The sequence below is a fragment of the Aethalodelphis obliquidens genome, unplaced genomic scaffold (genome assembly GCF_003676395.1).
Source record: "Aethalodelphis obliquidens isolate GAN/ISIS:26980383/991018 unplaced genomic scaffold, ASM367639v1 scaffold15, whole genome shotgun sequence".
Taxonomy (NCBI): domain Eukaryota; kingdom Metazoa; phylum Chordata; class Mammalia; order Artiodactyla; family Delphinidae; genus Aethalodelphis; species Aethalodelphis obliquidens.
Genome location: NW_020837959.1, coordinates 29609761 through 29681849, shown reverse-complemented (window position 1 = coordinate 29681849; position 72089 = coordinate 29609761). Strand labels below are relative to the sequence as shown.

Sequence of the window (72089 nt, the reverse complement as noted above, 5' to 3'; positions counted from 1 at the left end):
CATCTTCATATTTGATTGAGGCATACATGGGACCATACCAGTTTCTTTCCTCACCACAGTCCTTGACATGAAACCTTACACTATTGGGGAAGGTGGTTTTAGATTTCATCACTGTTGATGATGGATACCTGCCACGTGATGTGCTATGCAGTTTACATGTATTTAATGCCTCACTGAATCATCATAACATTATAGGCTATTATTTCCATTTTGCAGGTGACAAAACTGAATTTCAGAGAGCTTACGTAATATGCACAAAGTCATGCATTTCTGGACTCATAACTGAAACCAAACTCTGTTTGACTCCAATGATTACATGCTTATTGACTCCTGGTTGCCTCAATACCTTCTAGCTAATTCTTTTCAATGATTGTTCAGTGTTGCCATGGCATAAAACAGGACTGGATAAATGCAACCCTTAATACTGAGTTTAAAAACATAAGACAATAAATGGAGGAATTTTGTGTCTTGTTCCCAAAGCTTCGAAAGATATGTAGTACCTAGCAGGCACTCACAAAAAATACCTGTCTATTGACTGATACCTTTTGCTACCAAATGAATGCTTACTGGGCAAATAGCTTTACATATTAATAAAAAAATTTTTATAAAAGGTGGGATTAGTGTAAGGACCAAAATTTCCTCCTGTCTTCATACTGGCATTAGACGAACCAGCTACAGCATGAAGGGCAGGCTGGTCCCGACAAAAGGTTAACATCTTTGATAAGTAAAAAGACTGTACAGGTACTTCTTAAAGTTTCCCATACAAAAATAGAGAAAGGATAGTAGGTTAATAAGAAAAGAACTACAAACAGCTAATAAGCATATGGAAAGGAAACAGGGAAATGCAAATTTAAAACACAAAGAGATACCACTACACACCTACCAAAATGGCAAAATTTTAAGTCTGATGATTCTAAAACTGGCAAGAAAGGATGTATCACAGTGCTGCTGATGGAAGTCTAAATTGGGTCAATCTTTCGGAAAATTGGCTTTACTTAAACTGCAGTTACGCATATCCAGTGATCCGGTGATTCAATTATTAGGGATATAACCTAGAAAAACAGTATACTTGGGGCTTCCCTGGTGGCACAGTAGTTAAGAATCTACCTGCCAATACAGGGGACAGGGATTCGAGCCCTGGTCCGGGAGGATCCCACATGCCACAGAGCAACTAAGCCCGTGCGCCATTAACTACTGAGCCTGTGCTCTAGAGCCTGCGTGCCACAACTACTGAAGCCCGTGCACCTAGAGCCCGTGCTCTGAAACAAGAGAAGCCACTGCATTGAGAAGCCCGCGCACCACAATGAAGAGTAGCCCCTGTTGCAGCAACTAGAGAAAGCCTATGTGCACCAACGAAGACCGAACACAGTCAAAATAAATAAATTTATTTTAAAAAGTTAAAAAAAAAAAAAGAATCCACCTGCCAGTGCAGGGGACACGGGTTCGAGCCTTGATCGGGGAAGATCCCACATGTCGCGGAGCAACTAAGCCTGTGCGCCACAACTACTGAGCCCATGTGCCACAACTACTAAAGCCCACCGGCCTAGAGCCTGTGCTCCGCAACAACAAAAGCCACTGCAATGAGAAGCCCACCCACCACAACGAAGAGTAGCCCCTGCTCGCCGCAACTAAAGGAAGCCCTTGCGCAGCAATGAACACCCAAAGCTGCCAAAAATAAAATAAATATTTTAAAAAAGGAAAAACAGGATGTTTATGTGAGAATGTTCCTAGCAGCTATATTCAAAATAGCCCTAACCTATAAACAACCCAGATGTTCATCAGTAATAAAACGGACAAATGAAATGCTGTACAGCAATGAAAATGAACTTCAGCTACACTTAACACCAAAAATCCTGAAAGAAACAAGTCAAAAAGTTATGTGATTCCATGCACTTAAACTTGAGAAACAGGAAATATTATACTGTTTAGTGATGCATACACAGATGGCAAAACTATAAAAAGAAGCAAGAATATGACTATCACAAAAGGATAATTATTACCTCTAGGGAGGAGGGCGGGAGATATATGATTGGGAAGGGGCATGTGGTGGGCTTCTGGGGTACTGGTAATGTTCGATTTCTTGAGTTTTGATTGTAGTGACACAGATGTTCACCTTTAAAGTACCCATTTTTTTGGTAACTATTTGAGGGGATGGAGGTTAACTAGATGTACTGTGGTAATCATTTTGCAGTATATGTATGTCAAGTCATTATGCAGAGCTGTATTTCAATTATATCTCAATAAAACTGGAAAAAGTAAAATTATTCATTAAACAGTCCAAATGTTCTGCACGTTTTGGTATAGATGTTATCTTGCACATATAGCAGGGGGAGGGGAGGATATGTTAGTGAGCTCCACATTTCTGGTTGAAAGGAAAAATTTATTTAGGGTAGGTGATCAAAGGAAAGCTTCAGAGGAGACAGAGCTCAGTTTTGAAGAATAACAGAACTGAAATTGAGAGGAAAAAATTTGTTTTATTTATATATTCCATAAATACACACCTAGCAAAGAATAAGTGCTTAATAAATATTAAGCTGAACCAACTAGAGATAAAAGTAGTTCATATCGGGCTTCCTGGTGGCGCAGTGGTTGGGAGTCCGCCTGCCGATGCAGGGGATGCGGGTTCGTGCCCCGGTCCGGGAAGATCCCACATGCCGCGGAACGGCTGGGCCTGGGAGCCTTGGCCGCTGAGCCTGCGCGTCCGGAGCCTGTGCTCCGCAACGGGAGAGGCCACAACAGTGAGAGGCCCACGTACCAAAACACAAAACAAAACAAAAAACAAAAAGTAGTTCATATCTGGCTGAGGGATAGAGCACACTGTCTCAAAGTGAAAGGCTCTTATAAGGAAGTATGGAAAATAAGGCTGACAAGAGATCAAGAATCAAGAGGCCAGTAATTTTTTGCAAATTGTACAAGTTTTCAGAATACTCTCATTTACAGTTGACCCTTAAACGATGTGGGTTTGAACTGCAGGGATCCACTTATACACAGATACTTTTCAATAGTTAATACTACAGTACTACACGGTCTGCAGTTGGTTGAATCCACATGTATGCAGAGGAACCTAGGATATGTGACAAGTAGGATGAAGCTGATCCTGTGAAGAATGGATCACTAGGTCTTGATGATCATCTACAGTTAAGGGAGGTATCAAAGACAACTATAAAATTTTGAGCCCAGATGACTGGGAGAATATATCATATATGAATCAGGACTTTTTACATTTTAAGCCCAAAAGTATTATCAAGAAGTGATAATTAACCTATATGAGAAAAGAATCTAAAAAAGAATGAATATATGTATAACTGAATCACTTTGCCGTACACCTGAAACTAACACAACATTGTAACTTAACTATACTCCAATAAAATTTTTTAAAAAGTGATAAGGAATATCTAAATAGGAATGTTCAATAAGTGGATAAAAATTCAAGAACAGAATTCATGGGAGTTCATGATTAGAGATAGTTTTATATCAGTTCAATGGTGATATTCAAGAAAGTAACTTAACACTTTTTAAACATATTTGCCCCATATAACTCCTTGATGCAAGAAGTTCCATTTTTACTGTCCATAGTAAAATGGGAGATAAAACATTGCTTATTTGACTCTAAAAGTATGAAATAAAACTCTGGATTATCCAGAACATTTTAAGCAGAAAAGCAATTAAGGAACACAATGTTGGAATTCACTGACCATTACAATGGTGAAACTGGCAGGTGGGGAAATTGGGAGAGCTGCCATTTACTGTGCAAAGCTGGTATTCATGAGTACAAGAGCTGGGATTAGGGTTATGGGATGAGAATTTCCCAAATTCTGAACTGAACATTTAAATGCAAATTATCAATAAAAGCAAACCTTCTAATAAGTGTGACTGAGCCTTAAACAGGAATTAACTACAGAGGAGATTTTAAAAAGAATAAAAAAAGAAAAAACAAAAAAATCAGAACAGGGCGAACATCACTATGGAGAATATTAAGAATGAAGTAAGAATGAAGTAGCCTCAAAATTCTTGTAGAATTAAGCAAATGATTTAAAAAGAAAAATGTACAGAGAAAAAAAGCTAGTAGTAAAAAAAATACAGGAATAACCAGAAGTAAAATGAATACAAAGAAGAAAAATAATCAGAAAGCAAATATAGATTAAGAGGTAAACAAAGAAATTAGCTGTAGTCTGTCACACTAAAAAATAGTTGATATGGTGGCTGAAGTTACTGTTAACATAAAAACATCACTATAAAAACCGTGTACAGGGGCTTCCCTGGTGGCGCAGTGGTTGAGAGTCCGTCTGCCGATGCAGGGGACACGCGTTCGTGCCCCGGTCCGGGAAGATCCCACATGCCACGGAGCAGCTGGGCCCGTGAGCCATGGCGGCCGCTGAGCCTGCGCGTCCGGAGCCTGTGCTCCACAGCAGGAGAGGCCACAGCAGTGAGAGGCCCGCGTACCGCAGAAAAAAAAAAAAAACTGTCTACAAAGAAAAAAATTTTTAAGACCATTTCGGTTTAAATTTAATTTTTATTTTTCAAAACATAACAGGAGAAAATTTAAAAAATAATCGTGTAAAACTGCATCATCTTAAAAACTATGTTCATATTCCTGTGTCCCCGTTTCTAGTCTTTGTATGCAATTTTTATAGCTACAGTCACAAAATACACACTTTTATGTTCTCTCCTTTTTTAAATGAAAGTTTTCAAATGGAAAGAATGTTAAGCATTCTGCACATATTAATCTCTCCCAAAGTACTACAAGGAAAAGACTGATTAAACTCATCCAAGGATACAACACTAATAGAGCTGGTATTCAAACCCAAATTTGTCTGATTCCATATTCCATGCCTTTTTCATTATACCTAGCTGCAACATGACTACCATTCAGAATTAAACCAAGTCCTAATAGGTCAAGAAAGTAGACAGGTCTGGGACAGGGCAAGCGTGTTTGGCATCTCCTAAATGCTAGGCCTGAACTGTCCAGTATAGTAGCCACTAGCCAACTGTGACTATTTAAATTAATTTAAAATGAATAAAAGATTCAGTTCCTCAGTTGGACTAGCCACGTACAAAGTGCTCAAGAGCCATGTGTGGCTAGTGCTACCATACTGGATAGCGCCAACAGAGAACATTTCCATCATTGTAGAAAGTTCTATTGGACAGTGCTGTGCTAAACTCTGTGCTTCGTACTTTGTATCTGCAGATATTGATTATGGCATGAGTTATTAGCAAATTTTACTTGAAAATTCATATTAGCTCTAGCCTAAGTGGACAACTTTTGCTAAGTCATTAGCCTTTCTCATCTTGCTTAACGGCACCTTCATCCATGCTTTGATTTTCTTCATAGCACTTAACGGTTTCTAAAATTATGTTAACTTATTCATCCCCTGTGTCCCCAAGGAAATGGCATTATGAATCCAGTTACTACTGAATCTATTACAACATTATCTGATAGAAAGTGAATATTCAAATAAGTATCTGTTGAACGGTTTAGAAGTTCTGGGGTATGTGGTAACTGGTCTCCAAAGATAGCCTCCAGCAATTAATTCCACCCGGCTCTGTAAGTACACGTCACTCTTCACATCAAGAAGTGGAGCTTATTTTCTCTCTGCACGAATCTGAGCTGTGCCTGTGATTGTTTTGACAAGTAGAATATGGCAGAAGAGGTGTTCTGGAATCTTTGAGCCTAGGCCTTAGGAGAACTGGAAGTGTGTCCTTCCTTCTTCATGGAATGCTGGCTCTTGGGACTCTCCTTGGAACCCAGCCACCATGATGTGAGCACCCACATGAAGGAGAACCGAGTCACGCCAATGATCAGCTCTAGCTCAGCTCATAGCCCAAGTCATGACTAGCACGTGAGTGAGCCCTCTTCACTTCCACCCAGCTAAGGCTCCTAGATGACTGAAGCCCCAGCTGACATGATAAGGAGTAGAAACCACCACCCAGCTAAGCCCAGTTAACCCAAAGACTCATGAGAGACAATTAAACAACTGTTTTAAGTCACTAAGTTTAGGGTGGTTTGTTATGTAGTGACAGATAACTAAAACAGAGCAAACACAACTAGCTGAAAATAGCTTTGTTAATAAACTTATTACGATATACGATTTATCAAAAATGAATTCTCAAAACTATACAATCTGAACTATATTGGTTTATAGAAACTGTAGCAAATATAAATAATCAAAACAATGTTTCATATTTGGTTAGTGTTAATACACCAGTAAAAATAATCCAGAGAACAAAAGCGTTTCCCATTAAACACAATCGCTACTAGTAAGTTCACAGTACTACTGCCATGCAACACAAAACAAGTATCAGCTTTCCTCAAAATGGTTTTTAATCCTCATTTCTTTTCTGATGACCCCCATTTTCTAAGTGACTCAGGTTTGAAACTTCAGTCAACTTTGATTTTTCTCTCTCCCTTACACAAAACACTTATGAATCGCTAGGTACTGAAGATTTTATTTCAGCCAATGCCACTTATTCCCTTCTTCCCAATCTCACTGTTACAGAGCCTTTTAAAAGGCTTGCCTTCAATTTTACTGCAGCCTCCTAATCAGTTTCTTGCCTAGAGTCTTCCTCAGTTCCAATCCACAGGATGGACTCTAAACACTACTTATAAACTTACCAAATCTAAACTTGTAATGTCTACTGCCTCAGGAACTAGTTAACCCTTCCCCTAGCACTTAAGTCATCTCACAGCATAGTCCCAAACAGCTTTCCCACTCGTGCTCAAGCTGGACCGCATCCTCTCTTTATTTTTATTTTTTTTGCGGTACGCGGGCCTCTCACTGTTGCGGCCTCTCCCGTTGCAGAGCACAGGCTCCGGACGCGCAGGCTCAGCGGCCATGGCTCACGGGCCCAGCCGCTCCGCGGCATGTGGGATCTTCCCTGACCAGGGCACGAATCCGTGTCCCCTGCATCGGCAGGCGGACTCTCAACCACTGCGCCACCAGGGAAGCCCCGCATCCTCTCTTTAAATTATCTTTCAGTCTTCAAACCTTTGCTCATGCTGCTCACCCCTCTTGGAATACAACTCTCAAACACCTATTTAAAATTCAAAACTCCTCTCAAATTCTACTTGCTCTGTAAAGTCTTTCCTGGTTTACTCAACTTTTCTATGAATGGTCACGTCACTTCTTACACCCCAGCACTTAGAACATTCTGACTTGAACAGTAGTCATCTGTGGATCTGTCTCCCTCCCCCACCATCTACTAGACCGTAAACTCCCTGAGGGGAGTTCATACATCCTTACATGACTTGTAGCACCCAACAGGACACACAGAAGAACAAAAACAGACATACGTTTATGAACTATTACACAAACTGTACAAAAACTTAAGTCACTGTCTCATATACGGAAGAGGGAAAAGGGCACTAGATATTGTGCGTCAATATACATATTTCTGTTGATTTATACCATAAAACTGGCAAGCAGGAAAACAATAAAATGTGGCAACAACAGGAACAATCATTCATCTATGATAAGGAGTTCTAACTAGACATCTATAAAAAAGAACCATGAATTACTTCAAAACAGTGATTATCAGCATCAGAATGTGAAGTAATGAGTAACCTTAGACCTTCTGGTGCTGGACAAGGTAGCACGACAGTTTGTTAAATTTAACAAGTTCAGACTCTGAAGTTAGACAGACCTGAGTTTGAATCTCAGCTCTGCTACCTTCAACCCATGTGACTTTGGGCAAGTTACTATGTCTCTATGCCCCAATATTCAGTTAAATATTTACGAAACAATACTATGTTCTAGGCACTGGGACTATAAAAAATAAAACAAAGGGTTCCTGACCTCAGGAACTTACGTTCTAGTAGGGAAGACAGACAATAAGCAAATATATATACAGTGTCGTTGTACTAAGTGTTATAAAAAGAATTTTTTAAAATGCAGGTAAGGGGACAGAGTGACCAGGAAGGCTATTTAGATAGAGCCTGGGGGAGACCTCTGTGAGGAGGTAGGTTTTGAATAGAAAGACACCTGAGTAAAGTGAAGGAAAAAGCCACAAGAATAACTGGAGAAACGAGCATTCTGGACAGAGGGAGAAGCATGCCTGGCCTGCGCAGGGAACAGCAATGAGGCTCGCATGGCTGGAGTGGCGTGAGCTAGGAAGAGAGGTAAGAGACAAAGAAACACTTTCTGAAGGGCCTTTAGGTCAAGTAAAATACTTAAGACATTTTTCTAGTGAGACAGTACTCTCTTAAATGGCTTTGAGCAGGGAAAAGACCTGGTCTAACTTAGACCACAAAAGTCTCCTCCAGATTGATGAACAGGGCATTAAGTTTAAGAAGGAAAACAAAAAGACTCAATTGGGAGACCATTACGGTATCTACACAAGAGGGTGGTGCTTGGGACTCAGGTGGCAGCAAGGCGAGGTAAATTTAGAGAATATTCTTAAAGGTAGAGAAAACAGTATTCTGATGGATTGTATGCGGGGTCTGCACTCTCACGGGAGGTGTGGTCCCAGTTAGCCTCGCTGATTCTTATATTGGTGAGAAATATTTAAAGAAAGAAAGAAGGTATTATAGCTCAAGGAATTTAAACTAGTGTTAGCCCTAAAAATTAGCTATATCTGGTACATTTAAAAAGCATATACTACAAACAGAAATGACTTACTGCTAGGTCAAGGCTTTTCTCCCCTACAAGACTGCTGAATACACATAATCATTTTATCTAGCAATATAATATTTAAAAAACACATCATGAACTATGAATAAAAAGGTTCAATTTAAGAGTTCCTGGAGGTAAAACTCACAAAAGTGTGAGGTCCCCCTAATGACTGGGGTGTAGGTGGGTGCCTGAGATTTTAACTCAGCCTTGTCCACGCTGAGCCTCCAGTAATTCATCAATTATGGTTTAGGTTTTCCTACCCCTAGCACTGGTTTTCACAGAGGTTTCTGTTCTGGTTAAGTTGTGCTTCTCTGTATTCACCTGTCTCTCCAATTTGGGAGACAGGAGCTTGCCCTGTGACCTCATTTTTCTGACTTATCCAAGAAGAACTGTTCATTTTTCAGTCTATTCAGCTTTTCATTTATTTTAAGGCACAGGTTGGGCTTTATAAGAAGGCGGCAGGAGGGTCAGAATCAGAGAAGGCAATAGGATGATGCTGGCAGAAAGAGAAGTGATGACAGAAGCAGAGGCTGGAAGGATGTGCTTTGAAGATGGAAGTAGATGCCATTGCTAAGGAACACAGGCAGCCTCTAGAAGCTGAAACAGACAAGGAAGCAGATTCTCCCTTAAAACCTCCAAAAGGAACACAGCCCTGCTGGCAACCTTGGCTTTAGTCCCACAAGACTAATTTTGGACTTCTGATCTCCAGCACTATAAGGATAAATTTGTGTTGTTTTAAACACACCTCCCCCTACACACACCCCCAAAAAGTTCAACTTTTAAAACCCTATAATCTAGTATAATTCAGTTTCAGGATACCTTACGCAAACATATGACTTAATGTAAGTATAATAAATGGATAAGATGATTTCTGAGACATTGAATCAAAGTTATTGAGCAGTAACTCAGATCAAAGCCAGATAGGGGGTTGACTACTATCTGAGTTTCCCCCTATCTCCCAGGAATCCTCAAAAACAACAGAAAAATCAGCTGGAGACAGATGTCACAGAGCAGTCAAAGGACATCTCTCAGCCCCCGTGTTCTCATTATTTATCTCAGCCCTTTCTTATACTTTGTGGTCCTGGGTAACTCCTATATTTCAAATACTCTAGTTTTAGTACTCTTCTTCTGGGAAGTGTTATAAGCTATTTGCCTAAAAACAGTTTATTAGCTGAAACAGGACGGGAACACTCAGAACAAAGAGACAGTCCTAAGACATATTTAAAAAATCAAATTGTTATTCCAAGCATAAAAAAAACAGACACTGAAAGGTTAAAGAGGTAAACTCTCCCTCTTCCACAAACTGCTTTTTAAAGACTTAAGAAAAGGTTTGCGCAGCTATCTTTGGAAATTTTGATAATTTCTTCTCTCTATATATTACATCCCCAAATACTATGTACCTAGTATCAAATCAACGGCGCTTAATCAAGGAAGAACAATATTTGGTCTGTACTCTTCGGGCTGGAGTGGGTGGGGAAGATTAAATTACAATGGCAGTGGCTACTACCTCAGAAGCCAAGTGGAAGGAGCAATGCAGGGTGGCGGGAGGAAAGGCACGGGCTCACGGACATGGGCCTTGGTTTGGGGTTGAGCTGGGGAAGGCTCACGGTGGCATCGTCCCGCGGCTGCCAGAGGCGGGCGGAGGACCAGGTGCAGCCGCCCGCCACTTGTCCAGCCGAGGCCGGCGGAGGCCGCGAGGGATGGCCACTCACTCACCTGGTTGGTGACCTGAAATGGAAGCAGAAAACACAATTTAGGGAACGATCTTTCTTGCTCCGGAGCCCACTGCCCCGGCTCCTTCCAGGCCAGGTCTTACCTTGGCCTTAGCATCCAGCTGTGGCTCGCTACACCCCTCCATAGCAGCGCCCCAGAACCCCACCACCCACTCAGGTGGAAGCTCCCGGGGCCACCACCCCTTCCGCTTCCTCTTCCCGCCCCTCGCGGCCCGTCGCACGCAGCGGACGTGGGGGGAGGAGGGCAGAAACATCTTTGTATACCTCATCCTTAATCTCAATTAGACATCAGTTTTATGGAGCCGATCAGTAACAACGGAAACACTGTAGGGGAAAAGGTCCGAAAACTGGCAGATACCTTGTGAAGGGAAGGATAGATTATCTTTTAGGTGCCGTCGCCCCCTACTTATGCCATGGACGTGGACTCTTCCTGCCTGCAGCGCCAGGCGCCCTTTGAGCGAGCGCAGACTTGTAGCTGCGCAGACTTGTTAGAAATTGATGCTAACCGAGTTTGAAAGCTGTGGGACAATCGCTCCCCCTTCCCCACAGATGTTTGTCCTGCGAGGGAGATGCCAATGGGACCTTTAGTTTTATGATTAGCTTCTGTCACTCGGATTCATTTCACTGGCCTAGCTTGGAGGTAGGGTGGGCATGCTTTTTGTTACGCTCCTTCGTGGAGGATAACACGAAGTGCTGGGAGCTTTATAGTCACATAAGCCTGAATCTAAAACCCTCTACCACTCAGCTGTACGCCTTGAGTAAAGGTAGACTTTCCGGAGATCGGCTTTCTAATTCGTAAAACTCAGGCTGTAGATATTTGTCTCACAAGGCTTTATGAAAGGTTCTGTGACATCCCATATGTAAAGCACATAGCAAAGTTCCTGAACATAGCGAGTACTCAATAAATACCAGCTCCTATCATCATCGTCATGATAGTCAATCCTCAGAAGAAGCCTATAAGTTATCTAGATCACAAATTATCTCCATTTTAAAGTTGAGAAAATGGAAATTCAGGAATGTTAAGCAATATCAGCTAACTAATAGATAAAACTTCAAACTCTGGTTTTAATGTACGGTCTGCAATCTAATTGCAGAGAACTCCAGAGGGGTTTAGCGCTCCCAGTGTACCTGCTGAAATCCTTTTCCAGCTGCCTTGTGCTAATTGAATGTTCTATTTATACTCCAGGCTACTGAAAAATATGGATGATTGTGTGTGTGTTTGTGTGTGTTGCAGGGGTGTTGGGGGAAGTAGATAGTGGTGGAAATCCACGGGCAGCCTGAGCAACGATGCAGAACGGAGAATAAGCATGATCACTGATGCTAGAATCATAGAGGTTTTAGAGCTTAAAGCAGCGTACGTACCACAGATTGTTAGATTTGGGGCCAAATTTGACGGACCTACATATTTAAAACAAAACACAGCAAGTAAGACAAACTCTATCAGAAACTGAATGGCAATGCATTTAGATAGGTTTTATGTGTTCCATATTGTCACTGTCCCACATTCTTCTTTCAGCTCACCTGGCCGAGTCACACATTCACCTGAAAGCTGCACGACATACTTTTTAACCTTTGGCTTAAGGGGAACTTATAGGGTCTCATTTAAAAAATGAGACCCTAAAAAAAATTAAGGGCCTGGCTTATAGAAACACAACAATATTATGTTAGTCGTGATTTCTGATCAGGTGCAGACAATTTTTCATCCATACTGTGGACAGATGAGACCAAATTGTGTTAAGTTTTGATGTGTCCTTTTTTTTTAAGTTAATTTTTATTTATTTATGTATTTATTTTTGGCTGTGTTGGGTCTTTGTTGCCACGCGCGGGGGGTGTCTCTAGTTGCTGTTAGTGGGGGCTCCTCTTCGTTGCGATGCGTGGACTTCTCACTGCGGTGGCTTCTCTTGTTGCAGAAGCACGGGCTCTAGGCTCGCGGGCTTCCGTAGTTGTGGCTTGTGGGCTTAGTTGCTCCAAGGCATGTGGGATCTTCCCCGACCAGGGATCGAACCCTTGTCCCCTGCATTGGCAGGCAGATTCTTAACCACTGCGCCACCAGGGAAGTCCCGATATGTTCTTAAGTATTGCAAAAAGGCTATGTTTTAGGATGGTTATTTGGCAATGCAACAAAGGCTAAAGGCAGATACAGCATGAAGACAGCTGGACGTATTCCTATTATGACAAGTAATATAAGACAGAGTAATCATCGTGGTGTGCCATGAATGAGTTACAGGTGTGTAGCGAAATTGACACCACCACCACCACCACCCCACCACCCCGCCATAGCCCTAAGGAAAGCCAGGTGAGGCCTCATCCTAGAAGATTCCCTGAGCTGGTTATGACTGCAATGACAACCTTATTTGATTAAGTCAGGTGTTGTACAAATACCGAATTTCATAAATTGTTAGATGCATATTTTTTCGCATCTGACTCCTGAGAAATCATACTGCACATTGCATCAGATGGCTGCTTACAGTGGCGGGTAGGCAGGCAGCAGGTGTGACTTAGTTGTTTTTGCAGGTGTATACGTGAACTTGGTTACAGCTGTTCAACACTTCTATTGAATCACAGGTATTGCTGGCTGTGTACATACTATGTTTAAATGCCATGTGAAATGCCTTTAAAAAGATTATGCTGTTGAGGAGCAGCTAAGCCCGTGCGGCACAACTACTGAGCCCACGTGCCACAACTACTGAAGCCTTGGCGCCTAGAGCCCGTGGTCGGCAACAAGAGAAGCCACCGCAATGAGAAGCCTGCGCATCGCAACGAAGAGTAGCTCCCGCTCGCTGCAACTAGAGAAAGTCTGCACACAACAACGAAGACCCAACGCAGCCAAAATAAATAGACAGACAGATAAATAAATAAATAAATGTTCCTTTAAAAAAAAAAATTATGCTGTGATTTGGCATAAAAAAAGTTACCAGGAATGGAACCAGGCATGGAAAGAGAACAGTGTGTTGTAAACTTAGATCAGTAAGGCAAATATGGGTTATTGGGGGGACGACCAAAATTCCATGTGTTCTTACAAATCAACCAAATTACAATTCCTAAAAAGGTGGATATACTTGAGTAGATAAAACAAAAGTGTTGCTTATTTCAGTTCAAGGTTGGAGAAGTTGCCAGATCCCTCAGAATATAAGAAAGAAATTTATAAAAATGAGAGAGCAGTTTTTGAGTCTCAAATACTTTCGTTAAGACATCAAACATCAGTTTGTCAAAAACTTCCCAGTGTGTTTGAATAGAAGCTGCTGAATTTGCAACAGTTGCTGAAAAAAATGAAACTATGAGTTTAGTCATGTAGGAAATAACATTTTTCGGAGGTTCAACTGCATGTTTTTATTTGGTTATTAGAATTTGGGGCAGCTGTATCAATTATCTGACGACTCCTTTGAATTTGAGTATGAAAATTTTTGGTAGATATAGCAATTAGGTGTTGCTGTGTAAAAAAGCCCTGTCCCCCACAGATTCCCAATGTCATACTACAAACAAACATTTATTTAGCTTACATGTCTTGGGGGTTAGCAGTGAGTTGGCCAGTGGAGGCTGGGCTCAGCTGAGGCATTTCTGCTATGTTCCAGGTGTCCTTACTCTCTTCCTGGAACCAGCAGGCTGGCCCAAGCTCATTCTTCTCCAGGTGATGACACAAGTACAAACAGCAAGCAGAAGCTTATTCAGGCCTGGATTTCGAACTGGCATACAATTATTTCTGCCTCATTTCATTGACCAAAACAAATCACATGGCTGAACTCAATGTCAAGGAGTGGGTAAATATACAGTTAATTCTCATTATAAAGTTACCACAAATGCTGAGTTAGTAAATACTGAACCATTGCTCCTAGTGGAAACAGGTTAAGTTCCTGTGAGCCTCTGGTCACATTTTAATCAACAAATCAACACATTTTTTATGTGCATTTTTGTTGAAAGTCCCCACATTTAATCTATATTGTTGATTCGTAAACACTGATCCCAGGGCTAACAGCACTGTAACTCATGCCTGAAGGAACTTATCTAATACATGTATTTTCTCTATAAGGCACATCACAGTCTTCCTGTGTGTGCGAACACAAAACAGCACATGAGCACAATGCTTGGGGCCATTTTATACAGTGAAATCATCAACAAAAACACACAAATGCCTTAAAAATGTGGCACTAAATAGACTGCAAAAAGGACACATTTCCAATACAAGACCTTGAACAAGAACGCAGAGCACAGACTTGCTCGACCTCAGCTGGGAACTCAATTTTTTTGCCACTCTGAGCATGTCTGTGAATGACCTTGAAAGTGACATGGGTACTGATTTGGGGGTTACAAATAAATGTTAGCAAGTAGGTAAATTCAAAACGCAGAACCCATGAATAATGAGGATTGACACTACTTTGCCTCTAGTGGAAAAAACTTCAGTGTTACATGGCAAAGGTTATAGATAAAGGAAGAATTAAAACATAGGGACCTGGGCTTCCCTGGTGGCACAGTGGTTGAGAGTCCGCCTGCCGATGCAGGGGACACGGGTTCGTGCCCCGGTCCGGGAAGATCCCACATGCCGCGGAGCGGCTGGGCCTGTGAGCCATGGCCGCTGAGCCTGCGCGTCCGGAGCCTGTGCTCTGCAATGGGAGAGGCCACAACAGTGAGAGGCCCGCGTACCACAAAAAAACAAAAAACAAACAAAAAGAAACATAGGGACCTTATACATATGTATAACTGAATCACTTTGTTGCACACCAGAAACAACATTGTAATCAACTCTACTTCAATTAAAAAATTAAAAAACAAAACAACAACAGAAAAAAAGGGAGCCAATAATGCAGAATCTTGGGCCCCATTTTAGACTTATTGAATCAAAATCTGCATTTCAGATTCCCTAGGTATTTTTATGTACATCCAAGTTTAAGAAGTACTGGACTCAATACCATGGTGGGTATATGCATGCCAGAGGCTGAGAATTAAACCCTACAAAGATCAGAGGCTACTACATTCATAAAGTTTTTTTTTTCTTTCTTTCTTTATTTATTTATTTTGGCTGCATTAGGTCTTCATTGCTGTGCGCGGGCTTCCTCTAGTTGCGGTGAGTGGGCTTCTCATTCTGGTGGCTTCTCTTGTTGCGGAGCACGGGCTCTAGGCGCGCGGGCTTCAGTAGTTGTGGCACACGGGCTTAGCTGCTCTGCAGCATGTGGGATCTTCCCGGACCAGGGATTGAACCCGTGTCTCCTGCGTTGGCAGGTCGATTCTTAACCACTGCACCACCAGGGAAGTCCCTCATAAGGCTTTTATGGGTCCAAAGGTCTAGCCCATAATGGGACAACCTCTCTAAGATGAAGGATAAGCTATTGTACCCTGCAAGAGGCAGAGCACTTGGTGGGTTTCTGGCTTTTGGATGCAGCATACATCACATTTGGGAATACAGGTGCAACACATTTATTGGGTGATATGGATGGCTGCCAGTTTGAGTAGATCCCTGAGCAAGAGAGTCCTCTGCAGCAAGTCCATGCTGGAATGCAAACTACCTTCTGTTTGGCCCTAGATCTCAGCAGATCCAATGGTGCTAGAGAGGTCCACGCTGTGTGGAGTCCTAGGGAAGCCCTAACAGGAGGGTGACAGTGCAGGACCTCAAGGTTCTGGACCAACGCCATTCCTCTGACAGTAAGTCATTTGAAAAACAACCCCTGGCATGCCACTAAGAGCCTGGCTGTGCAACTGAAGTGATTATGCAACTATGGCTTCCCATGATGAGCTGGACATTTCAGATGTACCACCTCACAGTTGGGTGGTATTGCAACAATCTCTCAGATAGATAAGGAGAATGGGGAGTCTTGGAAATTCCTTGGAAGTTGAATAGTGGCCAGAAGAACATGAGTGGGAGAGTTGGAAGTTCCCCAAGAAAGGCAAGCTCAGTGTAATTATCTTTTCCTCACTCCCTAACTGCTCCTCTCCCTGCATTCCCTCTCTTGGGTGCAGCAGTAACACGCACTCTACCCCAGGTCAGATCTCTGGAGTCGTCATTGACAGTGCGGGCTCAGCAGTAGGATACCCCCTTCAAACAGTATCTCTTTATTCTATGCCTGCCCCTCCTGCCCTTCCGTCACCGCTATTGCCTTAATTAAGTCTCTCATCATTTCACTCTGGCAAATTTTCCACATTATTGAAAATGGGGTTTATGCATATCTGATTATTCCATTCACTCCTCAAATATTTATTGAGCATCTACTATGTGTCAGGCACTGGGTTAGGCTTTGGGGAGAACGATGTGAGGAATTCAAAAATGACATTGCTGCAGGCCTTATGGAATTCACAGCCTGATGGAAAAGAGAGATGAAAATTCTCCTTAAAATCCTTCAGCGGTTCCCCGCTGTTTTCAGTATGAAGCCCAGATATCTTGACCAGTTAGTCCCTTCCTATCTCTCCAAAACTGTCTCTAACCACTGCCCTTCAGTCTTGCAGGCTCTGCAGCCACAGTGCACACTTTCCCTTCTTCCGAGCACCCTCCTCTCTGACTGGCTACCATCGACTTTTTTAAAGGCTCACTCTAGCTGTCCACTTCCTCCAGGAAGCCTTCTGGACACTCCCTTTCCCCGTTAGCTGCCCTTTTGTGTAGTTTCACCAACCTCATGCTACCACTATCACACGTGTATCACACTTCATTGTGATTCTTCGTTCTTTTGTCCACCTCTTCTACCCTACTGTAAGCTTAGCTTTGTGTACCCAACTCTTAGTTACAGCGTCTGACTCATAACAGGTACTTGACATTTTTTCTACACGGAACTGTGTAGGTATATAGAAATGTTCCCCACTCTGTAACAGCAGACAAGGCCGACATATCACTTCTGCACCCTGGCAAAGGAGCTTCTGAGCACGACTGGCGTCCTCTGGGTGTGGGGCCTCCTGACTGGCAGCGCCCAGGTCCCTCCCTCGACGAACAGGACTCAGCGGCGCGCCCCCTAGCGTCTCCGGCTGATGATACAGGCATGGGAGGGCGCCCTAGAGCACGCGGTCCCAGACCCCCGCTTGGCGCATGCGTGGCACTGGAGCAGTCCCGTCGGTTCGGAAGAGTCCAAGCGCGAGGGGAGAGAGCTGAGATTCTTTTCCCTTCTGCAATAGGAAGCTGGCTCCTATTCTTTTCCTCTCCGATTGTATCTTAATTTAAAGTGGAAACCTTGACTTGTGGTTCTGTAGCGAGCGATAAAGGAGCTAGAGTGTTGTTAGACTTTTCTAAGTCTCTCGGCACCACTCCCTCGGGGCGCAGGGTTGGACGGGTCCAGGTCAGGAGCAAGGGGGCGGAAGCGGCGGCGGCTGTCAGAGCTGGAGAAGGGCCGGGCGGAGTGGCCATGGAGAGTCAACGCTGGCTGCCGCTGGAGGCCAATCCTGAGGTGAGCGTGGCTCGGGTCTTGGCTTGAGGCCGCGGGCGGGGGCGGAGGGCACCGGGCTGCCGCCTCTAGTCCCGGGCAGTTTGTCGCTAAATGGTGTTCTCTGTTTCGTTTTCAGGTCACCAACCAGGTGAGTGAGGTGTCTTGTCGCTTGGGACCCTGGCCGCCTACACCCCTGCACTCCCCAGGAGTCTGGGATTTAACTCCGTGAGGGTCCTTCTTGCTCACCTTCAGACGGGCGTGCCCTGTTTGCGGCCGCTTCCCTTCCACCTGGGTCCTGGAGATGCTCCCAGCTGTCTCTGGTCCCATTCCCCGTCATCAGCGTTTCCTGGGTTTTTTGGGTCAGAGGTTTTGAGGGACGTTCACCCTGTATTCCAGTTCCTCTTCTCTCTTCGTTTTGCCTCCTGCTAGTGCCGAATCCATGATTGTCCCAGCCCTGTACCTTCTAGGTGACTAATTTGCCTGCAGCACCTGACTCCAAGCTTTGTAAAGGCTCCCACTCAGTCCTTGTAATCTCATCCGCCACTTGCACCATGAAATCATCTTCCAGTCATCTTCTTTCGCCCGATCAAGTCACTTCTCTTCTCCGCCACGCCCCCTTTCTCTTCCAGTTTCTTAAAAGTGGAATTTAGTTGCTTTTATACCATAGGAAAGCTCAATTCCCACGTCATCCTTTGCCAGCTACAACCCTTTAAGTTCGTTTGGGTGTTGGAGGTTCGGGATGGGGAAGGAAGAGGGAACATCTCGCAGCCTCTCGATCGAAAGGACAATAAGTGCTACCAGGTATAAACTTTTTATTTGCTCAGGTGTATTTTGTCTTCTCCTGTTTTTCATTCTCAACAGCAAGTTTACTTTTTACTGCCCTCTTAGTTTATCATACTTCTCCCCCCCACAATAATCTTCCTTCTCATCACCAAGGAATAATGATTCATCCTGTACTTCATTGGTTTTCGGTTTTGAAAGCTTGTAGAAAATTCCTTATATAAAGAAAGCAGATAGAAGTGCTTTATTTTAATGTTGTCAGCAAACTATTTTTTTATTCGGGTTTATTACATGCTATTGAAATGATTATTACTGCCTTAATTCTTGTCTCTTTAGTAATCTAGTAATTTAGTAATGAACAAAGCTTGGAACACAGCATATATCTTTCATGTTATTAAGGTGGCATTTCCTATCAATATTAATTTTCTTTTGTTTTACCCTCTTTGACATTTGTTGTTCATTTTTTTGCCTAAAACATTTTGACAGCTTTGTAAAGAAAAAAATTTTCCTTCTGAAGAAGTCAGTATTTACAACTTCTGATTTAGTGCCCTAGGAAGGAAGCATATTTCTCTCAGACCTAATTCCAGATATTTTTATAACTTTGGTTAAAAATCAATTTACCGTATATCTGGGCTCTGTTCTATTCTATTGATCTATGTGTTTGTTTTGATTACTGTAGTTATATTACTGTGGTCTTGAAATTAAATAGTATGAATTCTCAAACTTCATTCCTTTTCAAAATTGTTTAGGCTGTTTTAGTTTCTTTGCCTTTCGATATAAATTTTAGAATCAGCTTGTCAACTTACACAAAAAATTTTGGTATGATTTTGATGACTAGGCCTATAGATATATTTTGGGGAAAATTAACATCATAACAGTATTGAGTCTTGCAATCCATGAAGCTGGTACCTCTCATCATTTACCTGGGTCTTTGATTTCTTTCAACAGTGGTCTGTCGTTTTAGCATGTCGATCTTGCACATTTTTTTGTTTGTTTATACCTAAGTATTTAATGATTTTTGGTGCTATTGTAAATGATGGTGTTTTAAAATTTCATTTTCTAGTTGTCCATTGCTATGTATAGAAGTATAATTTATTTTTACATGTTAACTTTGTCCTGCTGCTGTGCTAAATTCACTTACTCTAGTGGCTTTTTTTGGTAGATGCTTTGGGATTTTCTATACAGACAGTCATATTCTCTGTGGTTAGACTGTGTTATTTTTCCCTTTTCAGTCTGTATGCTTTTTATTTATTTTTCTTGTTGAACTAGTTAGGACCTTTAATACAAAATTGAGTAGGATGGAGAGAGAGAGGACATCCTTGTCTTGTTCTGGAACTTAGAGGGAAAACATTTGATTTTTGATCATTAGATATGTTAGGTGTAGGGTTTTGGTAGATGCTTTTTTATCAGGTTAAGGAAGTTCCCTTCTTTTCTGAGTTTGCTGAGAGTTTTTATCATGGATCACTGTTGAATTTTCTTAAATGACTTTCCTATATCTCTTGAAATGATCATTTAAGGAAGAAATAATACTAATCCCACATAAACATAGAAGAGGGGGGCACTTCTCAACTCATTTTATGGCCAGCATTACCAGACAAGCTGTAATAAGAAAAACTGCAGACTCTCCCTCATGAACATGGATGTAAAAATCCTCTACAAAATATTTGCAAAGAGAATGCAGCAGTATATAAAAAGGATAGTGTATCTTGATGAAGAGCCGTTTCTTCTGTTATTGCAAAGCTGGTTCACTATTCTAAAGTCAATCAGTGTAATTAACTGTATCAACAGACTAAAAAATAACAATAATTTTTAGATGATACCATTATTATTTTTAATAAGATGTAAGCTTATATAATTGGAAACCTATATTCTAAACCTATGTTCTAATTGGAAACCTTTGTTCCTGAGTAATCTTGGTAGACTATAAAACACATTCACTTATTCACATCAATTAAATAATATTTGAGGGGCACCTTTTGGAATACCAGATATCTGTGCAGGAGCTGGTTATATTTGGTGATGAAAACATTTATGGTTTTCTGCTTTTCAGTCCATTGGGAAGACAGACAATAAACAAGTAAGCAAACAAATAGTTAGCAATTATTATAAGTGCAGTGGAGAAAATTAATGGTACAGTGATGAAGACCATCAGGGAAAACATACTAGGTTGGATGGTCACAGGAGGCCATTCTGTGGTGACATAAACAGAGAAAAGATATTATTAGTATATGATTGTACACTATTTCTGGCATGCTTTGGTGTGGTTAAGTTTGTTTTAAATTTATTTTCTTTAATTAAAAAAATTTTTTTCGTGTTAGTTTCTGCTTTATAACAAAGTGAGTCAGCTATACATATACATATATCCCCATATCTCTTCCCTCTTGTGTCTCCCTCCCTCCCACCCTCCCTATCCCACCCCTTTAAATTTATTTTTTAAAGAAGTAATGTACATTTAGTGGGAGAATGGACAAGTATCTAAGAAGTAATCAGTGTAACCAAAATTTTTGTAGTTGTTTCTTTATTCTCTTTATGTTAGTGGCAGAACTGAGGATCGAAAATGAATGGAAATTTAATTAACTCACTCAGAATTTGGAAAATTTATAAATTAAGCCACAGATTAATCCCAACAACAATATCCATCCCCACCTTTTCTTCTTTCCTCAATTGAATGGAATCATAGGCCTTTTACTTATCTTGATTTCACTCTGTTACCATTTGTTGCTTGCATGTGTCATTATACTCAGTGTGAGCAAACACTGTTTAGTGCTCTAACAATGCCTAATTGGTATAAGAATGATTAACACATGTCTACTATATGAAGGTTGTTAGTAACTGTTAGACGTTAACTAGTAACCATATGTCTCAGTAGATGTAGTAAGTAGTGATTTCTTTTGTTGGTTTATATGCTGTCACTGCCTTCTCAGGATATTTTGTCTTGCTATAGGTAGGACTTACCTAGAATAAAATCAGTTAAATGATAGAAAAAATTATTTAAAAAATTGAAGCTCCATTTTATTTACATATGCATTTAAGGGGTAATAGCAGCTTGTAGCTGATGGAAAGTTACAGGTAATTAAGCATCAGGAATTATAACTTTTTTTTAAAAGAACATTTTGTGATGTGGGCAATCATAGAATTTCTTTTTATGACCACACTAATAATCATAATAATCATCTTGATTATGTTTTGTGATTTGAGTATTGCACAGCCACATTATGTAATTTTAAATATTGCGTTTTAGAACCACCCATTTCTGATGTGGAAATTCCCTAGAAATATTCCTAATTGTGGATTTTATTGAATAGGCAAAATATTTTCTGGCTGAAGGAAAAGAAATTTACTTAATGTAATTGTTGTATTTAGTTGCTTAGTGTTGGAAAAAGATTTAGAAGTCATCTGCTAAATTATTGCCATGAACATACAAATATTCATTAGTTAGTGTTTCTCATCTTGGGAAAAACACCCTTGTTACCCTGACCTCCTCTACTACCTCCTCTCTGTTTCCCTTCTTTGTAAATTTTCACAAAGCATTGTCCATAGACGCTCTTGCTACTTTCTCATCAGCGTTTTTTTCCCCTGTATTCTCTCCCATCTAGTTTGCTTCTATCCTTACCATTTCACAGTAACTACTTTTCTCAAGTTTATTAATCACGACTTGGCCAGATCCAGCGTTCACTTTTCTGTCACCATTTTCTTGATCTCTCAGCAACATTTGGTAGAGTAGCCCACTCCATCCCTCTTGAAACATCTTTTCTTGGCTGCTGTGATAATTCTGGTTTTCCTCCTATTTCTCTGACTGCTTCTTAGATTTGCCTTTGCTGGATCATTTCCCTTCCAATTACTAAGGAGTTCCTCAGAACTTTGTCCTACACTGCTAATCTTTTTATATTTTCTGTTGTATAGCACTAGTACTGTCAGTTGTCACCTATTCTGTGTGACAGATCCTGTGTTCCTCCAAGTCCTGACTTCTCTACAGAATTGGAAACTACTATATTCAGCTACCGCTTTTACAGTATATCTCATTTGGATGTCTTATAGATATCTCAAATTTAACATGGCTGAAAAAGAAATCTGGCTTTACATCCTCTCATTTCTCCTGCAAATCCACTTCCCCAGTCTTTTAAGGGTACCACCATTTATACAGTGCCCAAGTCAATGTCATTAATTCTTCACAACTATGCTAGTTTGGAGAGGCCATTCTTGTACTGATTTAATTTCTTGGGTTTGAATCTCTGCTCTGAGACTATAGGCAGTTACCTAGCCTCTTTGTACCTCAGTTTCTTAGTTTCTTATAACCCCTCCTAATCCTGTAAAATTGTTGTAAGGATGAAATAAATTGCTGCATGTAAATTATGTATGGCAATGTATAGAACAAAGCATGCACTCTGTGAAGTTTACTGTTTTTAATATTTTTCTTGACCTAACCTCTCAGATCCAATGATCCGCAACTCTGGTAGACTCTTCTTTCAGAATCCATCCCAAACCTGGCCATTCTGTTCATTTCTACCACTACGTACCAAGCCACCGTCATCATTTGTTTGGACAACTGCAGTAGCTTCCTAACTAGTTTTGCTGCTTCTCCCTTTACCTCCCTAAAATATATTCTCAATATACACCCAAGGAGATTTTATAAAAATGCAAATCACGTCTGTGTTTCCCTGCTTAAAACACTCAAAACACAAAACAGCCTTCCATTGCTTGTCCTTAGAATGCACTTCAAGCTGCTTACTATGGCCTGATGGGGAGGTACTGCCTGCCTCCCACTTTTGCTGGGCTGCAGTCTTTGAATGCCCGTCCTGTTCCTGCTTCAGTCTTTGTACTAGCTCATCCTTTGCTTGAATCATTCTGATCTGGGTTGTTTCATGGCTGGTTCTTGTCATTTGTGTCTTAACTTAAAGTCCTCTCCTCAGTGAGTCTTTCCTCATTATGCAGGTCATGTTCCTTCCTTTTCCCACCACTGGCCCTGAATCTACACTGACATCATGTCTTGTTTTCTTTTTTTCATAATACTTAACCACCTTGTGAAATCATCTTGTTTATGTGTTTACTTGTTTATTGTGTGTATCATACCACTAGAATGTAAGTTCTGTGAGAACAAGGACAAGTCTGAAGTACTTAGAATGGTGCCTGGCCCATAGGGGGCTCTCAACAAATAGTTATTGAATGGAAGAATGAATAAATTTTATATAGCTCCTTTCATGCTCCAGAAAATCTTTCTTAAAATTATCTTTAATGTCATGAATCTTTTGCTTGAATACTTCAGTGAGCAGTATTCTATCTCATAAAGTGATTTAGTTTTTTATCATCATGAGAATAATGTATAATTAGAAGAATTATATTTCTTTATATTGAAACAAAATCTGCTTTCCTGTAACTTCCTCCAGTTGTCTGTCATCCTCCCATTGAAACCATACAGAGTAAATCTAATCGCTTCTTCATGATATTACTAGAAATATTGGGGGAAAAGGATTATAATAATTTAAGTTTTCTTCGAACATGCCCAGATTCTCCAGCTGTGATGTCTTCCAAAACCTTATCATTCCTGGTGACCTTTCTTTGAGCCTGATTATTTGTTGTCATCCTTCATAAAATAGGCCTACCAGAGCTGATATCATATTCCACTCTGAATAATCTGTGTTGAAATAGTGTGTTACTAAATTATCCCGAGTAATACAACTTTTAAAGCAGATCAGCATTGCATCACTTACGTTGACAATTGTGTAGTCCATATTGAGCCTGCAGTAAAGTAAACTCCTTTTTTTCTTGGTTCCTACATAAAATGTTTTTAGTATTTCCCCATTCTGTACTTAAGTAATTTCATTTTTGTTTGTTTACTAAATAGCTATTAAAATTCATTTGGCTGGTTTCCAGACTTTAAAAACCATTGTTTTCTCATTTAACTATTAGTTATTTTCCTAGTTCTGCATCTAGCAGTTACTACTAGTATACTTTTACTAGTAGTGATATCAAGCAATTACTAGATAAGTATAATTTCTGTCATAACCCAAATCATTAGTAAATTAGTAACAAGGCAGAATCTATTGCTGTCCTGAGCTGGCCATTAAAGACCAGAGCAAGTGACTTAAGAACAAATTTGAAAGGAAGGTAGATTTAATTTTTCTTTTGTTTTTATATATTTATGTAATCAGAGTTTTTGTTACTTGACTATCACCTAAAGAATGAGGAGGAATTCATTAAAAATGAGGGGGAGGGCTTCCCTGGTGCCACAGTGGTTGAGAGTCTGCCTGCTAATGCAGGGGACACAGGTTCGAGCCCTGGTCTGGGAAGATCCCACATGCCGCGGATCAACAAGGCCCCTGAGCCACAACTACTGAGCGTGCATGTCTGGAGCCTGTGCTCCGCAACAAGAGAGGCCGCGATAGTGAGAGGCCCGCGCACCGCAATGAAGAGTGGCCCCCGCTTGCCACAACTGGAGAAAGCCCTCGCATAGAAACGAAGACCCAACACAACCAAAAATAAATAAATAAATAAATTTTTAAAAATGAGGGGGAGAGGCTAACAGTTTTTCAGATATAAGTCCAGTTTGTGTGCAAAAGCAAGGTAAGGGATGGTTATCAACCCTTTGAGAACTTGAAGAGTTCGTTGTGGCTAAAATTAGAGAACAAAGTACAGAAAGGTACTTTAAGCAGTGAGAGACAAGTAAATAAGCACCAGAACATCCAGAGCTTGGCATGTGGGTTCTGGCAGCATGACCTTGAAGAGTCACAGAACCTCCCAGGCTCAGTTTTCTCATTGGTGAAAGGATGTAATAATAAAACCTCCTTTGCAGTAAAGGTGAAGTGCATTAAAGTTCCTAGCATAGTTTCTGATACAAGATACTATTTTTAAATATTTACAAATAAATTAAAATATTCTATATCTGGTGGAAATTTTCTCTTTGGACCATTGAAAAGGATAAGTTAACCAAGGATCTTCTTTGGGCACATATTCTAATTTACTAATTGTTTTTCTTGATAGGCCAAACGTTAGTGTGGCATTATAAAAATTTAGTGAGCTAGTCAGTCAGAATTTTTTGTTATTTTATTACCCAATGTTTAAAAAAGCCTGAAGACAGATATTAAAGGTTATAAATCCCTTTATTATATTTGATGCAAACAGCATGCTTCTAATTGTGTACAGATGGCTTTGCAAGTGCCTATACTATATAGAATACTTTTCTTTGTAAGCTGGAGAGATTTTTTTTGGGAATAGTTTTAAAACGCATTATGTTTTATCCCAATTTTGTAAATTTAAAGAAAGTACATGCATATCAGTTCTGTAGATTTGTTATCTTTGAAACTACATCTATTGTAAAAATAACACTTTTTAAAAACACTGGGAGATAAAAAGTTGAGTTCCATACCATCCAAGCTAACTACTATTAATATTTAATATTTTAGAGAATTTCTTTTTAACCTTTCTCTATTTGACTATGATCATCACAAATGCACGTAGGTTCTTCTTTTTCCTTTAATTATAAAAGTAGGATACCTTCGTTATTTAAAAAAAAGTGAGAGGTAAAAGTCGGAGACTTTCTTCCTCACCTTTTCTCCGAAGCCCAGAGGTAGTTACTAGGCATAGCCTCTTTTATTCTTTCTATGCATATGATGACTTCCTGTGTGAGTCTGACCCATAACAATCTGGAGTCAGAGGTTGCATCGATGTACTTAATAGATATTAGTTAAATTGAATGTCTTTTTATCAATCTTATTTGATTGGCTATATGAGTAAAAAGTTGAGGAAAAGTATGATTCCAGTTAAATTTTAATCATTTTTTTATATTTAATTTAATCTTCTATTTAATCATTGATGTGTCCTCAGTTTGATACTAATCACTCTTGCTACAACTGCTGCCTTTGGAGCTTGGTAATTTTTATACTCTTTAGCTTTGGCTGATAATTGGAACAAGTTTACAACTTCAAGGTAATTTGCCAATTTTCTCCAGACTGTTTTTTCACTAAGATGTTTAACTGTTACTTTCAGTTTGCAGCACAGATGTAAAAATTACTCTGTTACATGTACCTCTTGTTTTATAACTTTATAGCAATATGGCTATTGGGGGTACATAATATTAACAAATATATTTAAATTCTTTTATCAGGGTTTATGATACTTTTCCTTGACAGTATGCCTTTTAGAGCTGTCAGTCCTGTGCAGGTAGTATTTGGAGTATTTGGAGCTGATAAATGCCTGGTTTTAGATTAGAAGCCAAATGTATCTTTCCTACCTCTTTAACTTGGCACAAATAAAAAGTATATGTAAAATATTCATTATAAACATAGCTTAACAGACATGTGTAGACATACAGATGGCTAGATTATCTATTAAGATAGAGATACAATCTTTAACAAATTCAACAAATTTCTTGCAAGTTCAGCAAATAGAACTTGAGTGTCTATGGTTTGGCCAGTACAGTGCTAGGCAGTGGGATTAAAAAGATGAATAAGACACAGTTCCTTCCTTTGGCTTTGCAGTCAGTTTTAGTCCTTTTTTAGTTTCTAGATAGAATTGAATATTGAGGAGGGCATAGACTAAGAATTTCAGAGAAAGTGGAGAAGGGAGAGGGAAGTAGTTTGGAATACTTCATTGAACTTTATTAAAGTCTGGAATCATTAATAGGAATCAGATGAAGAATAGGTATTAACTAGAGAGGGCCATTGATTTCTGTGGCCCCAGACTGTTGCAGAGCATGTGACTTGATGAATCTATGGATGTTGAGCACATTCTGCCAAGATAAGTTTTTTAATTCAGAGTATTTCTTATTAAATGTATCTAAGACCTTATTTTTGACCAACCATACTATCAGTAAGTAGCGTTTTTTCTACAGGCAGAGAATTGGAGGGATGTGGAGAGTGGTCCTTTAATCAGGAATGTCTTGTCTTGTAGAACCTGACTGTGAGATGAATAACACTGTTTATGTAATAGGGCATGGCTTCCATTGGTTTTGCAAGATCTCATTTGATGATCTAAGTATGTGTGATCGTTCTTCAGGGAGAAATACCCAAGGCACCTTTTTATTTTTAAATCTCAGTTAATGTTGGAGCTTCCCTGGTGGCGCGGTGGTTGAGAGTCCGCCTGCCGATGCAGGGGACACGGGTTCGTGCCCCGGTCCGGGAGGATCCCACATGCCGCGGAGCGGCTGGGCCCGTGAGCCATGGCCGCTGAGCCTGCGCGTCCGGAGCCTGTGCTCCGCAACGGGAGAGGCCGCAACAGTGAGAGGCCCGCGTACCACAAAAAAACAAACAAAAAAAACCCAAACAACAAAAACAAAAAAACAACTTAAAGATAATGTTAGACCAGTAGATACTGTAATGTATTCTCAAAGTAAGGTATAATGATGCATTTTTAGTATGTTTTTTGTTTCCTCTACTCCTTTATTATTTCTATCATGTAAAATTTATTTTGTGATGGTGAACTTTTTAAAACCATCAATTTCCTTCAGTACAGGCATTTATTGAGTTTATTGTGAAATTGACATCATTCTTATTATTATGTTCTTTTTTCCTTTTCTCTCTGCAATAGATTAGGGTCTGATATTTTATTTCCCTATGAATTCTTAAGAGTTTGAAAAAACCACTGCTCTTTTGTTACAGTTTTTTTTTTTGCTAGTTGTAGGGGAGACAGTGAAGCTGAGTAGGTTTCATTGTGTACTGAAAGTCAGGAAGCCAGCAGGTTACTTTATTTTTTATATAATTATTTTTTTAATATTTATTTATTATATATTTATTTATTTATTTTGGCTGCACCTGGACTTAGCTGCGGCATGTGGACTCTTAGTTGCGGCATGCGTGCGGGATCTAGTTCCCTGATCAGGAATTGAACCGGGCCCCCTGCATTGGGAGCGCAGAGTCTTACCCGCTGGACCACCAGGGAAGTCCCAGGTTACTTTTTATATCAAGCATTTCCTGGTGTTCCCACAAGTTGCTTGGACTTTTTTGGCCTTATACACTCTTTGTTCATTGATAAAACTTGTGATATCGACCTATCATCTATCTTTAAACCTCAGTCATCATTTTTGATAATTAGGATAGACTATGCTGATTTACTACCAAAATAATTCTTTATGTACTAGAACTTAGATGCATTTCCTTAAAAATCCAATGTTGGGAATGAGTTTAAGATACCAACCAAGCCACTTGTATGTGTTCGGTGAAGTCCTCACTTATTATGTTCAATCCCAAAGTAATGGATTTTGAAAAACGGAGTTTTGCTTAATATGTTGTAAATTTTAAATGTTTGTTAACTGATATAAATAAATTGCTATCTCTTCCTACCTTATTCATGGAAAACCTGCTTGACTTCATTCTTATTGAACATCAGTAGTATTTGTACCTTCCATTCCCTTTTATGTATCAGATATACAGTATATACACATTATTTCCCTGTTAACACTAAACTAGTTGTTTCCCCTTTTTACCAGTTTCTCAAACAATTAGGTCTGCATCCTAACTGGCAGTTTGTTGATGTATATGGAATGGATCCTGAACTACTTAGCATGGTACCAAGACCAGTGTGTGCAGTGTTGCTTCTCTTCCCTATTACAGAAAAGGTAATTGTTAAGTAAGATATAGTTTCCAGTAAATGCAGAATTCTCTTTCAATGTTGAATTAAACCTATGCTGTTGAATTAAACCTATGAATTAAGAACAGATGACTCCCTTCTTGCATAAAATGAGGAAATCTAGACAGTGGGGACATCCTAAAAATCTAGTTTTATTAAAGAGATGTATTTAGATTTTGATTTGTAGATTGACAGAGAAGCCCTGAGTCTTTTAAACTCTGGTAGTTTTTTTTTTTTTTATAAAATATGGTTAGTTTGCCTCAACTGTTTTGATGTGACATTTAATCACAATTTGATGTGTATACTTTAGAACTGTTAAGTACTAGGATATTCTTAAATCTGTCTTAGAAAATATATGAATAAAGAATATTCAAAATTTTAATATATAAAATATGTAAATGTTTTCAATATATACGTAAAGAAATCTTTGTTTTAAGGAGGTAGATGTAACTAATGACATGGGTTACATTATTTTCAGAATAAACTTGATTTGGGTGAGAATCGTTAAGCTTAAATACAATTTAATTGGCAGATTTAGGATATGTTGGGGATTATAAACAGCTATTCTTAGCTCTCTGTATCTAAGTTCAAATCTCCATATTTCAGGCCTTCTAGAATGATATCTTATAGCTATGTGCATTATGGAGCCATTTTAAAACAGTTTTGAGTCTATATCTTTCTGATTTTTATTTTTAAACTTAGAAATAATAGGATGAATTCAACATTGTAAAAAGTGAAGTAAATGGGAAGATGTGAGGAATGAGTATTTATACTTATATAAGTAGAAAATATAGTGGCATCTGCCACTTTCTGATATCTCTTACAATTTGGTCGGTCCCTATTTCAGCTCATAAGTGACATAATAAAAATCAAAGGATATGTAGTGGATGGTTTAGGAAATATGAAGTGTTTCAATCTTCTAAGTTCTAATTTAGAAACTGATTATGTAGTTGTGAATGGCTTCAGCATACTAATAGCAAAAGAATTGTTATGGGTACATCATTATCTTTTAAATAAAGTCAGTTACAGTGTTTTAAATGTGCTTTACGCTATTAATTTATCTCTCTCTGATATTTTTGTTGTCTTTAATTATGGCAGACCACAGTGAAAACACAGTCACTTTCCTTTTTCCTGTACTTGCTCTGAATCATTTTAGGATTTTTTTTCTAAACCTTAAATCTTGAGAAGTTATCAAACTTTTTGATAACTTTATGGTAAGTTTTTGATAACTTCAAACTCTTTTGCTTTGTCACCAAGGAACATTGATGTTAAGCAACAACAATAACAAACTAAACTCTAGGACTGTACAAAACATTTCAGCCCAAGACCTTACTGTATTGAACTTTTCAGTTTTTATCAGTTGAACTTATATGAATGAATTAATGGTTCAGAATTTATTCTGAAAATATTTACAAATTTGATTTTGGATATATGTATATGTATAACTGGTTCACTTTGCTGTACAGCAGAAACTAACACAACATTGTAAATCAACTATACTCTAATAAAAAATAGTAAAAAAATTAAAAAAATAAAAATTTGATTTAGGAGCACATTTATAAAAATTATTTTTTCAGGCACAGGTACGTTTGTTGTTAAAAGCAGTTCCTTAATTATGGGTTTTAAATAGACATCATTTGTTTCTTTTATCACAGGGGTCAGCAGAGTTTTTCTGTGAAGGGTCAGCTAGTAAATATTTTCAACTTTGCAGGCCTGATAGTCTCTATTATAACTATTCAACTTTGCCTTTTAGTATGAAAACAGCCATAGACAATACAAAAATAAAACTTTACTTACAAAACCAGGCAGTGGGCCAGGTTTGGCCTGTAGCCTGTGGGCTGTAGTAGGGCTCCCTACTCTATTGGAATCTGAAAATTATAGGAAAACAATAAACAAAACAATAAAATCATCTTCCTACTCTCTTCCTTCTCCTCAGTTTTGTTTTTAAATTTATTTAAAATAATTTATTTATTTTGGCCGCATAGGCTCTTAGTTGTGGCATGCGGGATCTAGTTCCTTGACCAGGGATCGAACCTGGGCCCCTTGCATTGGGAGCACGGAGTCTTACCCACTGGACCACCAGTGAAGTCCCCATCCTCACTCAATTTTTTAAATATTTATTTTATTCAGGTATAGTTGATTTACAATGTTGTGTTAATTTCTCTCCCCACCCATTTTTTAACCTCATTATTTTTAACGCTTTTTACAATTGGAAAAATGAGGCACAGAGACATTAAGTAACTTGTTGGAGTTGCTAATAATGGCAGCTAATAATGGCAGAGCCAGGTTGTGGGTTAAGGCAATCAGATGTAGAGCCCACACTTTTGACATTATTGTACCATATTGTTTTTACAATCAGTTGTTATAGATAATGGTGAATGTTATGAATACCATATACTTATAAATATAGTGTGAATTTTGTTAATATAATATGATGTAACAGTATAGAAATGTGAAAAATAGAAAGTAAAACTCCTCTAGTAATCTCTTATCCTAGATCTCTTATCTCTTATCTCTTATCTGTTAAGTTTTTCTATATCCTTTAACACTTTTCAATGCATATATAAAGTAAATATTTTTAAAACATAAATGAGAATCATATTAATATATACTGGCCTGTAACCACTCTATAATCATGGACAGATTTCTAAGTCAGAATATGTAAATCTATTTTATTCTTTTTAAAATGTTTTATAGTATTGCATTCACATATGCCATGTTAACCAAATCCCCATTGATGTATATTTAGAGTTTTTCCATATTTATATTTAAGTCCTTTTTAATATATTATTTTCACATGTAGGCTACTAATTTTTTTTTGATAGTATGAAATATTCAGAACAGAAGAAGAGGAAAAAATAAAATCTCAGGGACAAGATGTTACATCATCAGTATATTTCATGAAGCAAACCATCAGCAATGCCTGTGGAACAATTGGACTAATCCATGCTATTGCCAACAATAAAGACAAGATGCACTTTGGTAAGTAATTTTTCATTACTGCTATCTTCCCCCTGCTTAAGTTATAAGTTAACTTGCTGAGCAGTAGGTGGTGTTCTAGTTCTTTCTTTCAAAGTATCAAATAAAGCTTTTCCTCCCTTCTTTCTTTTATAATGGGAATGTATATACTGTTAGGGGAAATATTAATACTCCCCAGGTTTAACAAACAAATAGCTTAAGCCCTATCATTTATCCCAATATTCTTATATTCCTAACTTACCAGTAAAAGGGTTTTACCTGAGAAATAGTTAGCATGCTTCTAGTATTTTCATATCTCAGTCTTTTTGAGATAGCAAGCCTTTTCAATTTTATCATCTTTAATATTCTCAGAATCTGGATCAACCTTGAAAAAATTCCTGGAGGAGTCTGCATCAATGAGCCCTGAAGAACGAGCCAGATACCTGGAGAACTATGACGTCGGTACCTTTTTCTGTCTTGATCTCATGTGTGGGCAAAATTCTCTGGGATTGTAGATTCCTTTGGGGGGTTTGTCTTGAAACCGTATATTATGCAATTATGGATTTTTGTTGTATCCATTAAAACAGGCCTTTTGTACTTTTGTAACATTATCTGAAATATCCATAAATGTTGATAAATTGCCACTTCTTTTCTATGTCCAGAGCTGAATGAGAGAAAAAAGGCAATTTGATTTAACAATTTATAAAATATCTTATGATTGACTGTTCCTTACCATTCCCTCCCTATAATAAATATATGCTTGGCAATACCCTGTGTGTCTTTCACTGGGAATTTGGAACAAGGCTGAAGACCAATGGAAAAAACAAAGGTTTAAAGGTAGATGTTAGAATATTCTCTAGCTATTTTATCAGTGTAATATTTTTGCATGTGTGAGGACACAGGCCACATAGTCTAAGACGTTTTAAATGATTGTACCTTTTCATAGAATTTAGATTGGTATTTACATTTTATTCTATTTGAAATCTATTTTTCTTTTGAAGGCTTTTTACCTTTTAATGACATTAAGTAGATTGTAAGTTCTTTGAAATTAGAAACAGTATAGTGTACAAATTATTTGGCTAGAACAATGTGTTAGGCAGAGTTTGTGCCCAATAAATCCATTGACTTGATTATGTTGTTTTAGCATTCTAATGTACTTTGATTATTTTAAGTTGTATTTTCTTTAAAAAAAACCTGCTGATCTCATAAAACATCTTTATTTTACATAAAAATAAAATGAACAACATAAAAGTCACCAGTAATCCCACCAATGAGAGGTAGCCACCATTTATATTTTTAATAGGGAATATATAATTGTATGCACAATATTTTAAAACAAAAATTTGATCACACTGTAATATTGTTTTATAACTTGCTTTTTTCACGTAACTTATCACAAACATATTACATACCAGTAAGTATATATTTGACATCATCATTTAATGGCTGCCTAGCTTTCCATAGTGTAGTATTTTATTTAACCAATAAATTATTGTCAGAAATTTAATATTTTTCCCTTTTTTTCACCATTTGAAAAAATACTACAAGGTATATCATTGTAGCTAAGTCTTTGCAAATATCATTAGTGATATATAATTATGTACAGTTATATGTAAATATAAAAACTCTTTGAAGAGAAATCGCTGGACGAAATAGTTTGCATGTTTTTAAAGCTTTGATACTTACTGCCAAATTGCCATTCATAAAGGTACTTTCACCCGTAGTTTACTTTGACTGTTTCTCTTCATCTTTGTTAATAGTGCCTATTATAAGAGCATTTTTTTTTTTTTTTAAGTTCAGGAACCTAAAATCTCTAGCTTCTGTTAAATGCATGCCTTTTGCTCCACATTTCTAAAGTGCTGACTGAAGCTGCATGATTAAGCATAAATACAGCCAGAGCTGCAGAATAGCATGTAACCTGGAGAAACAGATGAGCTAAGCTTCTTCAGTCTCTATCTGTGAGATGCTTACTTTATTCTAGTCTCAGTTGAATAAAGTGTTAAATGTTAGTTCCAGCAATTAAATAAGGTAAATGACTCCCACTTACCCCTGGCAATTACAAATAAGCAGATACTCAGTTTCCTAAGGTTTCAGAGATTTGAGGGTTGGAAAGCACAGCAATTCATTTGCTTACTCAGAAATCATTCTTAAATATTTAGTGTTAAACTGTTCCAAAAATCTCCTCCAATTTGTTTCTTAACAAGGCTTTAGATGTTAAAATTTAGCATTGTTGTTTTCATTTAAAAAGTTGGATATAGTCATTTGTTCCTGTTAATACTTTATATTCTTATTACAGGCCATTCGAGTTACTCATGAGACCAGTGCCCATGAAGGTCAGACTGAGGTATTTCACATTTTTCAAAACTTTTCCTGCCACTTGTAAATTTAACCATAGTTCTATTGTATGACATGTAGTTTTAGAAAATTATTGGGATTTTTTTTCCTTTGAGGGAATTTGCTTACGTAAAAGTAGTCATAAAGTAGCCCAAGAACATGTTTTGACAAACTGTTAATATGCACTTTGATAACAGCCATCTCAGTTTGTCTAATCATTTAGACAGATGCAGATTGTGTGCTGTTTGCTTTGGCTAACGGGTGGTCTTCGTGTTCCCCATCAGGTTCCTTTGACTTGCAAGTATTTTGAGAAAAATACCTGCTCTGTAGTAAAGGTAGATAGCCAGTATGGTTTTCAAGAGGCTTTATCATGCTCAACTTCTAGCAAAAAGCTGTAACATTCTCTTTACTCAGGAAATCTGTTCTGGGGCAATGTGATGGTCTTCACCATCTTTACTCTGTTAGCTAGTTATTTCTTCAGATAGGTCACCTCTCCTCTCCTTCTCTTGTCTCTTTTTTCATTCTCTTTTTCATGAGGGATTCCCTCCCTCCATTTCTCCTTTTTCTTCCCTCAAACCTCACCCTCCCACTCTTGGGGGAACTTTGTCAGAAGGTATTTCAGTCAAAATGAATAGAGTTTAATTAAAATCATTTGGTGTATTTATAACACATTTAAGTGTTAATACCAGAGAATTATAGATTTTCTTCTTTCTTATCCTATGCGTGACTTGGAACCATACTTTTTCATGTACAAAGATGACATTGCCTTTATGCTTTAAAAATACTTGAAAAAGGGCTTCCCTGGTGGCGCAGTGGTTGAGAGTCCGCCTGCCAATGCAGGGGACACGGGTTCGTGCCCCGGTCCGGGAAGATCCCACGTGTCGCGGAGCGGCTGGACCCATGAGCCATGGCCGCTGAGGCTGCGCGTCCAGAGCCTGTGCTCCGCAGCGGGAGAGGCTACAACAGTGAGAGGCCTGAGTACCACAAAAAAAAAAAAAAAAAACTTGAAAAAATACTGATTTAAAAGTATTGAACTTAAATATTCCCACTATCTTCAAAAAAATTTTTTTAAGGAGAAAACAATTTGATACTATGATATAACTGCAGTTTTTCATAGCTCTGACTGGTAACTGTGAATGTTTATAATAAAACCACTTAGGAATTTAAACATTAATTCTCCATGTAATTGTATCATGCTTTCTTGGTTGCTCTCAGGTTCTGCTTTCAGATGTGTGTACCATTGCTTTTTGACTAAGCTTACATAACAGACGCACACACACACAGTGGCATGTCTAAGTGGTTTCGACACCATATTGGAAATGAATGGGATGCTCTGTTTTTTGTATTGCTTTTTACGATCTTGAGCATGTTCTTAATCTTCACTATGTTTTGCTTTTTTTTGTTTACAAATTTGTAGTGTTAAAATTAGCAGTGATGGGCTTCCCTGGTGGCGCAGTGGTTGAAAGTCTGCCTGCTGATGCAGGGGACACGGGTTCGTGCCCTGGTCTGGGAAGATCCCACATGCCGCAGAGCGGCTGGGCCCATGAGCCATGGCCGCTGAGCCTGCACATCCGGAGCCTGTGCTCTGCAACGGGAGAGGCCACAACAGTGAGAGGCCCGTGTACCGAAAAGAAAAAAAAAAAAATTAGCAGTGATGGTGAAGATCAGCATGAAATTATTGCAAAATATGAAAACCGTTAATTGTAGTAAAGCAGTTAAATGCTTTAATACCTGTTTACTTAAAAAAATTGTCTTTATGGTGCCTCCTCTTGCCTCCCTTTTGGCCTTTATCCAAATTACGGCTTTTAATACCTCCTTTTAGATGATGTTCACATCTCTTCTCTAGACCTAAACTCCTTCCCGCTGTAGACTATTTTATTTTATATGATTCCTACTACTTGCATTTTAGCTATTTGTTTTCATATTCTTTTTCATTTATTTAAGATGTATATTTTTTTAACATCATAACAGCTCTGAAATTAGGGTATATCTTACAGTTGATTTTGTAATTTACTTGGTGGTATTACCTTCTTTAGTTGTACATAAAATGATGCATCTTAAGACCACCGGTGCCTTAGATTTGCCGAAATGTGTTGTCATATCTCCCTTACTGTGGCTCTTTGACCTAGGATTGATGTTCGATTCCTGTGGGTATGCCCCAGAGTATCCAACACCATTCCTTGTGCCTAGGCACAACACATAATTATTAATTCACCAGAATTAGCTCAAAACTAACCTTAGTTGTGTAAAAACTACCAAAAAAGGCTAAATCTTGGTGTTCTGTAGTCCCCTGAGTAAACCAAACATACTATTAGCCACTGTTCCTCAATAGGGCACTATTAACATTTTGGGACGAGTTCAGCTCTTTGCTGTATGGGCTGTTTTGTGCATTCCAGGGTGGAATATAGATTATTATATTCTAGCCACTGTATGTTAGTGACTCCCAGTCACTGAGAGAACAAAAACCCACACCATACATTTCGAAATTCAGTATCAACCACCTTAAAACTCCTGCACCAGGGACAGGTTTTGCGATCACTTTATTTCTGGCTCACCTACCGTCTGTGGACTTAAGAGTCTTTGACATATTATTATCTCCATTGCTCTCTGTATTCCAGCACACTATTTTTTGTCAGTTCCTATGACACACCTCAGTCTTTCCCATTTGTATTTGTTTGGTTTTGCTGCCATAGCAAAATACCACAAACTGGATGACTTAAACAACAGAAATTTATTTTCTCACAGTTCTGGAGGCTAGAAGTCAATATCAGGGTGCCATCAGGGTTGGTTTCTGGTGAGGCCTCTCTTCCTCACTTGTAGACGGTGTCTTTTCACTGTGTCCTCACATGGCTTTTCTTCTTTGTGCACTTGCAGAGAGAGAGAAGTCTCTAGTGTCTCTTCCTCTTCTTATAAGGACACCAGCCCTGTTGGATTAGGGCCCATCCTTATGACCTCATTTAATCTTAATTACTTCTTAAACGCTCTGTCTCCATACACAGTCACATTTGGGATTAGGGCTTCAGTATATGAATATTTGGAGAATGTCATTCAGTCCATAGTACCATTTTTGTGCTTTGTAAGGGCCCAGTTCTTGTTCAGGTATACCCTTTCACTTTACATAGTTGGTACCTTCTCATCCTTTAGGTTTCACCTTAAAAGTCATTTTTCAGAGAGGTTTTCTTTCATTACCGTTAAGTAGGGCCACCTCAGTGAATTTTCTGTCATAAAACCCTTTTTATTTTCTTCCGGGCATTTTTTAATCTACAATATGTTTTTTTGTTTGTTTATTCCATTTATTTCATAGAATAGGAGTCCCATGAGGACGTGGGTCTTTTTTGTCATATTTACCTTGAATCCCCAGGACAGTGCTTGGCATTGGACAGTATATAGGCATTTATGAAAAAGTGCATAGTATAAAAGTAAGGAGCACAGGATGTAGGTTTGTATACTGACTCTACTATTTAGTAGCTTAGGCAAGATACTTTCCTTAGCATAAAATGAAAAGAATAGCATCTACCTTATGGGATTGCTGTGAAGATTAATGAGTTAATCATATAAAGTGCTTAAAATAGTGCCTGGCATTTATTGGGCCCTCAGTAAATACTAGGTGGTGATTTTGTTTTACCAGGCTTTCAGAAAAATGAATATGAATGGCAGAGGATGAGCTGAAGCAATAGGGTGAAGCCAGATCAAGGGGTGGCTTGAATTTTATAAACAATGGGGAGCCACCAAAGATGGTATGTTTAGTGTTCAGCACATTGAGTTTAAGGTGAGTAATGGGTCATCTGTGTAGAAGTTGGATATGGAGTCTAAAGCTCTAGGGCGATATCTGGAGTTTTGTATTTGGTCGGAGAGTAGTTAGAACCTTGAGAATTCTACAGAGGGAGAATAGTGGTGAACCACAATGAATCCCTGGGGCACATAGGTGTTAAAGGAGTGGGTGGAAGAAGAGGAGCCAGTAATAACAGTGTAATAACAACTGACATCATTGATACTCTCTGTCAGAATGCTTTCATGGGAATGGAGTAGGCAGGAGCCTTATTGCATGCAGAGACTTGTAGACTAAATGAGAGATCAGTAAGATGAGCCACCAAAACACAGTAGCCTTTTTAGAAGATTGGCCGTAAATGCAGCAAAAGGGTAGTTGTTTACTTGTATGTTCTGAATCCCACCATGATTGTCTGGCCGACTCTGGCTAATCCAGAAATTTGGACGGTAGCCCCACCTCACTTATGCTTCATTAACCTATGCTGAAAGTTACTGCTTTCATGTTTCACTTAAGTTTGGGAACATAGAAGAACAACAATGGGATATGAGGAAATTAAATTAAAAGTGTTTTTTTAAATTGTGAACAAATACAGTGATACAATAATGGAAACAGTATGCAAATCAAACGTAAAGGCAAGAAAAGAAAAATCCAAAAGAATATTTTATTTGCCTTCAGACTCTAGTTTTACTTCATCAATACTTATCTAAAAAGCCATTTCTAAAGTTTGTGATTTGCCCATATTAATTTAGGAGCCAGCCCAGATATGAGTAGAGATCTCCTGATGATTTATTGTTTATTTAACTTTTTACAAAAAGAATAAATTTATTATATTGCTCAGGAACCTCCATACAAATTTATAGTAATAATGAAGAATAATAGAAACTGACACAATTGTTCTATGTATGTATTAAACAAACATGCCAGTATGGAAAATGTAGCAAAAAATGCTTTTAGTAGTTATGGGTTTTTTTTAACTTCAAATCTTTTTTTAGCTAATTTTAGAACAGTCAAAATCAAACATTTTTGTGGGATTTTTTTCTTAATATTTTATCATGAGTATTTTCTTCATCAAAACCTCTTTATAAATAATTCCTTATGGCACTGTACTCTCATGTGAATGAACCATAATTTACTTTCCAGTAACCTTAACTTTTGATATTTAGATTGTTTTCAGTTTTTCAAGTTAAATGCATAACTTCATTGAATATCTTTGTTTATTCATATATTCATTCTAGGTTCTTTCTTTAAGATCATTTCCTATAGGTAGAATTACCTTGAGTCAAAGGGATGAACATTTTTCAAGTTCTTGTTACATAATATGAAATTATTGTCTGTCTTTCATTTGATTAACCTAGTAATCTGTTTGAGCACCTACTATGCCAGGTATGGTGCTAGCAACTATATATACAGAGATAAATAAGATTTGTGTCTTCGAGGATCTCTTACTTCAATGGAGATAGCTTCAAAAATAGCCATTGCCGGTGTTGAATTCTCTTTTTAAATTTTGGCTTGTTTGATAGAGGGAAATAATGTGGTTGATTGCTAAGACCATTCAAAGATCTGTTGTAAAAGTTTATGAAATGAATTTCAATCATGAAATTAAATTGTAATTAATTTACAAGTGAAATGTGTAGTCTACTTTGGTTAGTGTTGTCCTATAAGAGAAGGTGTTTTTGACTATTGGGAAAGCAGTGGGTAAGTTCTGATTTCAAGTATGTGTTCATGTATATGTATACACAATTTTAAATAAATTGTGTATATGTGTATGTATATGTATGTGTCTAGTTGGCTTTTTTGGCCCAATCAGTGCAGAATGTCAGTGATGGGGGAGGAAATAGTGTCAAGTTTTATCTTTATTAGTTGTATAAGTATAGTTTGCATGGCTTCATTTTACTCTGAAGTATAGTTTTTCATTATTTTGATTATGTTAGAATTACAAGGAGTTAAGATGCTCTCACATTTATTTTCCTTCTTTAGGGATTTATTTTCTTCTTTCCTTGACTCTGAAAGAAACGAAAGATATTAGGAAGAAACTTAGTTCTTATAGAATGTACAATTTAAGGTCCTGATTGTTTTGGGAGAATCAGATGGGAACTGTAAATGAAACTCAGATGCAAGTACCATGCATTTTAAGCTGTATAGTCCAGTTTTGTCAAGAAATCTGAAATTGCATCTTTCTGATCTTTCTTTTTGTTTTCCATTTATTTTCCATATCCCATTTTCTCTATTCCATTCCAACAAGATGTAAGGGAAATCCTTTTGGGGCAACTTCATTTTATGTCATTCTTAAAACTGAGAAATGCTCTGGAACTTCTGTCCTAACTCCTTACACTTTTGCCTTTTTCTCTCCTTCTGTTATCATTTTTTCTGTATATCATTCCCTGAATAGAAGCTGGTTTAAAGCGTATGTGTGGAGTTGAATGGGAGAGCTGAGTTTGAAGGAGGAAGTACAAATTAGGATTAGTCATAGTGGGGGAAATATTATTGAAATGGTTCTTTTTTTGATCCTTTGTTTTCAAGCAGTGATATTGTGTCTCCTTACATGTAATCAGTTCTTCTTTATCTAATATCAGTTGAAAATGAATGATGGTTAAATGGATTAAATTAGTTGTTGAAAGGGTCAGAATGTAGTTACTACTCTGTCCTGTTTACACTTTTTTCCCTTTCTTAGGTTAACAAATATTTGGTCCTAAATGAATCAAAATAGTCTGTTTTTTATTCTTTCTGCATCATCTTCTTGTTCTTCTTATTTTCTCCAATATCAGGTGTTTTGGAAAAGGAGATATATAACTATTATTATTTTAAAGTAAATTCTTATATTGAACTCATCAGTTGACTCTTCCAGACCTGACTAGATGTAATTCTTCTATCTAAAAATGTCTCCAGCAATAAAAATAGAGTTGAGGTTGTAATGATATTTGAGGATGGTGGATTTTTCTGTTTGTTTTGTTTTAACCACAACTTTCCAAAACAAAGGGTTAAGATTTAAGATTCTTTTCGTTTGTAGTCAATGAGAATCTTATTGGAGCTACTCTCAAATTGTAAAAAAATAATAATAATAATAAAGAATTTCTGGGACTTAGTTTTTGGCCAGCTTAACAATGGTAAGCTTGAGTTTAATGTAAAGTATAGAGATATAGGTCATTATCTTAATAGAGATTTTGGAGAATTGTTAACGGAAGTGAGAAAATACAGTTGTTAAACCAGTAAGAGAAAAAAGTCTTTAAAGAATATCTAGAAATCTGTGGGTATCTTGATTTATTAGGTGAGCAAAATGAAGAAATTTGCCATTTTCCATGGAATATGTAGTGGTATTTTGTGTATTTCGGCATCTAGCTCATGTTTCACTTTGACTTCTTTGCCAACTGAACATGGATACTTTGTAGGAAAGTTTGCATCTTTTGCATGAATCTGGTTTTACTTTCCTATTTTAAATTTGGACCTCAAATTTAGTGTAATTCAATGTATTATACTGAAATTTATTCAAATCTACAGGAGTCCATTTGGAATTAATTTATAATTCTGACTTTAAACTTTTAAAGTTTTATATATGTGTACATATCCTCATGCATGTATGCCTACATTTATAATTTTACTTCTTTTCATGGCATTTGGAAGCCCTAGAGAAGTTCCTAATTTTCTTCCTTTCCATGTGCCATTTTTTTAGACTCAGTGGTATCTCTAAAGTTTGAAAGGACATGTCCTATTCTGGAAATAAATTTAATTGTCATGATCAAGTATATATTTTATCAGCAGGTCAATAAAAGGAATGATTTTGTAGGTATTTAAGACAAAAGAGTCTCACCATGAGATACCTGGGGTTGCTGGAAACATTGGGAATCATTTTGGGGTGTTACAGTATCAGCCTTGATTATTCTTAAGTGTCATTTATGGGTGAATGCAATGGAAATTGACATGCTTATCAATTGCCAAGTATTCTCATCTTCTTAAGTTCTCACTGCTTTTAAAAGTATGTCTGTCATCTTATTATAATGATGGTTACCATTTACTGAACGCATCTTATGTGGTAGGCATTATACTAAGCACTGTGTGTACCCTACTCTAATCTTCTCAATTCCTTAAGATAGATGTTATCCCATTTTACAGACTGGAAGACAAAGAAGTTACTAACTTGTCCAAAGTCACACAGCTAGTAAGTACTGTCCATGCTCTTAAGGCAACAAAATGTATAGATAAATAAAAATTGCTAAAACAAACAAGCTCTTAGTCAACAGTAGATTTTTCCTTATATTAAACATAAAGTCTTACCCATAAACCAACCACAGTCTTTTGGTAATTATGTTATCTGTATTTTGGAAAACAGTAATTATTTTAAGTACCTACCAGCCAATGATCCCTTTACATTTAGGAAATTACATGGTTATAATGGTTTTTTTTTTAGTAACAGGATGCCCTTTTAGATGGGAAAACATTTTGGGTATAAGCCAAAATCTACTTGCTTTATTTTAACATTTTAGAATAATTTAGATTTAAGCACTTAGGGTAAACTACCAAACACTTGATTTCTTAATAAAGAAGTAATACTAGTCTGACCCTCTGCCCCCTTTGTTAAAAGGTCTGTATCATTTCTTTTTAGCCTTTACAACATTTCTAATTCTTTGGTTATTATTAAGTACTCTAAAGAGTAATCTGTTTTTTGTACACCCAGAGAATGTATATTAACTGAAGGAAAAGTAATTTGGCTTTTTAGACCGACACACTCTTTCCACCTTTTTTTTTTTTAATTATTTATTTTTGGCTGTGTTGGGTCTTCGTTTCTGTGCGAGGGCTTTCTCTAGTTGCGGCAAGCGGGGGCCACTCCTCATTGCGGTGCGCTGGCCTCTCACTATCGCGGCCCCTCTTGTTGCAGAGCACAGGCTCCAGACGCGCAGGCTCAGTAGTTGTGGCTCATGGGCCTAGTTGCTCCACAGCATGTGAGATCCTCCCAGACCAGGGCTCAAACCCGTGTCCCCTGCATTGGCAGGCGGACTCTCAACCACTGCGCCACCAGGGAAGCCCCTCTTTCCACCTTTTTATTAAAGGTTTGAAAATTTTTTTTTTTAGACTTCATGACATTTCTAATTTTGTGGTTATTAAACAGTTTAAAGGGTAGTTGACTCATTTTTTCATATACAAAGTGACATACACATTAACTGTGAAGGAAAAGTAATTTGGCCTTCTGGGACCCAGGTATTTTGGTTTCTTTCTGAACTAGTTATAACTTTGAAGATAGAAAAATTTGAACTGTTGATTGTTTGGGGAATACAGCTAGAGATAGTAATAGGTTTGCCTCTATGAATTAGGTAGTTGACAGTTGATGGGTGGGTGGCTTTGTGTGAGATGAAAACACTGAAATTGGAGCCAGGAGTCATGGGTTCTGCCTCTGCTTTGAGAGTCACTAGTTATACGACTGTGGGCAAGTCAACTAAGTCCTTGTGCCTCTAAAAGACCCCGACACTGTTCTGATGCTCATGGGCTGTGTCCAAATGGCTCACCCTGTATTTTTTTTTTTTAACTCAAGAGGATTTAAGTCAGAATCAGAATGCTTAAAAATCTCAAAATGAATGTCTATACCTAATTCCTTTATGCAAAAAATATTTGTTAAACTCCTTAGAGTACTTTCTGAAGAGCAAATCATTTAATTCCTAGGGTTTTTGAAAAGCCTGTTCTGGTTTTTTCAAAACTGTAATGAAGAGATAGGTTATATTGCAGTGGTGTATGTGAAGTCACATTATACCGTTGCAGACCCACGCAGTAAGCAGAGGGGGCACGGGTTCAGTGTTAATGTCCCGGCAGACAGTGATGTCACTAATAATTCTAATGAAATACATAATTTTTGACAACTTTGGATTCCTCTACCAGAACTGAAAAACTGAGGAAGTGAGTTCTTTATTCAGATGCTCTAGAAAGTGAGCTCTTTATTAAATTCTTCTGAAAGACTCAAGAATAAGCTGTAGATATTTGATCCTTTCCAGTTAGTATGGAAAGGAAATTGGCTATTTATTCTGAAGATTCTACTCACAGTTTAAATTTTCATATTTGAAAGCAAAGCTAACTTAGTTACTTCGGCAGCTAATATTATGACAATGTAAAAGTTGGTGAATATGTCTTTAATATTTGTAATTCTAAGAGAAAGCCTAGGAATATTAAGATTCCATAGTAACGTTCTTCATATCAGTCTTTTCATCTCTTAAAAGAATATTACTTGAAAGTCCTTTCCTGAAACTAACACAATATTGTAAAGCAATTATACTCCAATAAAGATGTTAAAAAAAAAAAAGAAAGTCCTTCCCTGAATTATCATATAAACTTTCATTGGAATTGAAAATATATGTGATGTACACAGTTATGTCTATATTATGAATTAAATTATCTTTACAAATTGTACAGTTGGAAAAGATGTGTATATATTGTGTTCCTTTAGCTTTAGGAGGTAGAAATAAATATGACTAGAGTAAAAATTTAGAATTACTGGTTCTAATGTTTAACAACTCAACATATTCATTTACTTATGGAAAACAATACTTAGTATACTAGCAATATGATAGTGGATAAAAGGTTTTTCTAAGAGCATTACAAGGTAGTTACAAGTAAGACAGTCATAATGTAGTAACGTACTGTCCTGTATTTGATATTGTAAAACAGTTGCCAAATAGAAACACATGCACACACACATGAACCTTGATGTATGGAACTCATTCAGGAGGGTGTGCTTTTGAACATATCCTTTCTTTTTTTCATTCCTTCCTCTTATATATGGAAAACGTGATGAGCAAAAAGAGGGCTAAAATTACCCATAGATAATCTGATAATGTTTGGGCAAAAATTGTATCTTCATCTTTAAATAGAAATGATCATAATTTCCACCTTAGTACGATCATTGTGAGACTCTATAGCATCCACAGTTTAGAACATTTGGTATGTAATAGTAAGCACTCAATGCTAGCTATTATTATTGTTGACTGATGAACATATAAAGATACCTGTGTGAATGTATTTACTACAGCATAGTTTATAAATGTAGAAAACTAGAAACAAACTAAAGATGCTATAATATGTTTATGGTGCATCTATTTAAGGAATAATATGTTGTCGTGAAAAATAATGTACATATATACTTACTGAGGTGGATAGATGCCCAAAATATATGGAAAGTGAAAGCAGCGTGAAGAATATGATTTTTTTCCTTGTAAAAAATGTTAAAAATTTTAACAAATTGCTAAAGGTCAAGTATAGGCTGGTATGATACTATAAAATCCCTGTAAGCAGTGCCAAAGGGGAGCTCACATCCACTCTCCACAGACCTCACTGGGTGCCTATAAGCATAAACTAGGGACAAGGCAAGAGAGAGGCCCAAGGTGCAGGCCTGGGGGGAGGAAGCAGCTTCTACTTTGGGAACAGCCTGGATTCTTCTCCCCTGTGGAATAAAACCTAACAATGCTGGGACAGAAAACCCTCCCTGGAGAAGGGAACAGACAAAACTACCCCTTCAGGGGAGGTATAGGAAACTCCTATGAGAGAAATCAATGGAGGAGGGAAGGATCCCATGGAAAGCCTTGTCCTTGATATCCAGGTACAAACAACCTACTTATGATGGAGGCTGAACCATGTCAACAAAGAATGCCTTCACCTTCCCACCATTAGACCAGCCAGCACCAACAAACAAGTGTCAAATGTGTGGGGTAGGCCAAGAGCATGAAGAGAGACCTTCTCTGAGGCATAGACTCTGAGAAAAATCCTAAAGCTATGAGTGGAACAAGAACGTTGAAAAAGAAAGCATTCAGCAACCCAGCTCCTACCCTAAGCACACAGTAATGCGAGGCAGATTTTAAGCTGGTAGATTACTGAGGATGACCATAGCAAAAACAAACCAAACAGCACAACTTCTAACTAGATTGACTCAACTCCACACACTAAAGCCCTAGCAGAAGAGGAGGCATGCCCATTCCCAGACATAAATACATTTGTCTCAGTCTCTCTGCTCCTACACAGGATGTGTGCCTTTTAAACAAAAATTATAAGATGAAGAAAACAAGAAAAATAACACACTGTCACAAGACAAAGGAATCAACAGAATCAAACTCAGATATGATCCAGGTGTTGGAACTGTCAGATGCAACTTAAAATAACTGTGATTAATATGTTAAAGCCTCAAGTAGAAAAGGTAGACAACAGATACCAACAGATGGGGAATATCAACAGAGAGTTGGAAGCTCTAAGAAAGAATCGAATGGAAATCTAGTAATTAAAAACACAGTATCAGAGGTGAAGAATGCCTTTAATGGATTTGCCAGTAGACTTGCAAATGTTGAGGAAAGAATCAGGAAATGTGAAGATAAATTGCTAGAAATTTACCCAAACTGAATCACAAAAATAAAAAATCATGGGAAGAAACCCCACAAAACCCCCCAGGTCACCCAAGAGCTGTGGATCAATTTCAGATGATCTAATATGTGCAGGTAGAATCAGAAGGAAAAGAGAGGGACTTCCTTCGTGGTCCAGTGGTTAAGACTCCGCGCTCCCAGTGCAGGGGGCTCGGGTTCGATCCTTGGTCAGGGAACCAGATCCCACATGCTGCAACTAAAGATCCTGCATGCTGCAACTAAAGGATCCCGTGTGCCACAACTAAAGATCCCACATGTCTCAACGAAGATCCCACACGCAGGATCCCTTCGTTGCTACGAAGATACCATGTGCTGCAACTAAGACCTGGCGCAGCCAAATAAATAAATATTTTTTAAAAAAAAGAAGAAAAAGGTTTTTAAAATGAATTCGATGGAACAAAAATATTTTTCAAAAATAAAGGAGAAATAAAGTCCTTTAGACAAACAAAAACTGAGAGAATTCATTACAAGCTTACCTGCCCTACAACTTGAATCTACACAAAGAATTGGTGAGCACTGGAAATGGAACAAGTGAAGGTAAATATAAAATAAATTTTGTTTTTTAAATTGTTCTAAAGAATGATTAAGTGCTCATGGATAGACCATATTATGGATCAGAAAATAAATCTTAAAAAATTTTTTTAAAATTTAAATTATACAAAGAATATTTTCTAACCATAATGGAATTAAATTAGGAATTAATAACAGTAAAAAGTATCTGGAAAATCCCCATATATTTAGAAATTAAACAATACACTTCTAAATAGCTTGTTGGATCAAAGAGGAAGTCTCAGAGAACATGAGAAAACATTAAAAAAATTTTTTTTTAATTGAAGTATAGTTGATTTACAATGCTGTGTTAGTTTCTGGTGTACAGCAAAGTGATTCAGTTATACATATATACGTATATTCTTTTTCATATTCTTTTCCATTATGGTTTATTACAGGATACTGAATATAGTTCCCTGTGCTATACAGTAGGACATTGTGTTTTATCTATTTTTTATATAGTAGTTTGTATCTGCCAATTCTGAACTCCTAATTTATCCCTCCCCTAACCCCCTTTCCCCTTTGGTAACCATAAATTTGTTTTCTGGAAAACATTTTGAATTGAAAGAAAAATTATTAAATATATCCAAATTTACAAGTTGCAGCTAAATCAGGGATTAGAGAAAAATCTATAGCACTAAATGCTTATAGTAGAAAAGAAAAAAGGCTTCAAGTCAGTGATCTAAGTTTTTACCTAAAGGTAGCAAAAAAAAAAAAAAAAAGAGCAAATTATCCCTAAAGCACGCACGAGGAAGAAATAATTAAAAGTGAAAATCAGCGAAATTCGTTATTGTTCTAGAGGTCCTATAGCCAATGCAGTAAGGTGAGAAAAAGAAACAAATGGCATATGGATTGGAAAGGAAGAAATACAGATGTCTGTATTCACAGAGAGCATGATTTTTTTATGTAAAAAACCTGTATATTAAAAAATGTGGGAAGGGGACTGTGTGTTAATGTCATAAAAGACAAAGGCTGTTGGAAATGCTCCAGGTTAAAGGATACTGAAGAGACATGACAAAAAAATTCAATACCTGCTCCCAGATTAGATCCTGAGGGGAAATGCTACAAAGGACATGAATGGATCAACTGACAAAATTAAAATATGGATGGAAGGTTAGACAGAAGTCTAACGTGACACCCAACCTACACACATCCTAACACAGCCCATATCTATATGAAATTATGAAGGTGATAACTGCTGTTATAAAAGAGAATTTTCTTTTTTAATTAATTAATTATTTTTGGCTGCATCGGGTCTTCATTTCTGTGCACGGGCTTTCTCTAGTTGCAGTGAGCGGGGGCAACTCTTCTTTGCAGCGCACGGGCTTCTCATTGCAGTGGCTTCTCTTGTTGCAAAGCACGGGTTCTAGATGCGCGGGTTTCAGTAGTTGTGGCATGTGCACTCAGTAGTTGTGGCTCGCAGGCTTAGTTGCTCCGCGGCATGTGAGATCTTCCCGGACCAGGGCTTGAACCTGTGTCCCCTGCATTGGCAGGCGGATTCTTAACCACTGCGCCACCAGGGAGGCCCCTGGTTCACGGATTCTTAACCACTGTGCCACCAGGGAAGTCCAAGAGAATTTTCTTAGTCTTAAGAAATACTGAAGTATTTAGGGGTAAAGGACCATGATATATATAACTTATCCTCAAATGGTTCAGGAAGAAAAAAAAAACAACTATGTAGAGAGACAGGAAGAGAGCAAGAGAGTGTAAGTACAGATGATAAAAGCAAATCAGAATAAAATGTCATAGGTAAATCTAGGTGTTTCCTGTACTCTTTTTATTTTTGTAACTCTTTGTAATTTGAAATTTTTTTTTAAGTTTTAAAAAACATTCTTCAAAAATGGCAAAAGAAGAGAGCCATCATATTTGAAGTTAGAAATCACTTTTCTCCCAGTAAGCACTGTGAGGGATGAGGTAATGTCTGCCTCCAGAACAAAGACAAGTTTGCTTACTGCTTATTATAATACATCAGTTTCCCCAAGCCCAGTGTTCCTCTCCTATAATGCAGCCCATTGTGTGTGCAGCCGTCCATCTGGGCCCTCTGTGTTGCCCTCATGTGAACTGACACTAACATAGTGATGATCGTGCTCCTTGCTGGGCTATGAGTAAAGTCCTTTGTCTCTGACACAGCGTCTCATGTCTTCTGCCAGCACCTATGAACAAGTAACGGGATAACTTTTTAGATGGGAGGGGTAAAGTCAGATCCCAGACCTGATAGTCTAGTCCTCTGAACATGTCATCCTCATTCCTATTTTTGTCTTTTTTCTCAACGCTGAATTCTTTGCTAGGAATACCTTTCCCATTTTGCCTGCCCAAACCTTATATGTTCTTTCAATGTATGCCTTTAGTTCTACTTCTGGTTTAGTAATCTCTCCTTCCCTAGATTCTTAGAAAATTTTTGTTTTCTCCACTACTCATTAGTCATCTCTTCCTCTCTTCCTTTACTCCATTTTCTTTCTCCATCCATTTTCCTTTTCCTCTTCCCCACTCTTCTGTCTTTCTCTTATTTAAATGTAATCAGATTGAATATGACAAACATGTTAGACTATGTGAGAGCAGGCACTTTATTATATACACCTTTGTTCCCATATAGAGCAAAGTATAGGATTCATTTATGTATTTCTAATTGATTGATTCTTACTATGAGCAGCTAAACTGTTCACAAACATGTTTTTAAAACCCTTTATTTTAGGTTATTGTATTATTTTACATAGATCAGAAGTACTAAGTAGGATCATAGGGTTTTCAGGGTTGAAAGAGTCTTAGAAATCATTCAAGGAAAACCCCTTTATTTTCCTAAAGAAAATAGGTCATGGTTAGTGAAATCCATTATCACTAAGCAAGGACTTATATCATTTTTTTTTTTTTACTTCTTCTCACTATGGTTGTTAGTGATTATAATTTTATCATACTGCTTTAAACTCAGTTTCATGTGCTGGTGTTATTTATTGGAGGCGACAATTGTAAAATTATCATTTGGATTACCATTAATAAGTTAGTGTTTATTAGCATGTGCATTTTGTGGAAAACTCTTAGGTCAGATTCACCTTTTGTGGTACAATAGTGTTTGAAAATGTGACTCCCAAAGATCTAATTTTAAGAGGATTACTCCTCTGCTCGTTGGAATCTGGTCTAATAAATTAGTATTAAAATCTTTTTCTTGGCCACTTAGGCTGTACACCACAGTTATTAAGATCATTGGATTCTAGAACTAGATTTCCTGTATTTGAATCCCAGCCCTGCCGCTTCCTGGCAGTGTGACCTGGGTTATGTTACTTAACCTCTCTGTGCTCTGATTTCTTATTTGTAAAATGGAGATAATTACAGTAACTATCTCATGGGTTACTGGGAGATTAAATGAATTAATACGTGTAAAGTGCTTAAAAGAGTGCCTGGCACAAAATAAGTGATACATATTTTAACTGTTTTTTTCTTTTACTAAAAGATGGCTAAATAATCCATGATAGTTTCCATTTAACTTTTCAGCCTAAGTAAGAGGATAGTTTATGCATGGCATCAGCTTCTGAGGGATTTGTTTCACTCCTCTATATTTTGAAGTTGTTTTTTTCCTTAGTGTTTATTACTGCTAAGGAATTCTTTTTACTAGTGCCTGTTACCATACAGTTTTCTTTTACACATAATTCTTTGTATGTGTTACGTGTTTTTTTTGTGTGTGTGTTCTTTTTTTTAAAAACAGTTTGATGTAATAATTCCACCTTAGTGACTTTTAAATAATTCCATGAGTTTGCGCTATACAAATGAGGGTAGTTTAGATGTGCACTTAACAGAAGCTATGGAATATAACCTGATACTTTGGTTATGTATTTCCACTTCACGTACCTTTAACTAATATTCATTTATGATCCTTTTCTAAATTATGATTGATTAAAAATACTAGACCATATAAATCCAAGTATGACCATACGGTGCTTTTAAGAATAACTGATCTCCCAGTAACGTGGTCTCAGTAAAATGTTCTCTTTTTTAATTATGTAGTCCTCTCCGCCATCCTCATCACAGCCTCATTCTAGCCACTGCAGAGCGAAGGCCTCATCATGGTGTCACCATGCATCCCTGCCCTGGGCCAAACGTAACCATGTAGGCCCTGCAAAGGCTACCAGTCCATCTCTCCGTCTTCGTCGCTGGCGACCCTTCTTACGCCTACCATCTTTGGGTCTCCATTCTGTTGTAAGTGTAGTCAATCTTCCATCTCTTCTTCCAGTGACAGGGGCAGTCCATTTTTTCCCTTAAACTTCTTCAGTCTTCAAAGCGCTTTTCTCTTGGTTCATCAACCATTAGCTTTTTCTCCCCCAGTAAGACTGCAAGCATACCTCTATGTTTTGCAGTCCAGCTTGACTCTCACCAGTGCCTTGGTGAACATCCATCTTTCCACTCCATATAACACCAACAGGTGCCTGCCTTTTGATGAGTGCTGATCGACATTCATGATAATGTTTAAGTTCCTGTCAGTTGTTAAAGTGAATATGTATTCTCTTACCCTTCATCTTTCCAATTTCATTTAGTTGACTCAGGTCAACAAATGCTGTGTATTGTCTGAGTTCTTTGCCATCTCTTACTTTATTTTTTTTCATGTTTCTGAACGTGACTTTAGTCTCTTGTCATGCTTTGGGGTTATTTTACTTACTCTATCCTTAATCTAAGCCTCCATGGTGTAGGGTGTTTCATCTAAGCTATTTTATTCCCTGAGGTGGCTCAGGTACTTGGTTTAATCTTGATCCAATCTTCCCTGCCTATTCAGTTTCTAAAGATCTTTTCTCAAGTAGGAGGTGACGATTTTTCTCCTTGTGAATTGATATAGACTTCCCACAAATTTTATAATTTCTCCTTTTTAAGTTGATAATATTAGCAAACTGTTAAAAAGTACATTTGTTCTTGTAATTGTGCTAATTACCTAATTACCTTAAATGTTGAGGTTGATGATAGAATTCTAATAATTCACATAATTGAAATAAGATGCAGGATGGCAACTATAGTTCTTGTCTTTCTGATGTTTTAGAAAATTAATGGTAATGACTATAGCTTGACAGAGCCTACCTAGAAATGCGACATCCGAAAGATTTGGTGTATGCCACACATTTATAAGAAACTTGACACTTCAGTAAATCATCGTGACTTTTGAAGCCAGAGGAAGTCTGATTACACATACTTTCATGCTTAAAAAAATTAAAAGTTGGTGTCAGACATTCTTTCCTTCCCCTTATTTACTCTTCTAGAGCTATTCTCAAACTATGAGGTGGAGTCTTGGCACTTTTCCTTAAACATCTGCTTCCACCAAATATCAGTATAGTCATCAAAATAGCCTTTCGTCCACAAACTGGTATCAACAAACTGGTGTCTCTCTATTTCATTATCCTCATTGGGTCACAACATGCGTTTGTCATATTTATCCATCTGATATTTATTGCTTCCCTACTGTGCCATACGCTGGCACAGTAGGAGACACAAGTGAATTAGATGATCAGAGTAAAACCGTAATTTTCTAAATTCTGACTTGGGCACAGTTGATTCCAAATAGGAATAAATTCCTTTGTACTTAAAAAATATTCTAAATATAAATGAACATGTCATAAAAATTGGCATTCTCAGTTTTATGTTTTTATGTAATATTGATCTTTTCCCCATGTTAATTCCATTGCTTTATAGCTTCATAAGTGTTTTCATAACCTAGTGGTTAAGAACATGGATTCTAGAATGACATTGCCTGGATTTGAAACCAGATTCTATCACTTACTAGCTTTGTGACCCAGAGCATGTTACTTAACACTTCTGTGCCTCAGTTTTCTTGAGAGTACAATGGGTATAACTATATTACCTACCTCATATGGTTTATATAACAATTAATTGGTCAGTTCTTATAAAGCACTTAGAACAGTGCCTGGTATATATTTAGTGCCACAATTATAAATTAAATTTAAACTGTTTTTTATAATTTGAAATTTTTATTTCGCATTTAGTTAATTTCTATCTAATTGATTTGTCACATCATTTTTTTAATCCTTCAAGGTAATAAGAAGTATGTTCTAAATTAAGAAACTTTGTAAAAAATAAGATATAAAAATGTAGGTAAAAATTATCTAATCTGTAGCTTCTGTTTTTTGCCTTTTGTTAGTTATTGGTCACTTTTTGAAACAGAAGACATACTGGAATTTGCTTTTTTTTTTTTTTTTTTTTTTTGCGGTACTCGGGCCTCTCACTGTTGTGGCCTCTCCTGTTGCGGAGCACAGGCTCCCAACGCGCAGGCCCTGCGGCCATGGCTCATGGGCCTAGCCGCTCCGCAGCATGTGGTATCTTCCTGGACTGGGGCACGAACCCGTGTCCCCTGCACCGGCAGGCGGACTCTCAACCACTGCACCACCAGGGAAGCCCTGGAATTTGCTTTTTATGTATTGTTCTTGTTTTCAGTGGAATAATGTTTAAGCAATTGCATAATTACAGATTTCAGACTCTGACTAATTGAAGTTGACCAAAGGAAAAGGCTTGTAATAGGTGCTGAGGTCTTGTGGAAGGTTTAGAAATTTTGAGCATTTATCTTTTATAATAGTTTGAAGGATTTTCATGCCCTCTTTGGCGTTTTGTATTTTTAGTATGCACTTTTGGTTAAAAGGTACAATGACTCACAATTTTGAGTCACTAGATTTAGTGACTTCTTACATTTTTAATAATGTAGTCTTAGTATTGTAATAACACATAATGTTTATATGACACTTAACAGTTTACAAAGTAGTTTCATGCATTTCGTTTAAACCTCAAAACAGATAAGAAACCCAGTGCTCACAGGGGTTGGGTACATATTCAGGTCTCTGGTTCTGGTTGTATTACTTTTATCTCTAGCACGGTTGTATTTACTGACAAAATGTAAAAACCAGATTAGAGGTATTATTCTTAAGAAGAGATGGTGTTAAAATAAGTAATAATTTTAAAGACATAGGAGCTCAAAAGATTTTAAATATACTTTATATCCTATTGGAGAATTATCTTAAAATAAGTAAATCAAGCCCCTTTCCTAGTTGGTTAAGGAATTTTTTGTAGTGTTCTTGTTATAGAATTGAATTTATAGTTTGTTGAATTGCCTAGATTTAACCTTGAAAAATTGGGTTCTCTCTGGTCATTGGTGAAATGGGGGTATTGGATTGAGTGATCATTAAAATCTTTGATTCTCTGACCAGTAAAATAAGGGAACTCATTATCACTGTCTTTAAGTGTTTGAAGAAATATCATGTTCGAGAGGGATTAGACTTTTTTAAGATGATGGAAGATATTGGGAAACATTTTTTGCCTCAGTATGAGGGATAATTCTAACAAAACTGTCAAAATGGAATGGACTGCCTGAAAACCTAGTGGCAGTTCCCTGTTGTTTGCGGGGATACCACAAGATGGGGCTACAATAGAGAGCAGTCTAGCATTGGAGCAACAGTAAAACTATGTAACTGTGATTCCTACCAACTGTGAAATTCTTTAGTTCTAGGCTGAATTTAGGAAGAGCTAGTTTGCCACAGCAATTTATGTTGCGTTGTTGCCATTCGTAATTCGAGGGCAATAATCCCCGAAGAATAAGATGAGGTTAGATAAGTCACTATCTGTAAATGCTTTAGAGGCATCCAGTAAATCCAAGATAGGAACGTTTGTTCTGTTCCTTTCAATTTCTGCATCTCAAAACTTCGTATTACTTAAAACTTAAAATTATATAATTACTTGAGGGTGAAAAAATAGAAATTTTAGAGTTGATACTGTTGTGTTACTTACTGGATATTAAGTAATATGAGATATAACTTGATTATGCCTCTTTAAAACTTTTGCCTCTAAAATCTGTACTTACATTTAACAGTGATTATATTTCATTTCAAACCATTTAGATTTGGTATATAGCTAACACATATTAGTGTTATCTGTGTAGTTACTATATATTGTAAACAGTGCCAGTTTATCATGTATTGACTTGCATAAGTTATTTGAATGTCTAAGAAATGTAGCACAAGTTGCTCATGCAAATTGAATTTGGCAAGCTAAAAAAACCTAGGTATAGTTTTAATATCAAATAGTTCACTGAGAAAACAAGAGAAAAATTGTAGGCTAAGTTAAATTTTACTTTAACTTGTTCAAGTTACTTTAACTTGTTCCCTTTTTCTCCTTTAATCTTTTGGGCTATTTTCCTGCTTCTCTTCGTTTTTTTTTTTTTTTTTTTTTTTTTGCGGTACGCGGGCTTCTCACTGCTGTGGCCTCTCCCGCTGCGGAGCACAGGCTCCGGACACGCAGGCTCAGCGGCCATGGCTCATGGGCCTAGCATGTGAGATCTTCCCGGACCAGGGCACGAACCCGTGTCCCCTGCATCGGCAGGCGGACTCTCAACCACTGCGCCACCAGGGAAGCCCTTCTCTTCGTTTTTAAACCTTTTGAATCTAGGATGAATAAAAATACTTATTTTATTCTAAGTCTATATTGCATTTTTCAAAAAAATGAGATTAAGTTTACATCATTAAGGGAAGAACTCACTTTCTTGATGTCCTAAAATTTAACTTGCAAAGAGTTTTTTAAACTCTGTTTATGCTATTATTAAACTTCTAAAAACTTTATTATTTCAAATTTCAGAAATTAGACAAATTAGTTCATGCATTCATTTCATTCAGCAAGTATACACTGTATACCTACTATGTATCAGGTGTTGTGCTAGGTGCTGGGCTTCCAGAGTGAACAAAACTTTAGGTTAAAGTCAATTGAGATTAAGAAAGGTGTGCCTTGAGTCAGTGTTTTCCTTGTTGATGGGCAAGCACATTTGTTATAAATGTAGGCATGTTCACTCTGTCCACTATATCAAAGATTAAGCCTTGAATTATATTGGATAAATATTTTTTCATGTCATTTGATATTATTTGTATGTGTTTACGTGTAGTTGATTGATTTGTTTGACTACTAATATATATAATATGTATTTTCCCCTCCTATTCCAGGCACCAAATATAGATGAAAAAGTAGATCTTCATTTTATTGCATTAGTTCATGTAGATGGGCATCTCTATGAATTAGGTAAGAACTATTTTAATTTATCCTGGGGAAAGAAATAGTAAATGGGGAAATCTGTATTTATGATAAACATGACTGTTGATATTTATTGTGTTTACCTAAATTAATTGATTACCATATAACATTGAGTTGGCATAATGGAAGTTTTCCATTTAAAAATTTTTACTAGAAAAAATAAATATGTTTTTGATGTTCAAGTAACTTATAATTTAAGAATTCCTGCATACCACCTTTGCATTTTAGCAAAGCAGGAAAATGCTTTGCTAAATCATTTAGGAGACTCCTGTAAATCACTTCAGCAGTCTTTACTAAATTTTTGAGTTGGTTATCATCAACATCTTGGATGAACGATCTTGATCCTGAAACTAGTTTTAAAACATAGCGTATTATTCATAATGACTAGTTTTTGTATTCAATAATGAGTATTACTAGTTTTCAGGCTTTTGTACTATCCCTTTTTTATCACATCTGATTTTTAAAAAGACTTTACAGGAGTCTGTGTTTTCTGGCAACAGTTCCCTAAGGCATGTGTCAAAGTAGCCATGATTAATTACTTGGTATTTTGGCCTATTCCTGCACTTACCTTTTAAAAGTTTAACTATAGGTGGACTACTTTAGTTTGTATTTGGAGGAGAGGATATTTTCATTGATAATTAAAGGATAATTAGAGGATAATTTTAGAGGATAATAACTCGAGGATAGTTTAAATTGATTCATTCAGGCAGAAGAAACTTTTATGATTCTTTCAAAATTGGTAGACAGTACTTATGAGTCCTTTTTGTCTTTCTGTCTGAGACCTTCTTTGATTAAAAAAGGCCGAATAAAGAAACAAAAAAGTGAAATCCTTTTCAATTTCTAGATACCATGATTTTTAGTTCTCTTTCTTCTCATTTGCTGTAAATGTTAACTTTTCACTTTCATTTTCCTTAACTTAAAGACTGAAGAGTTCCAAAAGGACTCTGATTGTGACTGTAAATGTGGTCCATAAAATTTAGATGGATTTTATATTTGGAATATGGCAACAGAATCATACACTTCATTAAAAAGAAGTGGCTCTATTAAAGGGGACAAGAAAAGGAATGTACATCCCTGTGGGTCATCTGCAATAGTAGAGTGATTTGAGTAGGAATCAGATAGTTGTCATCGGAGTATGTAACAGACTGCAGAGCGATTTGGAGCATATGCTTTGCTAATTCAGTCTCTAGAATCTACATAAAGATAGAATGTAATAGGGATTGGGGATTTCAAATGTCCGATTGCTGGAAGCTAGTTTCTGCTCTGAATTCTGAATAATAAAGAGTAACTAGTAGAAGTGGAAGTAAAGAGTGTGCTGAGACTTACAGACACATTCTGTTGACTTCAAGAAAGATTTAGGAGAGGCCAGAGGAGTGATAACTATCCATAACCAGAGACTATAAAAGTAATGGTGACCTTCAGAATGGGAGACTTCATAATAGAGCAAACAATAACGTCTAAAAGATATTCAGAAGAAAAACATCTCTGATCATCTCAGGGGAAGGAATGAGTTGTCTAAAAACCTCAGTTTGACTGATTAGCTAGCTTTCTGAGCTCAGAGACTAAAAGGGCAGTAGAAGGAAAGATGTGTATCCGGGATAGGCTACATATGCAGAATAGTTCTTTTTTGTAGCGTGCCAAGATCAGCACCAAAGTATTTTAAAATTGGTTTGAACTAAGAACATCAGAAAAGAAAGGCAGAACTACTGAGGTCTTGTTTGGTTCAAGTATTCTTTAGCAGGAAGAATGATCGATGTTGCTGATAGAGAATCAGAGCCCTTTGAGGATTACATTCTCTAAATGAGTTTAAAGAATTTCAGAGTTCTACAGAATAGCTGGAATCTTTGAGATGTTAGAGAGGACAGGGACGAATGCAAGACAAATGAAGATGGGCAGCTGCTGACTCATTGCAAGGGGAATTGGTGGTAGCCCTGACGCAAATTCCTAATAAAGTTAAAAGGAATGTTGAGCAAGAGGAGTATTGAGTTAGTGCATAGAAAACAGTGGGTAACAGAGCAGCATATGGTTTTTAAGAAAAAAGTCATTTCTGGGCTTCCCTGGTGGCGCAGTGGTTGAGAGTCCGCCTGCCGATGCAGGGGACACGGGTTCGTGCCCCGGTCCGGGAAGATCCCACATGCCGCGGAGCGGCTGGACCCGTGAGCCATGGCTGCTGAGCCTGCGCGTCCGGAGCCTGTGCTCCGCAACAGGAGAGGCCACAACAGTGAGAGGCCCGCGTACCGCAAAAAAAAAAAAAGTCATTTCTACATATCCTTATTTTAAAAAACCAGGCTATATAATTATAGACGTGGTGCAAGGTAATTTCTACAGGACAATTGTATAACAAAGGGTAGTGGTAGTCTTCAATGTATTCATTCTATACCTAATTGTAAGGTTAGCTGATGAAAGGGACTGAGTTATTCTCTTTCTATTATCACCTCTTGTCCTTAGGGCTTCATGTAGTTCTTGGCATATGTCCTGTTTATGTGTCCCTATCATTCTTTTGAGCACTTTCTAACTTTCTAGTAGAAAAACATTTCCTGGTTCATCCTTTGTTTTCCATGCCCCAGCCCTGTGTTCAGCCACTTCTCCAAGGAGCCCTGGTTCCTTTTATTGGAAAATGATGATTAGAACCAAGACCTGGGTGCTAAGTGTGTTAATTGCTATTAAGATATCATTACTTCTAGGCTTTCTCAGAGGACAGAGCTAGGAAATATTTGTCTGTATTATATACATAGACACATGTATGTGAATATGGATATACATACACACACAATTATATATTAAAAAGCATTTATTTACATCCACATTTATAATTCTAACCTAATAATATACAGTTTATTCTAGTGTTATCCATATTTGTGACTTCCTTTTCTGAACATGGGAAATCTAGCTCTCATTATCCTTCATTTCTTTTCTGATTTACGCATTCCCCTGGTATATAAACAAGCTCTTGACCACCCCAGCCCAAAGCTCTGTTCCAGACACACTGCTTCCCGCCCCCAGCTGGCCCACGGATCCTGGCCTGGTCCCAGACAAAGAGCAACAGCTCGCCAAAGTGTGTAGCTACCTTCTTCCTGGCATTGTGCAAACTCCACCTGCCTCAGCCTCCTTGAACTCTGCTCTTTCCCCTCAGTCTCCTAAGTGAGGCTGCTGTAGGCTGCTTGGGTTTTCCTTTCCGGCACTGGCAGATAAGTGGACATTGCTGTTAGGCTTGCTAACAGTTCTGGGCTACCTGTTTCCCAATCTATAAAACAATGGTTTCAGATATCTTGTCCAGGTCTTTAGTTGTTTCCAGTGGAAGGCCTAGTCCAGTACATTATTTCATTCTGGCTAGAGGTGGAAGTTACCTAATGTTATTCCTTGGCTTCCCACAATGAAGATAATCTAGCTTTCCTTTGTCACCCTCTTTACCTACCTCTCCCTCCCAATCACAAAATACATGGTTTACTTTTTCCTGTTCTTCCAGTGTTGTTATAGTTGTTTATATTCTTATGACTACAGAAATACTATTCTCAGATGAGCCATAGTCAATGTACTTTTCTTTTTAACTTTTTTATTTCTTCAGATTTCATAATTGTCCTGTTTTGCTTTTTGGTTTGGTTAATTTTCACTCATATTTTCTTTAAAAGTAGTATCTTTTAGTCCAGGTCTATCACTATGTATACATATTGATTCAAAGCTTTTTATTATGTTTAGAAGCCATGAAATTACAGAGGGAGTTGTGTTTTATGGCTTGAACTTGATGTGCCACTTATAAAACATCTGAAATTATAGGCTTGTATAGAGAGTATCAGTTAACTTTGGGTTAGCAGGAGTTTATATAATTCTGGACTTTTTCGTTTTTCATAGTGTTGAAAAAGTACTAGTTTATTCAAGGTGATACTGATTACTTTTGGTGGTCAGTAAAATAATCCTAGGTGATGTAGATTGTTGCTCTGTACTCCTACCTTGGTACACAATTAGTAGTAGTAATATATAAACCTTGTAGTGGCTTCCTTTCATTGGTATAAACATGTCAGTCTTACTTAGGAGCTTTCATCAGAAGGCTTTAAAGTGAAGAAAGAAAGTTTTTATATTTCTGATGGTCATAACTTTTGAAAAGCTGACATTAATTTTGCATATTCTTTTTAGGAAATTAAAGCCAATAGTATATATTTCTAATAATGTCTGTTTGTGAAGATAATATAGGCCTTCAAACATGGAAACAAGGTTCTAAATAACTATTGGTGTTAAAAATATTCGTAGGTAGCATACTTAAAGTGTTTGTTTTAGGATATATTATTTTATCTTTTAACTTTTGCCTCACTGTGGGAAGAGGAAAATGGATGTTGAAAGTACATTATCCTGTCATTCTTAATTAAGGAGGACTAAAGAGATAGGATAACTAAATAGAATATGTGATTCTTGATTAGATCCCACATAAAACAAAACAACATGGATAAAGGATATTTCTGGGTGAATTGGAAAAATTTGTACGTGAAATACATGTTGTTAATTGTTTATAGTATTAAAAAGAAAGAAAGAAAGTACATTATCCTATGCAAACAACTAACCATTCACCTGTTCATGTATTTTCCACAGATGGACGGAAACCATTTCCAATTAACCATGGGGAAACTAGTGATGAAACTTTATTAGAGGTAACAATAAAACTTGTTGGCCCACCTTCAGTGTCATTAATGTTCTTGTTATCTTTAAAACATCTCTAAAGATAACGGGTATAGGACTTCCCTGGCAGTCCAGTGGTTAAGACTCCACACTTACACTGCAGGGGGCACAGGTTTGATCCCTGGTCAGGGAATTAAGATCCCGCATGCCATGTGGCATGGCAAAAATAAATAAAAGATAACTGGTATAACATTTTTCTGTATTTCTCCTTATCCTGGCTCTCTTGAGAAAATCCAAAAAGAAAAATTTGAACTAGCGTTAAAAATCTACAGCAAATAAAGAAGTTTGCAGAGCTCTTTGTGTGAACAAGCATCAAATTTGAAAAAGACAAGAATAGTATTGAAAGAGATGCACATCATATCCCATATTTCATTAAATCCAAGATACCATCATTTATATCTTGATCTTAGAGATTTTTAAATTTACAAACAAATTTTATGGCTTAGAATCAATAAAATATGTAATTTTCATGTTAAAAGTTTCTTAAAAGCATTTTAAGAAAGGACACTTAGCAGATCTTATACTTTCGTACTAATCAAATTAAACCACCAGCCATTCACTCTTCTAGTGTCCTTTAAGTTATTTTTTATTTGAGAAAAGAAGTCTGCAGTATAAAATTAGTATGGATTAGGAAAACGTGAAACATTTATTTATCAGTTTTAAGTAAAACACGTTTTTAAATTGAAAGATTATGTATCTTTTTTCCCTATAGGATGCCATAGAAGTTTGCAAGAAGTTTATGGAACGTGACCCTGATGAACTGAGATTCAATGCCATTGCTCTTTCTGCAGCTTAGCTTGTCCAGAATGGAAACACCAAATACTGTATTATTTGCAACAAAATTAAATTTCTTCTGCCATACACTAACTCAAAAATTTTGATATTTTCATTAACTTGACTGATTAAACTTTATGTGAACTAAGCTTTGGCTTAATCTGTGTTTTATATTATTTTTGCCTCAAATTAACACTGCAGTTCTTCTGTTTCTTTCTTATGAAGGATTTACCTTATTGGATGACTAGCTGTATCTTTCTTACTCTCTTTGAATTTCATGGGAGATTCTGTATTGGGACACAGGCACAATTTCCATCTGCATAGTATGAACATATATCATATTTATTTAGCAAACATTTGGTTAGCATCTACTTTTAATGAGCTGAACACTGTTCTAGGCGCTGGAGTTACAGCAGTGAACACTGTGGGCAAGTTTCTTAGTCACGGAGCTTACGTTCTTGTGAGAATAGACAGATGATAAGCACATTAATAAGATACATACCAATAATGACTGCTATGCAGAAATTAAAGTCGGATTTGTGTTAGAGAGTGACTGAGTGGATACTTTAGATTTTTGTGGTTAGGGAAGGCTTCTGTGAGAGGTAACTTTGAAGTTGAGATCTGAATAGCGAAAAGTAGCCAGTCATAGAAATGGGAGAAGAGGGGAGAGTGGTGGGGAGAATAGAGGGAATAATTAATGCAGAGTCCCTAAAGTAGGCAAGTCTCACTGTGTTGTAGGACCAGAAAAAAAGGTTCATATGACCAGAGCGTTGAAAATAATGGGAAGATAACAAGAGATGAGGTCAGAGTGGGAGGGCTTAGTGATATAGGAATATGGGAAAAGGAATTTGGATTTATTGCAGGTGTGATGGTAAGCCATTGGAGTGTTTTAAGCAGGAGAGTGACCTGATTTGGTTTATAATTTTATATCACTGACTACTCTGTGGATAATATATTGGGGAGGGGGATAAGAATAGGGGTAGAGAGACGTGAGGAACCCACTGCTTTAGTTAAGAGACAGTGATGGCTAGGGTCTTAAAATTAGTAGTAATTTAGATTGAGGTATGTGAGTGAATTTGGGGTGTGTTTTGAAAAAGAAGGGGCTTCAGTTAAGTCTTAAAGGATAAGGTGGAAGGCAGTGGAAAGGTGGAAGAGTATTTGAAGAGTTAACGTCAAAACACGGTTGGTGTGATGGTCCATCTTTTCAGGAGAATATTGGTTACACAGGTGTATACATTTAGCAAAACTCATTGAACTCTTACTTCACTATATATACACTTTACCCCCCCAAAACAAAACAACAATTAAAAAAAAAACAGAAAACAGAGCAGAGATGGGGTGGAATGAGTATAGCAGAAGATCAGATTGGTCCAGAATGAAGTTCTGAACCCGTAGAATTGAATGTAGATGTTTTATACGTGCTTCACTGAGTTAGGGTGGATTCCTGAGGCTGCAACATGAAATAAGTGGTATTTTAAGAATCTAAAAAAGAGGGACTTCCTTGGTGGTCCAGTGGTTAAGACTCTGTGCTCCCAACGCAGGGGGCATGGGTTCGATCCCTGGTCAGGGAACTAAGATCCTGCGTGCCACGTGGCACAGCCAAAAAAAAAAAGAATCTAAAAAAGTGGATATATATATATATATATATATATATATATATATATGTATGTATAACTGATTCACTTTGCTGTACAGCAGAAACTAACAGAACATTGTAAACCAGCTATACTCCACTAAAAATTAATTTTAAAAAAGAAATGGTCAGTAACTTGATGCAGGTGTTAACACTATGGTAATTATTTTGCAATATATAAATGCATTAAATAAATTGTACACCTTAAAAAAAAGTTGAATAAATTAGCTGTTTGTTATTTAAAGTGTGGTTACATCAGTATTACTTGGGGAGCTTGTTGGAAATGAAGAATTTCAGACCCCACCCTTTACCTACTGAATCAGAATCTGTGTTTTCAGCAAGATCCCTGAGTGATTCATATTAAGTCTGGGAAGCACTGGATCAGAAAAAATAGACTATGATGAGGTCACTTTGGACGTATCTGAAGAGGGCCTGAATGAAGTGTTGGCAATAGGGATGAAGAAATAATCTGAAACAATGCTGTAAATGGATAGTATATAGAGATGATGCTTTGGCATGCCAATAACAACAACAAAGTGTTCGGGTTTTTTGTTACATTGTTTGCATTTTGTCCTCAAATTTATCTTGTGTATCACCTTAAATATTTTAAACATTCCTAAGCAGTGTTCTGCCTGTTGCCTTGCTGGATTTCTCCTACATAATTTCTTTTTTTTTTTTTTATAAATTTATTTATTTTTGTCTGCATTGGGTCTTTGTTGCTGCACACGGGCTTTCTCTAGTTGCGGCGAGCGGGGGCTACTCTTCGTTGCGGTGCATTGGCTTCTCATTGCGGCGGCTTCTCTCGTTGCGGAGCACGGGCTCTAGGCGCGCAGGCTCAGTAGTTGTGGCGCCCGGGCTTAGTTGCTCCACGGCGTGGGGGATCTTCCCGGACCAGGGCTCGAACCCATGTCCCCCGCATTGGCAGGCGGATTCTTAACCACTGCGCCACCAGGGAAGTCCCATAATTTCTTAATAGATTCTTAATCAGTGACATGTTAGCAAGAATTTACATAGTTTCTCAAAGTTTTCTAGGTTGAGTACTATTAAAAAAAATTTTTTTTATTGAGGTATATTTGATTTACAATATTAGTTTTAGGTGTCAAACATAGTGATTCAAAATTGTTATGGATTGTACTCCATTTAAAATTATTATAAAATATTGGCCATATTTCATGTGCTGTACAATATATCCTTGTCGGTTATTTATTTTACACATAGTAGTTTGTATCTCTTAATCCTATACCCCTATTTTGCCCTTCCTCCCTTCCCTCTCCCTACTCCCCACTGGTAACCACTAGTTTGTTCTGTATATCTGTGAGTCTATTTCTGTTTTGTTATATTCATGCCTTTGTTTTATTTTTTTAGATTCCACATATAAGTGATAACGAACAGTATTTGTTTTTCTCTGCCTGACATTTCACTAAGCATAACGCCCTCTAGGTCTATCAATGTTGCAAATGGCAAAATGTCACTTTTTATGGCTGGGTAATATTCCATTGTATATATACCACATCTTCTTTATCCATTAATCTGTTGATATACACTTTGGCTGCTTTCATATCTTGGCAATTGTAAATAATGCTGCTATGAACATTGGGGTTCATTTATCTTTTGAATTAGTGTCTTTGTTTTCTTCAGGAAAACTACACCCAGGAATGCAGTTGCTGGCTCATATGGCAGTTCTATTTTTAGTTTTTTGAGGAGCCTCCATACTATTTTCCCCAGTGTCTGCACCAGTTTACATTCCCACCAAATATATGAGGGTTTCTTTTTCTCCACATCCTCACTAACATAGATTATTTGTGGTCTTTTTGATGATAGCCATTCTAAGAGACATGAGGTGATACCTCATTGTGGTTTTGATTTGCATTTCCCTGATGATAAGCAACGTTGAGCATCTTTTCATGTGCCTGTTGTCCATTTGTATGTCAAGTTCTGGGTCATTTCTGTATGTTGCTGTTAAGAACCATAATATGTTTTGGGGAAATGGGACTGACTAAAATGAAACTTTAAATTTTTTCTTGGTGGACTTTTGAGAGCTGACTAAACATCACCTTTCAGCAGGTGTAATTATTTGCTTTAAATTATTGAAACAGAGGAGCATTTATAAACTCTATAATATTTAACCCCTAATATATTGTGTTCATTTGTGACTAAAACAGAAGTTATCTGTATTTTATGGTGAATCAAATTTTAATATATCTTAAATGCAAACGATCTTTTTTCTTTTTTGCAAACGATCTTTAATTCTGTAAAAGTTATTTAAACAAAGATCTGATTTAAATTTAATTTCCATCTTAGATTTGTGTACAGTATTTATTAGGTAAGCTTTATAATTGGGTTGTGTATAACATAAACCTGCTTATTTCATGTAATGAAAATATAGTTTAAGCGGTTTTTAGCCATTAATGTTTTTTTAAATAAATTTATTTTATTTTATTTATTTTTGGCTGCATTGGGTCTTCGTTGCTGCGTGTGGGATATTCTCTGGTTGTAGCGAGCGGGGGCTACTCTTCATTGTGGTGCGCAGGCTTCTCGTTGTGGTGGCTTCTCTTGTCGCGGAGCACAGGCTCTAGGCATGCGGGCTCAGTGGTTGTGGCACATGGTTTCAGTAGTTGTGGCTCACAGGCTCTAGAGCGCAGGCTCAGTAGTTGTGGCGCACAGGCTTAGTTGCCCCGCAGCATGTGGGATCTTTCCGGACCGGGGCTCGAACACGTGTCCCCTGCACCACTGTGCCACCAGGGAAGCCCCTAGCCATTAATGTTTGACTACTACTATAGTTTTCAAAAGAAGCATCTATAGGCTTAAGATTCCTATGTTGATGCTTATAAGAAAATTGCAAAGAGGCATATTTTCATTACTTTTTAAAAACTTCTATTTATAGAAATTTATTTCTTTTAGGGAAAGTTTACATACATGTATATAGGTGTATTTACAGCCACACATGCATATATATATGCATGTGTGGGTGTATATACATTATCTGGAAATTAATAAGTATATATGTGTATATATGTATGTACATATGCATATATGTGCATGTATATATATGTACATACACATTCATACCTTGAATAGGAAAATAACTTTGGTCTAAATTCTCTGCATATTATTAAAATCCCTGACTGAAGTTAAAGTAAAACCAGTTTGAAAAGTGTGTAATCATTGTGAAGGTTTTTAGAGATAATTTAGATGGATTTGTACGCATATAAAGTTTAATAATGTTTTAATCTTACAGAATTCTCTGGCAAGGTCTTAAAATGAGGTTCCTTGTGCTCGCAACAGAATTACTACCAAAAACCAAGTGTGGAATACACTGAGTTTTCAGATAGCAGAAAATAAGTTTTGTCACTGCCTTTGTTCCTTTTGATTTCAAATTTTGACCGCTTACAAGCATAAACTATTGTGATTTGGAAGATCCAGTGTCCTAAGGGCATTTTTTTTCTTGGTGCCAATGGTGTCAGTAGATGAGACCAGTCCACCATGCCTTAGTTTCACATAAATTCTTACTTGTTTTGCTTTTCTATAAAAGTTATTCTAAACCTTTCTCTTGATTTCTTCGTTTAGGATAGTGGTTCTGAACCTGTCTGTTGCTTCCACCTGATAGGTGAGAGTCCCCAGTATGACATTACTACAGTCCAAGCCTAGATATTATAGGGAGGCTATGTAGACAACAAGGGCTATATAGATTATGAGCATTAATTTCTTGTCTAATTGATAGGATGGTTGGAAATCCCTGGTTTAGAGGCACTGAATGTACATAATCCATACTAAAAGCTATTTTGCAAAATGAATTATTTAAAATGCATAGAAATATGTAATAAAGCTGTTCTAATCTATGAGACAGATATGAGTGTAAATTGAATTAAAATAAAAATCCATATGGTCAAGAATAAATCCCAAATGATATGAGTGACACATTTTAGTTCATTTAAAACTCTGCCCTTTATCAACATGTAAACATAGTTGGTATTTAAATAACAGTAATTATGCTAATAACATTATGCTAAAACATAAACATTGTTTATGTTGCATTGCCTACTGAGAGTTTAACTACCTATGGTTGAAGAATGACAAAAGATGGCTTTTGAATTTTCCTTAGGGCTCAGTAGTAGAAAGTTATTTTCCTTTATTCTGCCCTGAATACTAAGTATTTGAAGGCAGACATTCCTCCCATCCTCCACCACCACTGGTAGAAGTATACACATTTGATAATAGTGTATACAGTTAATGGGAATGTTACATTGTTTATATATATATATTTTTACCACTGAAACCAAAACATATTTCATGGTCTGGGTATAATTTAAAAGAAACATGAAGAACTGATTTCTTTTATAAACAAAATGCACATGCCTTAAATAGTTCTTCATTTTAATATGATAATATTTGCTCTCATAGCTGTATTCTGGTATGACTTAATAATCAGCTACATATGAAGTATTTGAGATAACAGTACAGTAGTACTGATTTTATTTTAAGAACCTTAGAAAATGTGACTTGTGGGCAAAATAAACACAGAAAGAATGTTTAAAGGGAACTATTCACCTTACTGTTTTAGTTTTTACTATGTTTTTTTCCATTTTCAGAACCCATGTATCTCATTTGCTACAAGTATTCCAGTGGAGGCTCTTAATTTCCCAAGGCTAGTAGCCGTCTACTGTTTACTTACTGTGCATGGAATGCCTAGAGAAAGTGACTTCTATAGCTAAATTAATAAAGCATAGGAGAGAAAATGCTTAGGCCAATTTATTCATATCCCTCCAATATTAATTCTATAGTTTATAGCTATGTAGATATTAAGAATTTTTTGAGCAGTTAACCTGGTTTAAAATGGGATCCAGTTATTCTCAAACTTTTCCATCTCAGGAACCCGTTAACACTCTTAAAAATTATTGAGGAGCCCAGAGAACCTTTATAGGTTATATTTGTCGATCTGTAAGTATTAAAAATTTATGCAAATTTTAAGAATTTTAATGAATTCATTTAAAAGTAAAAATAAACCCATTACAAGTTAAAAAATAACATTTTAATTAAAATAACTTTTAAAATTTAGTGAGAAGAGTAGCACTGTTCCACATTTAACAAAATGCAAAATCTCTTTAATATCTGGCTTATTGAAAACAGCTAGAGTCTCCTTTCTGATAATGAAAAGTGCTTGCTGAAGTTGGCAGTTTAGGGAGTCGGTGGTGATCTATGTCAAAACAATTTGAAGACAGTCATTGGAGGACAAAGTCAGTGTCTTTTGCACAGCATTTTATCCTGAGAGTCTGGTACAGTGCTTGGTACATAGTAGGGCCCAGATGATATTCAGTAGGTGACTGAACTATACTGCATTGGGTTGAGATGTGAATAGAGGGTGAAGATACGGATTCAGGGAGCACAGACACCACCTTCAAGCCACTTGGTTGAGAACAGGAGAGAAATTAGGTCATAACTGGATTCAGAGCAGGATCAGAAAGGTCTTTTAAAAGAGTGTTTCTTTGTGAGGAAACAAAAACAAAAACAGCGGAGAGAAACTGAGGACACAGGAAAGAAAAGGGATGACGGGGACCTACGGAGGGTGGGGATGGGTAAGATATGTATCATCTAGCAAAGCATTTCATACTTTAATGAGCATATGAGATCCTAGATCTAGTTAAAATGCAGATTCTGAAACTGTGTATTTCTAACTAGCACCCAGGCTGCTGGTCTGAGGACCTCACTATGAGTAGGGAGATTCTAGAACCCAGCTGAAGAGGTGAACCTTGGAGGAGGAGTAGATACCTCTTCCATTGAATTGGGAGATCTTGGCTGATGGAACTTTTTTTTTTTTTTTTGCGGTACGCGGGCCTCTCACTGTTGTGGCCTCTCCCGTTGCGGAGCACAGGCTCCGGACGCGCAGGCTCAGCGGCCATGGCTCACGGGCCCAGCCACTCCGCGGCATGTGGGATCTTCCCGGACCGGGGCACGAACCCGTGGCCCCTGCATCGGCAGGCGGACTCTCAACCACTGCGCCACCAGGGAAGCCCCTGATGGAACTTTTTTAAGAGAGAATTTTTTTTCTCTAATATCCAGTTAGTACCCTTTTCCTTTCTAAATACCCTTTCTAGTAATTTAGAATTTCAGTGTTCCCACAATGCTTGATTGATAGCATGATAATGAGGTTATGACATAAGATATAGTGATTTTACTATTTTAAAAAAGAGACATTATTAGGATCACTAACAATTGTCTAAATGTCATTGCTTCGTAAACAGAGCTCAGACTTTGGTGTTAGACATGGTTTGATTCTTGGCTCTGACTCTGAGTGGTTTTGGGCTATTAACACCTTAAGTAAAAGTACTTTCATGCAGGTTGTTTTGTGAGAATTACAGATGTAGTACATAAAAGCCAGCACACAAAAAGTGGTGTCTATCATTACCACAATCACTCCACAAGTGCAATAAGCTATATTGAATGTAATTTCAAACTTTGTTTCATGAATCATCAGATTCATCTAATTTTTTAAAATAATTTAAATAAGAAGGTGGAATGAACAGATCACATTTCATTTCTATGCACAAGAGAACTGTGCATATTTCTTCTAGAATTCGGACATGGTTTAACTTAAAAAAAAATCTCAAAATAGCTCAAGTTAGCAGACATGCAATTTTAGCAAGGATGATTGGAATTTCGGCCTTTCCTGTAATACTATTATATCCGAGCAATCCAAGCATACTGCTCATTAGAAAACATTTTTATCTGAATCTTTTACTCTTGGGGGCCAAGAATGCTGTTTTTCTTTTTTATAGCTATGTTTATGGAATGTAAATCACCCTGAGCAATTATTTTGACATTTCAAGTTATTATAACTACTCATTCTTCATTTATAGCTATTTGCATTTTGACAGATTTCAATATAGTGACAAAACAAGGTCAGGTACATTCAATATAAGGTTATGGTGTACACCTATTTTAATTTGTTAGATCTACTGTGAAGAAAATGAGGATATACAATATTTCACTTTTTACGGTTGGACTTCCTATACTAAGAACAGACCTCTGAGCTCTGGGAATTTTGAGGCAACTGATCATTGCCCAGTGTCTGGGTATGTGTGGGCTTGCGGTATCTCAGGGAGGGAGTCAGCAGCACAGAAGGTAATAGTCCCTTGACTACTTCTATATTGTTGCTTTGAAAACAGCAAGGCAGAATGTCCTCATTTGGCTTTCTTCAGGAAACACATGCAGATGGCAGAGAGGAACTCAGTAGAAGGTTAAGAAATAAATACTGCAATTGAGATAAAAATTAAGTCAATATTCCAGACTATTCCCAGGCACATTTTACCTGAACTTTTATTGCCGGTAGTCACAGTATTGCAAATAATTAGCTCTGTCTTATCTATTTTATAATCATTGTTGATCTCTTGCACTGGTAGAATATGTGCAGATGGCGGGAGATATTAATATAGCATAAAGCATATTGTAATTTGTAGCGTGCTTTCACATACAAGGTGATGAGGGCATGCAGAAATGTCAGCCAAGCTACTTGAAGCCAGTTGTAGTTTAGGTTTGCGGGCCCAGTGTTATTAAGATCCTGCTGGACTTTGCTTTGAAAAGTTTTTCTCATTCTTCTTCTGAATCTTGTAATTGTTAAGTACTACCGTCATAATTCATGCTCTTATTCTAATCATGCTTTTAAGAGCTTTAAGAATTCTAAGCCCAGGGATCCCTTCAAAAAGACCTGATTAGGGCTTCCCTGCTGGCGCAGTGGTTGAGAGTCCGCCTGCCGATGCAGGGGACACGGGTTCGTGACCCGGTCCGGGAAGATCCCACATGCCGCGGAGCGGCTGGGCCCGTGGGCCATGGCCGCTGAGCCTGCTCGTCCGGAGCCTGTTCTCCGCGGCGGGAGAGGCCACAGCAGGGAGAGGCCCGCGTACCGGAAAAAAAAAAAAAAAAAAGGACCTGACTAGAAATGGATGCTTATGGTGGGTGCCATGCTGATTTACAACAACTATCCTAACCTGACATTAGATCTATTCAACAGATACAGCAATAAACATGGAGTATACTGATGTCTGATTCTGTAACATTTAGTTATGCACATGAAGAGTTTCTTTTCTCTACTGCATTGGCTGATTATATCAGGAAACCAATTAAAAGAAGATCTGAAAATTAATAACTCCTGCTTTTGATTTAACATCCAATAAACTTTTCTCTGGCCATAATGGCTTAAAGAACTGAGCACTTCCTTGGCAAAGAATTTTTCTGGCATGAAATATTACTGTAAAAATTTTTTTGTTGTATAACAAAATGAAAGGTTAATTTTACATTGCACTTATTTTGCAAATGATATGAAATTTCTACAAGCCACTAGAAGAGCAAAGATAATTTTAAGTGTCTCTAAAATTTGAATTAAAGTAAAAATATTCTCAGTATTTTATCGGGTACATATTTGTGTTTGACTTTTTTGGGACAAGCACTTGTGTATCTTGGTATCTCTGCTAGCTAGTATAGTGCCTTGGAGACTCAGCAAATGTTTGTTGTTGCTCAATAAATATATGCTGATTAGTTAATTTTCATTTTTCCCCATGTTAATGGTTTAGCTCTCCTAGTCATGAATTTTTATGCAGATATAAATTTGGAGATTAAAAGAAATTCTGGAAGGACTATTCCTATTAAGGTAAAAATTTTCTCTAATTTCTAAGCCAGAACCAGAAAAGTCAAAGCATTTTTTGAATAATTAAATTGGTAATTTATTGTAGGTGTTGTCAAATAAAATTTTTCTTTCAAAATGGTGAAAACCTAGGCTATTGAAGCTTATCAATTTAGGTTTGTTTTTTGTCTTTTTTTAGAAGGAAGTTAAGAGTGGCTTTATTATTAACAGTAAAGTAGACACCAGGATAATACAAAACATAAAAAACAGAAACAGAGAGGAACATTACATAATAACAAAAGAGTCTATCCATCCAGAAGACATAACAATCCT

General features: G+C 37.3%; 2 protein-coding genes across 5 annotated transcripts in view; one reads left to right on the top strand and one right to left on the bottom strand.

The window, feature by feature from the left end:
* The window catches only part of COMMD6 (COMM domain containing 6), a 13895-nt gene extending 3371 nt beyond the window's left edge, over positions 1-10524 (bottom strand). For both annotated transcript variants that reach the window (XM_027116072.1, XM_027116073.1), the window contains exons 1-2: positions 10426-10524; positions 10326-10337 (exon numbers count right to left, since the gene is read on the bottom strand). In XM_027116072.1, coding sequence (XP_026971873.1) covers positions 10326-10337; positions 10426-10467 — 54 coding nt within the window. In that variant the 5' untranslated portion in view covers positions 10468-10524. The remainder of the gene's footprint in view (positions 1-10325; positions 10338-10425) is intronic.
* Positions 10525-17577: 7053 nt separating this feature from the next.
* UCHL3 (ubiquitin C-terminal hydrolase L3) lies at positions 17578-61658 on the top strand. 3 transcript variants are annotated; one of them, XM_027116068.1, is made up of 10 exons: positions 17578-17700; positions 17816-17827; positions 28880-29008; positions 31845-32001; positions 32350-32435; positions 34274-34321; positions 51010-51201; positions 55980-56055; positions 60649-60707; positions 61448-61658. In XM_027116068.1, exons 1-10 carry the CDS (start codon positions 17659-17661, stop codon positions 61529-61531), a joined length of 885 nt encoding a protein of 294 aa, XP_026971869.1. In that variant the 5' UTR covers positions 17578-17658; the 3' UTR covers positions 61532-61658. The 3 variants fall into 3 exon arrangements, with proteins under 3 accessions (XP_026971869.1, XP_026971871.1, XP_026971872.1); XM_027116070.1 differs by lacking the exon at positions 51010-51201 and having other exon boundaries at positions 17579-17700; XM_027116071.1 differs by lacking the exons at positions 17578-17700; positions 17816-17827 and adding an exon at positions 18354-18480.
* The last annotated feature ends 10431 nt before the right edge of the window (positions 61659-72089 follow it).

What these genes read in the sequence shown, in the direction of transcription:
- UCHL3 (XM_027116068.1), top strand. Translation starts at nt 17,659, where the DNA reads ATGGAGAGTCAACGCTGGCTGCCGCTGGAGGCCAATCCTGAG. An exon ending in TAAAGACAAGATGCACTTTG is followed by an intron (nt 32,002 to 32,349) that starts GTAAGTAATTTT and finishes TAATATTCTCAG; the next exon opens with AATCTGGATCAACCTTGAAA. An exon ending in TGGGCATCTCTATGAATTAG is followed by an intron (nt 56,056 to 60,648) that starts GTAAGAACTATT and finishes TATTTTCCACAG; the next exon opens with ATGGACGGAAACCATTTCCA.